The sequence below is a fragment of the Topomyia yanbarensis genome, chromosome 3 (assembly GCF_030247195.1).
Source record: "Topomyia yanbarensis strain Yona2022 chromosome 3, ASM3024719v1, whole genome shotgun sequence".
Classification (NCBI taxonomy): domain Eukaryota; kingdom Metazoa; phylum Arthropoda; class Insecta; order Diptera; family Culicidae; genus Topomyia; species Topomyia yanbarensis.
Window position 1 is genome coordinate 47,648,090 of NC_080672.1, and position 60,842 is coordinate 47,708,931.

Consider the following 60,842-nt stretch of genomic DNA (forward strand, 5'->3'; position numbering starts at 1 on the left):
GAAAAACAGATTTTTGGCTACATATTCCCGTTAGAGTATGCCAGCACGCCTAACGTTTTCAGGATAGGTTGGGCAGTTGTTCGATTGATTTCGGATTTTCGAAAACATATTATTCAAAATTAAGGTTTTGTAGTTTGTTCAGTTCTGTGCACGCAGTTCCTTTTTTCTCTGAAATGAAGCAATTTTGATAAGGCACAATAACACCGCTTTTTTTCTAAAGAAGTCGCATACGTGCCCATGCTTTTGTCGCACCTGGAACCATTGTTATAACCCAAAGCAACATGGTGTTGTTCCATTAAATTTTTTGTAGTTTTGAGAGTTACGGTTGTGTATCCTTGTTGTTTGCTTCTTCGTTGGTGTTTGCTTATTGAATGGTGTGTGTAAAGGGAGCTTACGAAAAAATTCCTTTATCCAGTTCCATCATATCAGAAATGTTGTACCAATATCGTTAGGCCGATGCAGAAAGTTTTATTTTGCTTAATCGGGTATTCTTCGCCGAGGGTAGTGACGTTTGGATTACGATCTCTAAACGTTTCTCTCTCTCTCTTGAAGTAACATATTTTAGTAGTCTTCCTTTAGTACGGAAGTAAATCCGTTGCTCTCCGTACATGTGTTGATGGGTCGATATCTAGAGTCTAGATGGTGGAGTCACCTCTCTGGCGTTGGAGATAGGTACTCAGTGCGGACAGAGACAGACTTAAAATAAATACGAATATGATTATGAAAAAAATTATTTTAACCTTCCGGAAGTCGCGCAGTGCACAACGTTCTAAAAATTTAGTCGAAATCTTCTAAAAGTTTCAGGCGACTACTGGTTTCCCAGAAATTACCAAGCTAAACGGAGTCTGTATAAATTTCAGGAGGTGTCAACTAATCGAAATAAATAAAGGACAGAAAAGGTTTTAAATCTGAAAATGCTTGCACACTTTTTAAAAGACGAACAAGTGAGGTAATTCTTACACGAATACGAAAAACTACATATAATTGAGTTCTCTTGGTTCTATTAAGCGGGTATCATTCATTAACGTTTCGATTTAGGTAAATTAATTACATTCGATTTTAGTTAATGTATTTGGAATTACATAAAAAGACTCAAACGTATCCATTGTTTTTTTAATGACCTTAATGAGTGCGAGTGGAAAACAAAACTCAAAACTAGCTAAATTTAAGGTTAAAGAACCTATTCTTTTGTTTTCGCTAATAAACGAAGGGGTTTGAATAAAGTGGCAGTGATAACTATTTTGTTGTCACATGGGACTTAGAGTTGTGGTACCGGTACCGAAAATCCCGGGAATACCGACCCATTTTTGGTACCGTAATACCGATACTGAGCAAAAGCCAGTACCGGTATTTTCGGTACCATGCAATTTTTATGAAAAATATGTGAACTCTAGGGGGACTTGTCTCAAAATATCGGTCTGTAAGATGACTTTTAATTATATTAATTACCTTCTAGAAGTTAAACATTACTACGTCCCGTTGTACTGAACGGTATGTTTAAATTCCTGCTTTATTTTGTCGAAATTAAATTTTAACGATCTTGTACTAAATTTCAACATATTCACATCTAGCGTAAGACACGTAAAAATTTGCTATGATTTTTTTTATTAGCGACATTCTGATTGGTTTCCATTATTCACTGGGTGGCGCGTAATAAGACTATGAGTAAAAATTTCTGAAGTGGCCCCCCCATTTTTCACAAAGTTGTGAATTTTGCAAAACATGTTTTAATTTTATTGTTTAGGTACCCCTAAACATCTTCGTGAAATATTTTGTCGTTATTCGAAATATTTCTAATAGTTTTAGTTAATTGAAATTTTATACACCTTTTTATTATAATATTTTTTACAGCCAAAGCTTAATTTCGAATTGCACCAAACTTCACTGGTGGTTTGACAAATGTTAAGTCTATAAAATGTCGAAAAAAGTTTAAACAAATGTTAACTATTTCTACTATTTTTTAAACAATTTTTCAAAAAAATGCAGTTTCAAATGGTTTCTTCACGCGATATTCATACCGTTTAAGTTGTAAAATGTTGCATATTTTATCAGCTTTCAATTCCAAGAATAAAATTTTTGAGCAAACATAAGGTTTTTAAAATATTTGATTTTTTGTGTTACCCGGCATGCGAAAAACAACGCACGAGCGAAACCGTCGCTGGTCGCCAGGGCACGCTTGCACCAACATCGCATGAGCGAGTCAGTGGGAGCTCGCCACGACTCTGACTACATCAAATGCAAAGCTAGAGAATGAGTTTCGTTGCGATAGTCTTATCGGTAATACTCAGTGTAACACATCCTGTGTCATCTGAAAATTTACCATCTAATTTACCTTCATCAATTGTTATTGCATTTCAGGACAAGTTTTTTTGCTGAGAAGCGTGAATTTCATAGTGCAAAATAGAGAATCAATATTTTTGAAATAACTCTTCATCCAATCAAACCATTGTAATTTTATTATAATTGTACAAACAGTATAATGTATAATCAGTACAAACTAGCTCTATACGCGGTAGTTTATTTATTGCTTCATTGAAGATCTGTTCTTGCTCACGGGAGAATATCCATTTCTTTAGCATATGTAAATATCAATTCGATTGCATATTTGCAATCCATATTTCATTTATTTTAATTTATGCGAATCAACGGAAAGATTTTCCCTCGCACATTGGTTATGTTTTTTTATTTTATGCAAAGAATTACTGCACTCTTCCGGGTGACCTATCAACCACAGAACTATAACTTATTTCAACAAACGAAAACGATGAAGTAATAAACTGTTTGTACAAGCAATATAAACAGTATGTATGTATAAAGTATAATCGCACCAACTGGTCTCCTAAAACTGATTGATTGAGTCTGTCACACGCCATTTGTCAACCGAAACTCATTATTGCCAACTTTTATACTTGTCTAAACGTGTCGCGGAGCGTACGGCAGGTTCGCTAGTGCAATGCTGGTCCAAGCGTGCCATGGCGACCAGCGAGTGTTTCGCTCGCGCGTTGTTTTTCGCATGTCGGGTAACACAAAAAATCAAATATTTCAAAAACCTCATGTTTGCTCAAATTTTTTTTTCTTGGAATTGAAAGCTGATAATATATGCAACATTTTACAACTTGAACGGTATGAATATCGCGTGAAGAAACCATTTGAAACTGCATTTTTTTGAAAAATTGTTTAAAAAATAGACGAGATAGTTAACATTTGTTTAAACTTTTTTCGACATTTTCTAGACTTAACATTTGTTAAACCACCAGTGAAGTTTGGTGCAATTGGAAATTAAGCTTTGGCTGTAAAAAATATTTTAATGAAAAGGTGTATAAATTTTCAATTAACTAAAACTATTAGAAATATTTCGAATAACGACAAAATATTTCACATAGATGTAGTTTACAGGAAAGCAAGGAGCCTTGGTATGCATGTCGAAACCAATTTACAGAAAATTCAAGAGAGGAAATGCGAGCAACCTGGATAATTTGCTAGTTCGACAATAAAAATTCACATTTTCACGCGAAAAGTTAATGACACTAACACAACTTCTACGGATAAATACAACGCGTAATTTCTTCGGATAAATGAAATCGCTGGAGAATGAGCGCATAGGTTTATCGCGGTGTCTCTTTTGCGCTCACTGCCTTGGTGCTGCTATTCCAAAACCCGAAAAATCGTGTCTATCGTGCTTCTTTGTCGCTGTTCTTGGAAATGGAGTGTATTTATTGATTTCCACGAAATTTAAATATTAACATTATAACATTTCCACATATATTATCATTATAAAATTTCCACGAAATTAAAATATATCATATTATCTCAAATTTTTTTTATTGTGTTTGTAACTGGTATTTTATTTTTCTTGGAATGGAATGGAATCATCTTTTTTTGAAATAATTGAAAGTGAATGCAATTAGTGTTTACACTTGTGATTTAGCGTCAATCTGGTGCTAAGTCCGTTCCAGATTCTGACGAGAAGAAGACGATACATAAATGTGTCGACTTAACATTAAGATACCTCTCTTAGAAAATAGAATTAGCTGTTTTTGTCGAAATGAACTTGTGTATCTTGCCTTAATTTTCTTAATTATTTTGATATCAAAAATGCTCGATTAAATACAGTTTGATCATGGCAAAATTAAGTAACAAATATCACAAAACAAAAACATCTGTCTGGTTCATAAACGCACATCAGATCAACTGGCCCTGTTTAATTTTATCGTAGAAGTGGATTGATTATATGTGGCGTTAATAAAAGTTTTGTAAGCAATACTTGCACCACACAAGAGAAATGTTACTTAAAAAGCATCAGAGTACGGCCAGATGCGTTTAGAAATGCGATGAAAAGAACTCGTTGATCAGCCAGTCCTGCGAGTACCACCCATCAATCACCGTAATTGCCGTTTAGAGTTGGAAAAAGTACCACCGAGAAGCACTGCACGCTGCCCTGGATGGTTTATCCGCTCGGATGCACTTGTGCAAACTTTTGCCTGTCATCGTACGATAGATCATTTGATTCTCCACCGTGCGTCGGTCGTCGTCGTCGTCGTCGCCGTTGTGCTGTTCCGTGAGTTAGCGCAAAAGATGATGCTATTGATCCCGCCATAACCAAACCGAGAGTGTGTGTTCAAGTCCATGACCCCTCCCCGGGGACCACAGAGAAAGCCTAGAAAGTTCTGTCATATATTTGCATTATCCATTTGCATATTTCCCTCGGTGACTGGCCGACTGACTGGCTGGCTGGCTGGCTGGTTCATAAAGCAATCGTTGCACTGTTGAGCTGATAGCGGATGCCTGATTGCGGCTAGCAGAGCGCTGTTACCCAGGGGATGATATTTCAACTTTTAGAGCTGTTCACTGTCTCGGCGTATGTATTTACAATTCAAATACCACCGATGAAGAACTACCGCGTCTGAAGCCGGGCCAGTATATCTCGGTAGAGGTCCTGGAATGTGTAGAAATACGCTACACTACACATATAGTCGGTTATCGAGTAGAGAGCAGCGTGCTTTGTTGGTTGGTTGGTTGTAATCAATCAAGTGTTGCTACCAGATATGAAAGAGACGCCACCGCAGTAGAACAGGAAACGTTTTCGCGATTCACTGAGTTGATGTGATAATTGATTGTTACTGCAATGTAAGCAAATCATTGTAACTGCTCCTGGTTCCATCGCCTTTGTCGTCTACATGGCAAAAAAGATATAACAGATAGATGCACGAATAAGTCTAAACATGGTGAAACAACTTGATAATGGAAAATAATGAGCATGGAATTATTATGTTCAAAATCCGTACGATTGATTAATAAATTACAAATTACAAAATCATATATGCATACAGCACATATGTATCATGACCAAATCTGTTACCAGAATTTAAGTCTACTGGGTCTTCAATAGAAAATAATATTATAAGAAGGGCAGCTCTTTGAATTTTTTAAAATGTATATCTGTAAATTTCGAAGGACAACAATGTTTAAGTTAATCCGTTTATCATTTGAGTTCAAATGATGTGAACGCCGCGCTCGATTTAGTTGCATAATGTAAATTAAAATCGACTCATTGGAATGCACAACTAGCAAAGTCACACGATCAGAAATATTTTTTGTGTCTATTGTATTGTTTATTACTTTTAATTTTTTTAGAAGTAGGGAAAAGCCCCTTTGAGTGAAATTTCATAAAATCTCTTCTCAAAAAGTCATAAAAAACCTACTTATCTTTTCAAAAATTTATATACAATAAATTCTTAACCTATTTTAACTCCCTCGGTTAAAAATTAAACCATAACGGAGCTGATCTTGATCAGAAATATTCATCAATATTGAATCCAATGCTTTGACGGTAACATTTAACAAAATTAGGATTACTAATATTATGCCAGCCACTTCACACGCTTGTCAATAAGAATCAACCCTGCTCAATCGGGACAGTGTATAACTTCTGAACAGGTGCTTATGGATAAACGGTTTTACCTTCATTTTGTAGGTGAGATCCAGTCCAATGAGAATAGTTTATAATATATTTACAAAGGTTTAACAGCTATTTGATCTCTTCGGGAAAGCTACGTGTTTTTTAACGAAAAAAATATCTTCGAACATTTTTTAACGCGAAAGATCGGGAATAAAATAGGTTATAAGTAAAAATAAGAATGTAAAGTGTTAATCATAGAAAACATCTTGTAATTCGATTATTGTGAGTGATGAAGACAACATCTCTTCTGTAAAATTTATAAAAATTCTCTCTTCTTCAAATTTGTCGATGACGGCTAAGCGCTACGATGAATTAAAAAAAATATAACCAAAGGGTGGCGCATTAAAACATACACAATCGTTGTTTAATATGAAAAATCGGTAATATGGACAGTTTTGACTCCAACGAATTAAGTTCCTTAAAACGCTATTTTGAACCACTGTGCACCGGTTTGCAGCTCAGAGCCGGCGCACGAGTCTGTTCTAGAAAGCACACGGCTCTGGAAGCAGTAGGTACACGAACACGAGTGTGTTCTTCTGGTTTCGAGCTTGTGTTCTCGACGAAGCACACGAGCTTAGAAGATGACGAGCACACGTTCTCGCGGCTCGCACTTTTTAGGAGCCGTACATAAATGACGTAGTTTGTTTTCGGTGTTTTCGACCCCTTCCTTCCATTTAGTAGCATTTTGTTACAAAATTCTAACCTCCCCCTTGTAAATAACGCAGTATTTCCCAACTATATCCCTCCCCTCCACCCAACCCAACGGGTGATGAAAAAAATTAAAAAAATGTTGTACAATTGTTTTAAATACATGTATTTACAAAGTGTTCAAAGCTTTCATCGATATTGTCATTATAAAAGCAAATTGATTATGATAATGATATAGAAACCATCAGTCCATGGAATACTCCGGTGATTGCAGATGATTTTACCCTAGTAACAATTGAGGTTTTATAGTAGTTTCATAGCCACTGATAAAACTTAGATTGCACTTGTAGCATGCTATAAAACTTCAATTGTTGCTTGGGTAATAGCAAGGATAAAACTATCTTATCAAATGGCATTCACATCATCGCTGTATGGAGGTTCAAAAATGTGTAGACCCATAAACATAGTCATTTATGCGCTGTTCAAAGGCGCATAGAATGCCCTACCAATGATATGATCCAGCCATTGGAATAACGTAATTTCCATTACATGTTAAGGCACGCGTCAATATTATTAGTTTGATTATTTAGTAGTTTGACTGCATGTTACATGTGTTCTTTTTTCTACTTCAGTAGTCTGTTGTATACCAAAAATAATATCGGTCAATTAAAACTACTGCTACTTAATATTTCTGCAACTTATTACTTTTTTCGTCACCTTATTTTTCCTTTTCTTTGAATTAGATACATACTAACACTCACTAACGAAAACATTTGCATATTCTTTCATATACACTTACAATCTCTCTCATTCCAAGCGTACAAGCGCTCGTGGCGCTCGCGATAACACAAACCTGGCCACAAAGATGAACATGCAATTGCAATCATCCATACATACTTATGTCTGCGATTTCGCAAATATCAAAACTTCCCGGTAGTTAAGTAAATTTTTAAGTATCCACCGCTCGTGCGATCATGAATCGGCCACGTCCGGACGCCTTTACCCCTGGTTCTAGCAGCCGAGACTCATGCCTTCAGTTGGAACAATAAAAAATGACGCTCATATTCACTAGACAACACGTTCCGTGATCGGAAACACTAGTGATATGGGGAAACTCATTCTCTACTAGCATTCAGCACATTAACATACAAATGCTAAGACTTTCGTGATGATCCACGCACACGAAAGCCCGCGGTCTCACAAACTAATAATAATAATAAACTTGTGAATGAGGTCTTAAGCGGGAACCTACAAACGTGTGCGCGCGATAATGAATCGGTTACGTTTAGAAATCTTCACCTTTCTTCGGTCCTAGAGGCCTAGATCCTTGCTTTCAGTTGGACCAATAAAAATAATGACTGTCTAGCATCTGAACCATACATCGAAAATTAAGTATCAGATTCACGGTCCTTGTGCGATTATTCGAGAATACACGCAAATAGGAGAATGGTCACATGATTATAAAATCGACTTTATGAACGCAATGTTGTATACACGCTAACACACGCGACAAACGCGCTAACATATAAACGCAGGAGCCTTTCGCGAACATCCACGCAAACCTACGCCCGCGATCTGGCAAACAGAATTACACCCAATATTTACAAACGCGGTCTCAACATTGAACCTTCAAACGCCCGTGTTCACGCCTTCATGAATCAGGCACGTCCGGAAGTCGCTTTTCTTGGCCCTAGAAGCCTAGGTCCATGCCTTCTGAAGGACCAATGAAAAACGCTTATATGCACTAGACAACACGTTCCATGGCGACATGACCGGTAACTCTAGTGATATGTAAAAGAACTCACTCTTTTCTAGCATCTGAATCGTACTCTGGAAAGTAAATATCAGAGTCACGGTCCGCGCGATCATCTAAGAACACATGCGAATATGCGATTAGACACACGGTTATAAAATCGAATTTATACACGCGTAGTTACATGCTACGACATGTGACATACAATCGCCCGCGCGACACACAAACGTTTACGCGATCGAACTCCTTAACTTACAAACGCCCGAGTCTTTCGCGATGATACACAAAGACGAACATGCAAACGTGATCATTCACGCACAACTACGCCCAAGATTTCGTAAGCACAAAAACGCCCCGTTATTTTAGTGAACGCTATAACACTTACAATCACTATGCCCGCGCATCTGAACCGTACACTCAACATCACAATCCGAATCACGGCCAGCTGCAGTTGGCCTTGATCAGTGTTTTAGAGGGTGACATTTCCCGTCTCGTCTGCAATTGTAGTGAGTGATTCTGACGGAGAGCTAAAACTGATTTTTTAGAATTTTATTTGCAGGGCACTTCTTTCAAGGAGTTGTAAATTTGTAGGAAGTTTAACGGTGTTGAAGAATTATCCACTTAGTGCTGCCAATTTCCTTAGTGGTATCTGGTTCTGATTAATGTACAAATCTTTAGTTGATAATGTCTGATAATATTCTCATGTAAGCTTATAAGTGCAGTAACGTTTTCTTTCCAACTTATTATATTATTCGATTTGATTTTTTCTCACTGATTATTAGATGCGTCAGGTAATCATAGTCAAGTATCTGTTACCACTAATAATACAATTCAATAACCATAGCCAGCATTCTCCCAGTCCCAATCCATTAGACCGTCGATAACGACACAATATTGATTTGATTTCTGTTTGCTTCCTCCCCGTAATCCTTGTTACATAACAATAATAACCGAACCGGCTATTTCGAACGGAAAATCCTCCTCCCAGCGGACACGGCTTAGCTTCGCTGGGATCAGTGGGCAGCTGCCGGGGTGAAACCGTTCCTATTTCACCACAGTCATTCCCAGAAATGCTAACAGGAAAATATCTAGGATTCATATCTTCTAAAACGGAAATTAAACTTTTCCCCGTTTTCTCCCGTCCGCTTACGGGCATGACTCGACGAATGTTCGTTAGTGCAACTTGTTTGTCTCGTGTGCCCAGGGCTATTCTCGAAACTTCCCGTCCACTCACGACCAATCGGACCAGGCCGGATTGTGCTTGACTAAATTGTACGGTATGTACCGAGCTAATAACGATGGCAGACGGCAAAGTGGACACGGCCAAACACTTTATTCTAGTCAATCAAAAAAAGATGCAGCACCCTTCCCTTCCCACTGTTTCTTCTTTTTTTTGTTAGAGTAGCATGGAGTGGACAAAAAAGCATAAATAGATTACTTTTGGAAAATCATGTTCTGGATAGGCTCATACGACATTTATTTGCTTACACATTAGGTCAGGATGCACAGTAAAACGGACAGGAGATAATTATTTTTAGTTTAGACTCTTGTTGCTGAGTTTATTATCGACAAAAAATTTCCACTACTCAAATCACTGAGAATATCGTTAGTGTGAAAATCAATTTGCTTTTTTTTTAACTGTGTACTTTAGTTCCCTTTTCCGGATCGCAGTGTCCACCACCCAACAAACGGTCAACCGATGGTAAAGTGCAAAAACACGCGTAGAATATCATCGTGACAGGGCCATGATGTGGGTGATGTTCTTTTCGTATCACTCAACCAGTCAGAATGCCCGGACGAAAATGGGCATTCATTGAATGGGTCTTGTTCCTTATTGTACTACCGTTTTGGCAAGAAGCTCATGTCCACATCCGAAACCGCTACATGCTACCATGGTCAGATGTGGCGCATTGGAGACGACCGTGGCACTTTAATATGCTACAACTTTTCGTATCCCGTATGAATGGAACAATGTTTCATCATTTCATCATGCTTTTTCGCATGCCTGTTTGCACTAGATTTTTTTCTTCCGTCTGACTTCCAGAATGTCGGAGCCCATTCTTTTATGCTACAACATTTCTGGGTTAACTGGCATGTGTCGTCCCAGTGGCAAAAATATAAGACGGGAATCTACAAGGAACCGGAGATTGAATGGAGTCGGACAAGTTTTGGGAGATTCGTTATGGTTTTTGTTTCTTTCTGGTAGCCTGGAAAAAGTTGATTCGAAATACAGAAAAGTGTGCTTCTTCACTGCCTTTTCTTTCTTGCTTGAAAAGTTTGATTGTTCGTGGGGAGCTATTGTACTTATGTGCATTAATTACAGTATGAGTAGCAGGAATAAAAGGTTCAAGAAGTGGACCGAACTGTATCGTTTCGTGAGTGGATAGCTGGCCGAAATAAAATGTGCGCTACGAACATAGTTATTTTTGGATCATTTGGGACTCCGGAGAATTATTGAATTGAGCAGTCGCTGAACGAAGACATACAAAGGGATGACTTTGTAGGACGACGAACGTCTTTTCGGCAATTGATTGATTCTGTATTGTCTTCGATTAAAAATATTGCATCGCACAGACTAAAAATCTATAATCTAGCTACAAGCTACCTATTTTAAATTTGAAAGACTCTTTACTTATACTAAAATCAAAAAGTGGATCAACGTTGTTGAAGAGCTGGTAGCAACCATCCAGTGGTTTATTCTGGCCGTATAGCGTACGATGTGTTGAGTACCGGAAACCGGAAAAAACATTTATCCGGAAAGATCTTTCTGAAACGTTGAAGTCAAGCTTTGCTAAGAGCGCAGGGAATCTATGTTGTCTATAAGCAAGTCGTTGCCGAAAGCTTCACCTATTTCGCAGCGTAGAGAGATTGATGAGAGCGCAGCTATCTTAGTATGGAGGTAGTTGTAATCTATTTTGCCAGGGCAGCTGACGAAGGGCAAAACTGAGAAAGGTCTTCTGTACCCGTTCAAGACGATTAATGTGGACGGTGTGATACGGAGCTCAAAGGGCTATTCCATATTCCAGAATACTGCGTACCAGTGCGACGTACAGAGATTTTAGACAGTAAACATCATTCAAATCACGAGTGTTACACAGAAAAAAATATTTTGTAATTTTAAGTTTATTTTCATGCACATATTTGGAGCATGAATATAAATGTAAAATTAAGTTCCACTAAAAATCCACACGAATTGTCGTGCTTTTTTCAACGAATTTTATTATAATTCTACACGTGGATTGAAAATTACAGTTTCTTCAAACGGAAAACCAATGCACTTCAATGATTTTTTACACGCTTTCTGCTGTAAAATACATGACATGTAATATTACACGAATGAAAGTGTAACATTGTATGCTTTTTGATGCTCCAATTGAGTGCATTGATTTTAACGTAATTTTCAATCAATGTACAGCGAAAGCCCTTCGGATGGGTTGGATGGTCTCGTATATCTTATCTATGGAAAGGGTCATAAACTCGAGCCTAATAAATATCGAGACATAACGATCATCAATACCACCTATAAGTTCTCTCCCGTGTTCTGTTTAGCAGACTGTGAACGTTGGCTGAATCGTGTATCGATGAATATTGAAGCGGGTTTCGATAAGAGCGTTCAACGGTGGACCAGAATACGAAATAAATCTTGAATAAATTTCGGGAAAACAGTGGATTACATGATTCATTGAAAGAAGACGAACTGTGGCAGATAGTTGAACATGGTTTTTTGGTAATAGATAATAGTTGATTCGTATGACATCGGTGGGTCAAAATCAATCATCGGAATAGCCGGAGAGAATCCATTCGTTTGTGAGTTTGATTGAAAAGGAGCGATGTATTTACTAAATAGTTCTTTAACGCAGATCTCGAAAGTGCGAAAAAAGATTTGGTGCGTAATGAAATGGAACCATTATCACGAAACCTCACCTGCTTTATGGTTTCTCGGACGGACACGATTAGCGTAGATCGCGGAGCAGTGGAAAAGAAATTTGTGCCTTTTACAAGGGATGATGCGCAAATCGGATTGACTGACGACGCTCATATAACTTGAAATATTAGTGACATTTCATAACAATATTAGCCGTGCGGTGAAAAGGCGTGATACGGCTGTGAGTAGGACTTTATACCGTTTGCATAGTCTTCTACAGTCCCCTGGCCTACGGGCACCTATAAAATCACTAACACTCTTTGTTGCCCTATAGGGTCATGAAGCCAGGTTGTTGAATGTGACAGATTATCTAGGTCTTGGTGTGTTTAAGAAAAGCATCCTATCCTCAATATATGAATAGTGGAGAATGGCACAGACGCATAAACTAAGAGTGTATCAACATACTGACATCGGAGGACTGATGCAGTACGATAGACTACACGATTGGTATGCCTGGTGGGATGTACCCCATTAGGCATAAATACGTTAGGCATATGTACGTTTGGCATAACGGTCATTAGACATAAAAAGGGTAAGCATAATGGACGTTAGGCATAAATTATGCTAATGTATAACTGAAAGAAACTCATTTTTCGACAGCGCGATCGGCGGGTGGTACGAACGTGAATGTCTTTGCTGTTTTGATCTTGTAGAAAAACGCTGTAAGCTGACTAAACTCAATCAACCTTTTATCCTGCTGTATTAACTTGAAGACATTTTTGCTCGAATAAAAAAGCGATTGTTTAGCAACTCATTTCTATTTAGGTATAGAACATACACATATACTTTTATTAATGGTTACACATAAGCATGTTGTAATTCTCCAATAAGAAAATATTTGATTTGAAGAACGGCTCATGAAATAAAGAATGATCAATTTTATTTCCATTATTTTATTAATTTTATTGGATATACAATTAGACAGCTTCTACAATGATTTAATCCCATATTATTTAGTTGGTTGTGCGATCTGTGGCGGCTTAATTCCCCGTAATTCAGAATATCCATTGAAGTAAAAAAAAACACTAGGATTAGGCTGACGATATTCAGGCTAATCGTAAAACCTCCTATAAGAGAGATAAAAAGTAAGTATTATGATGGTACGGGAAATTCTTATGTGATTCTTCTTATATCTGCTCTAACCAACCTGTAACTCTTGAACCGAAAGACAAATTGGGATGAAATTTAATAGCAGCCAATTGAGCTCCAGTCATTTAAAATTTGGAAGATGGTGGAAATCGGTCAAGAACTTTCTGAGGAATAGGTGTGAAATTTACCCCGAACATTGGCAAATTCTCTGGGGCATCAAGAGCGTCATAGGTGGCCAATGTGATCAAAGCTGGCCTGCAAATCTAAGTAATTTAACACTCGTTTTAAAAAGTTTTTCATCATCTATATATCATGGTGGTACCAGTTTGTATGAGAAATTATTGTATGACCGCACTTCTCAACTAGTAACGGTTCGGTCATCTCTGAGTACACGATGTGCGATTGTTGGTCACATATATACACACATACTCACACATAAGCACATTTAACGAACTCGACGAAGTTAGTCGAATGCTTTAAGAATTTCGGCTCTCCTGGCCTCGGTTAAAGAGTCGATTTTTAGAGTAATTGCATAAACTTTCTATTGGAGAAAGGCAAAAAAAAATCCTATGAGAAATTCACGTTTGGTTGGATTCTTTTACTTGTAATTCTGGAACCAATACTTCGTTCAAATGAAATGCGGTAGTAATCAATGTGACTCGAGTCTGCATGGCAAACAGTTGAGAATCTAATTTTGGAGCTTACCGTTGCTTCAGATCTTCCCGAATCTTCACCGGCTCTTAATGTGGTTAAAGATATTTTGATTTGCAATTAGTGATCAGGAACTATAATTTGAAGAAATTTAGAACTCATTTCAATTAGTTTTGCATCAAGATTCTGATAGCAGTAGGCGTACACGTCGTTCACGGATATTTTTTTCGTTCCCGTCAACTTTTTCAACAACAAAATCCAAACGAATTTTTTTCAATTTTCCATTTATTCTGGAGTATTTGCTTCATTTGTGTCGAGAAAAGATTGTGCAAAATCAGTCTTTCCGATTAACAATATCTAAAGAAATTTAATTTCAACGCGGATCATTCGCAAGACGCGACATGTTGTCCCGTGGACGGTGGATGCTACGCGTTTTGCAAGTTCTTGACCAAAGGTGGACGCGATTTCTTAATCTGCCACGTTTTTTTTTCGCAAAAAAAGTTCTTGGTAGTGCAATTCTCGGCTTTTTTCTCGCGCTGAAGAACTTTGAAAATTATATATAATAAATTCTGGCACATTCGAATTTGTTGTGCTTAGCTCCATAACAATATATTCAGCTTAGTGAAAACGTCAGCATCGGTATTGGTCTGTTAGTGGTTTGCAGTCAGACCAGCCACTCGGATCACCATCAATGCCTTCTTCGTCAACTTCATCTGAGATTTTTTACTCTCATCTCATCTAAGCAGAATGCTCGGAAACAGTGGCATAATGGTGGTTCCGGAAGACTGCGCACCTGTTACAGACCAGCTAAGTAAATTTTGTGAGATCAATCTAATTTATAATTAATATTTATTATTCATTCAATTGAATATTATATTAATCACTTCAAATTTACATCCCATTTTCTTTCCCTATTAACCAATTCTAACATCCGTAATACCTATGGAGATTAAGTTGGATTCCCGCATCTTCTTAAGTAGGTATTCAACTAACATTTCCTTCCGATTTATATGAGAATTTTATCCGTGACCACACTCTTTAACCCGTAACTCTGGAAGCGGATGTCGGATATGAATGAGATTCAACAGCAGCATATGAAAACGTTGTACCTTTCATTGGAGATTAAGCTTGATAAAATTGGTTCGGTCATCTCCGAGTAACAGATGTGCAATTGTTGGTCACATACATACATACTCAGACATTTGTCGAATTCAACGAACTGAGTCAAATAATAAGTATAAGAAACTTAGTCCTCCGGACCTCGGTTAAAAAGTCAAATTTCGGAGTGATTAAATAACCTTTCTATATGAGAAAGATAAAAACAGTATATCTGCACATACGGATTCTTGACTCACCAATACAGATCATTCTGTATTTTGGGCAACTCTGCTTACGTTCTTTGTTTGAATCCCACCAGCCAGTTTGCCTGTTCATTAATAATTTATTGCAGTTGATTATACGTCGCATAGCTTCTATCGCACCACAGCACCAGCCGGCAATGTGCACAATATTCCGGGAATTGCCAATCAACATCCGCGGATATTATTCGCGGTTTTCGGCAACGTCACGCTCGTCAAGTAGGTGTGCTCTGAGGCGTTCTGCGATTTCACCAGTCTGCTGAAAAGGCAACAGCGGTTATCGCGTTTGACTCGTATACTAACTGTAAACAATGTTGAACTAATTATTCTCGTCATCGATGTGTTGTTTATTGTATGTTTATAATGGAGGCATATTCTGAAAATTTGAATAAAATCGGATGGATAATTTCAGAGTTATTTTTAGATTCATATGAATAGGTGATTATTCAAACCTCCTACCACCATGGTTCGACAATCCATTGTCTTTTTGAATCTTGATTCTATAGGTAAGCAGCATGTGCTCGTAAGTGGATCCAAAGTGTTAATGAATCAACGAAAATTTTCTCATTCGTAGACTGAGTTATAGTGTCTCATAATGCAATAGCCACTACAGGAACCACCTTTTGCATCAGCAAGCAAAACTCTTTATTGGCACCGGGGGTGAAAGTTCTACATACATTCTGCAACGATCACCCCGCATCGATTCCTTTGGCTGGTTGCGCTTCTTCATACTGTGTGTCCTTCCAAGCATAACCCGAACTGAAGAACTGTGCAGTATTAAATTTTCCACAACAAAGAGCAATAAATCGAATCTCTACTCGTATATTAATGAATGCGACGACGACTGTCGTCTTAGCCCTATTTGTGAGTTATAGAGTGTGTATGTGCGCCTGCACATGCGAGTGTTGTTCTCTGCTTAACATCATAAATAATATAGCATAAATTGTCCCGCTGTTTTGGTTTGGCACAGTGTGCCGACCAGATCCGTATTCCGGGGGTATACAAAGAGATCAGACTTTCAGTTTGTGGAATACTATAAAATCGATTGTAGAAATTTGAGAATTTTCAATTAAATATTAGGTCTGACTGAATTAATCGTTGAACCACCTTGTCCGATACGCAGTACATATAGTAATAAATACAGGCCTGGAAATGAACTGAACAGCCTCAACACACTTTCCTCGCATCGTCCCTCTATGTGGCAGCATAATGTCCTTATTGTATGAGAATGTGTTCCATCCATCGCACCCCGACCTCATCATCCCGCTCTTCTTGGACCATACACAGAGCGTATTGAATATGACCGACTGCTGCTGCTGCTGCTATGTGGAGTGTGGCAAACAATTCGCCACACTCCAACGCGTTGACATAAACGATGGTTTTGTTTCCATTTACGCCATATCGTACTCTCAACAACTCATAAATTCGAATCCCCTCGAGTAGGGCGACCCTTCTGCCGGTCCACTAGGCCAAAGGCACACGCACGCGGTTTCTCAAACTCGAAAGTATGCAAGAAATTTACGGCATTTCTCAAGATGTGATTGACTTGAGCCATTTTCAGTAAAACGCTTGGTTCCGAACATCGTCGTCCCCACCCCGCCCAGCAAACGATGTCGCCTGTGGTGTATCACATTAGCGAAACATTTCTTCCAATTTCGCACCACGATGAGCGTCTTAGCCTCGATGTGCAAGAGCAATCACTGGAATGAAAGTAGATTTTGATATCGCCATCATCGGCAGCAGCACCCTCAAGCAAACATTTTCGCATCCCACCACACGACCAAGGTCCTTGAGCTAGCTGCTGCCTACCGTCTGTTCTGGTTCCTAGGCGCACGGGAGCAAAATGTCCCATTGGTCTCGCGTCACGTGCCGTATCACGACTGTGTTTATGATTGCGAACGAACGCCATATACCTACCGAGTGCGACGCGACGGGGACGACGACGACGACGAGAGCTGTCATTAAAATATAATTTGTGCGTTCTGGCACCGTTCTTGTTAGGAGTTGGGAAAGTGAAAGTGGCACCGAAATTGAGAAATAAGCAAATTCTGCTGCGTCAATATATTTCCGAATGAGAAAAATCACGTATCATGAAAATCCAAATGCTGGCACGTCAAAGCACTAGGGCTTTCTTTTTACGGAAATTGAATCTGCGATTTTAATGAACATATATTTTAGCTTTTACTATTCTGATAGCTGAGAGCATTTGTTACCAGCACGTTTTGGAAGAATTCCTTGCGTTTCTAAATTCGCGCGCAATTTGATATGAATTCTATAAATTTGGCTTGGGGAGAGGTTTAATATTCAACACTAAGAAATCTAAATGCACATATCTTTTATATCCAAACCATGAAATGTTGAATGTCCCAATGTAGAAAACTTTTATGGATGATGATGATCAGTAGCGACTGGCTCAAATGCCACGTTCTCCATGTTGATTAAAGCTCTCCTCTGTAACAGGTCACTTTTTCTTTCGCTCTCGTTTTTATCGCGTACGTTCTAATAGACAAAGCCGACTTAGTCAACCTAGCAGTGAGATGAGACATTTCTTACACATACCGCTGTTGGATTGATGATTATTTGCAGAACTGCTTCGAAGTAGGTACCCAGCTAGAGGTGTGATGAACACAGTTTTTAGTCCTGCACGAATAAAACCACGAATAAACAGAACAAATTATATAAAATCAATAAAGCAAAGAAATGAAAAAATATCAAATTCATAAAATGAGTAGAATGATTCATTTAAATCACATTTATTAAAAAATAAATCAAACTAGTTCATTAAATGAAAAATTAGAAAAGTTCAAAAGAAAGTTTAGGTGATAGGATAAATGATGTGAGAAATTAACAAATTAGATGAAATGAATAAAATAAATGACTGAACAGAATTAATTAGAAATAAATGAAAAAACTGAATAAAATGTATGAGCAGAAAAAAGGAAAAGAAATGAGCAAAATAAATAAAATTAATAAAGTGAATTAAACGCATTAAAATAGTTAAATTAATTAAAGGAATTGAATGAATAAAGTGAACTAAAAGAACTAAATTATATAAATGAATTTAGTTAAATACATGAAAGAAATGAATTGAATTCATTAATTGAATAAAATAATTAAATTAATTATATTAATGAAAATAGTTAAATAAGTTATAGAAATTGAATGAATACAATTAACAAAATCAGTATATGAAACTAATAAAATAATAAAATGAACAATATGAATGAAATGAACAAAAATAATCAAATGAATAAAAAGAATGAAATACATTAATAATGTAATTGAAAAAAATAAATTTAATAAAATATACGACACACAATAAATTAAATTAAAATAAATTAAATTGTGTCAAATTATTAATTGGAATGAAATGATTAAATGAACGAATGAAAAAAATAGTAAGAATACTTAAATAAAGAAACGGAAAGAAACAGTGAATAAAATAAGTTAAATGATTTAATTGAATAAACTGATCAGAATGCATTCAACAGAGGAAACAAGATGAAATGAATTAAATAAACTCCAAGGAACAAAATGAATAAAAAGAATAATGAAATAAATGATTTAAATGAAATGATCATACATTTAAAATTAGTCTAGTATACAGAATGTCTAAAATAAATTGTACAAATCATTGCAGTGGTCCAGAATGTAAATTTAGTAGGAATTTTACCTTTTTCAGCTTGAGCGTGAGCTTGTGCGACCACCACTGGCTGCTACTCCGTTATCGATCTGGACTAGTTGAAGTTGCACAGGAAATCAGTAGATATTTATGCTTGGGAGTAGCGAAACGTCTTTCAATGTGCAACTCCTGGTAATCCTAAAGTGTTATTGATCGATACTGAAGCCGGCCAGGTCCAAACGTAGATCACGGAAGAAAAGGAAAGAAAGGTTAGTCCGGAATACTTGCTTTTGCTAGAGGCCGTATATGCTATTGCGCACTCCACAAGTAGTCGCGGGAGGAGGATATTTGTTAGTAAGTATTGAAGTTGGATTTTACTTCTTCTTTACCGATGCCAGAGAGGTGACTCCACTATCTTGACTAGATATCGAATCATCAACTCATGGACCGAGGATCAACGGCTTTACTTCCCTTCCGAAGGAAGACGTGACCACAGATTTTTTCACCTCAGAAAATTCTCAACGACCTCGGCTGGAATTGAACCCAGGCCAACTGGAATGAGTGGCGGTCACGCTTACCACTCAATCACCGGCGCCGTTAGTAGGAATTTTAACTCTTTGATAAAATTAAATGACTTAATCTTACAATGTTTCGCAAAGTTGTTGTACTTTGGAAGGTTCTTCTTTATTAGGCGATTCCCTAATAAATCATCTGCTCAGTAAACCGATCTTCCGGAACAATCCATCGTCTGTCATCCTCAAATACCTGGCGCCAATTTATTTTCACAAAGTCTCTCGACAAAAGCTCCATCCGTTATCCTCAAACACCACACATCGCGGCACGAAAGATTTTTTGTACACAAATATGTTTGCAAAAGTCGCTTTGACTTGGTTGCATGCTTTGCCCGAAATAGGCTGGACAATTTCGACTTTTCTAGTTGCCTTCGAAAATTTTCTGAAAATTTCCGCAGTTTTTTAAATCTTCCATACTTTGAAACTGAATAAACTGTCTCTCTGGCTGATGTGGTGATTCTGCTCTGTTTCTTCTTATTTTGTCCTCGTCAAGTAAGCAGAACTACCTATAAATGAAGAAGCAGCCGGATGCATTGTAACATTACTTATACTGGCCTAATTCACGAAAGAACTTTGTGTTATCGAAGTGAATTAATTACTCATCCAGTTTTCACACCATATCTCAGGTAACTACAGGGGTCTTTATTTTTTGCTCGAGTTTTGAATATTTCGTTGCACTTTGGAGCCAAAAATCCGATTTTTGCTAGGAAAATCAGGGGACAGGTATTTGTAAAAATAATAATGCCAGAAAAATTATCAAAAGCTCCTGTAGTTACTTCGGCAATGATATGAAGAACTGCAAAATTTCAGAACGTTGTTCCAATGATGCGTTATTTTTTTAGGGCCGCGGGTGGTGGCCGCGCGTTTCATACATCCTTGTCCTAACGGACGAAGCTATGGTGCCTTGAACACATGCAACGCAGATATTCAAGACAATCATTGAAATGATAAGTTCTGCATTTGAGATTTACTTCCCCCGGTTGCTAGACGAAAATCTGTAATTATTGCGTGTGACTTTGTATGTAAAGTCTAATTGTGAGTCCTATGGTGGTATGTGCGTGGAAAGTGTGAGTTTTAGCATTCGAGTCCAGGGGTGCATATCTGTCTCTGTTGGCGTGGGTGTCACTAATTGCGTAATAGTGGGATCGCGAAGGCTCGAGCGTTTGTATGTTAAAGTGTTAGTCGCTTGCTGTAGCGTGTATAATAGACTGGTTCAATTTTTGACTTTTAGCTCCACCAGGCTATACTGATTCCTTTTATGGCCCTTAGTAATTTTGCAAATTTTGGTACCGATCGGTTGTGCCTACGGACCCTCCAAAAATTTCAAAGTTTATATGGAAATTAGAATGGAAAATCGGTTAACATAGAAAATAAATTCTTAAAAAATCACCTCATCAATCAATTTATGAGAAAACTATATAATTTTAAGGGTATTCTTCTACTGAACACATTCGTGGAACATTGTAAGTTTGTGAAAATTCGCTGAGAAAAGTTATTAACTAAAGAAGCAGTATGACTTCAAAACAAGTGGATTTTATTATTAATCATAGCAACCCTTGTAAAAATTCGGCATGCTTGAAGTGGTTGTTTTGTGTCAAATTAGTAGAAAGTTTTCAAAAGTTTACGTAATTTTAGCATTTTTAAAGAATATTGACCCTATCCGCTTAACAAAAGGAAAATAAACTAATTTTCTCCAAGATGGCAACAGGCTTTTTATGCAAAATCGAACTACTGTAGTATATTTTTAAATTTTTCTTTCTGAATCGATATAAAACCACTACGTCAAAAGTTATGTATGCTATAATTGGTTGTTTAACTATTCTTAAATCGGATGGTTTTAAACACTTACTTTGAAGTAAAGTATACACATTTTCGAAGATTTCTTATGATTAACATGAGTGTATCTACTAAAATCTATTATCATTGACTTCCAAATCGTTTTTCTTTCCCTTTGTGTACATTATTCACTAAAATTTATGCGTATTTACAGGAAAACATCAAAGGTAATTGAGGTTTGCAGCAAAGTGCCAATTTACGATAGCTCAATCATCACTCATATGAGTAAAGGAGTTCGGATAGTTCATCACTACAATAAAATTTCTTGTTTTCAAATGAAAAGTTATTATCACTCACAGTAGTTGTCCGGATAACTAAATCAGTTGGAAAATGAGCTAAAGAGTTTATCACGGTATCCCTCGTTGTAATACTACTCATCACAAACATATCATTAACAAAACAAGTCTACACGGAAAAAAATTGTTCCCAAAATCGTGAATAAAGTGCCATGAATTCTGGAACAATCATGTTTTTACGTTACGAAAGCAAGACCATGACCAAAAATCATGGCTTTTATAATTATGTTCAATTTCCCTTCAGTAACGCTATCATAACGCTTTCATTAGTGGAAATATTTGAGTTTGTTTTGTGAATCTTAGTCACGGTTTCCGCTAAGAACCAGTTCACAACTTTATGAACATTATTCATAAAACCAAAGGTTGACTCGTGATTTTTTTCAGTTATAGAAACAATAGTTCACAAAATTAAAATATTCTGGATATTTTTTCGTGAACTATTTCACGAAATTCGGAATTTTATTCATGAATCCATTCAATCCTCGTGAACTAATTCATGATCCCTAATATATTAGTCACGATCCAATATCCGTGCTCGTGAAATTGTTCACAAAATCATCAAATATTCATGCATTCGTGAACTGGTTCATGATTCCTAATATATTAGTTAGTTGTTCATGTATGCGTGAACCGGTTCATGATACTTAGTATATTAGTCGACACTTACCATTCGTTTTCGTGAAATAGTTCACGAAATCATAAAATATAATTCATGTATTCGGGAGCTTGTTCATGATTCCTAACATACTAGTCACGATCCAACGGTCACGAAATCATGAATTTATTCATGATTTCTAACATATTAGTTACAATCCAATACCCATGTTCGTGAAATAGTTCACGAAATCATGAAATATTATCCATGTATTCGTGAACTGGTTCATGATTCCTAGTACATGATTTACGATCTATCTAGTATCTATTTGCGTGCTCGTGATATTTAGAAGATATCCCTAATCATATTAAATTCTTCAAAATCATTAAAAATTCCCTTTTGAAAAATAAGCGGGGCAAAAAGAACCTGAGCGGGGGTAAAATGCACTAAAATAACGGGGAAGAATGCTCGGTGAACAAACAAGTACTTTTGTTTTCTGACGGGATTTCACAAAAGTCATCCATTAAATAGCCTTAGGTTATGCAATTAGTAGGTTTTCAGAACGATATTTCTGTGTTAAATTAAAAATCAGCAAAATCAAAGAAGAGGGCAGTTTGCCCCCGATGGAGAAGAGATATAAATTTAGCAAAAAGTGAGCTATTCAGTACATTTTTCATATGAAGTGCGACAGAATAATGAACAACGGTATGAATAGAACTGGAATGCATTGATATACTAGTAAAACAGCATTTATAAGAGCTGCAAATCCTTGTTGCACGAGCCACAATAATTACATGAGAAGAGCACGTTATTGTTTTTGGTTTATATCCCGAGCTGGTATATATGTGCGGTTATCAAACCTCGACAGTGTATGTTCAGTATGACGGATTTCCTGGTGTTATATTTTTTTTTAAATTTTCAGTAGTTTTCGATATAACCGGGTGCATTTTGCGCCGGGCGTGCGTTTTACCCCATCTTTCCCTATAGTTTACAGAACCAGATATCGCGAATGAGTCTTATTTTAATGATCCAGTTCATATTGTCACGTTATTTCGAGTTAAAAAATCATTAGTAACCAAAAAGTAATTGATCACGATAAGGCCAAGAGATTTTACGAATATCATGATAAAACTGCTGATATCATGAACATTAGTTACATTACTATTTGAAAGTAAGCTCCAAAATAAAATATGATAACATGAAAAGAAATTACGAAAATTGTGACTAAGATCCTGAAATCTTGAACACTTGTGTGATTTACACAACTAGTGACAAAAATATCTAAAATCGTGACCAAGATCCTAAAATCATGAACATGAATTGATCTATTCATCACTAAAATATCACGATAACATGAACAGAAGTTACAAAAATCGCGACTAAGATCCTTGAACTTAAATCACACAACTCGTGACAAAAATATTTAAAATCGTGACAAAGATCCTGAAATCATGAACATGAAGCACTTTACTCATGACTAAAATATCACGATAACGTGAATGGAAATTACAAACATCGCGACTAAGATCTTGAAATCATGATCTTTAATCCCGCTCATGTCATGAGAATTCACAAGAATCTCGAATAAGCTCTTGAAATCATGAAAAACATTTGACTGTCGACTGTGTATTCCCAAATCATGAACAAGAATCACAACAAAAACTAACCATGTCCAGGAAACAACAACAGTAACTCAACCAAACATTCTAATGTAACGCCATGTACATATTCGGGGCGAACTGGTTTTTAGAAAGTAACTGGTTTTTAGTTTCATGAATACGAGGTTTATTATTCATAATTTCAGGAACTTGGTCACGGTTTTCGTAAATCGTTCAGTTCACGAAATCGTGACCTTTTGTTCATGAATTTATTAACTGATTTTTTTCCGTGTATTCCATTTTGTTTTCGGTGTTCTTGCTAATGGAGTGAATATTGTTGGATTGAAAAAATATTCTCACGCTTTTTGTAGAGTTTGGAGTTCTCATTCGGAAAAGATTGATATCGAATAATTCCCTTCACGCGTGAGTGAGTGACAATTATGATACCTGATCGCAATTATACGACAAATATTGTTACAATTTCGATTCCTCTTAAACATTTGAGCCAGAGACCGAACGCTTGATAATTTACCGTAAACACTGCGGACAATGAAAGGCATTTAAGTGCGCTGGTGTTTGCCAATGATTTATTTGTTTCTGACAGATTAGAAAACCACGAAGGGATTTTTTTTGCGTGCACCCAACCAACGCACGTATTGAATTAAATATACGCAATACACCATTTCGGGTGTGTGGAATAAAACGAAAGTTAATTTATTACCTTCGCAGGCCCTTTCCATCAACGCAGCTTTTCATCTAACATCAGCATGGGTGGTAATCTCTCACCGAAAAGATTTCAGCCTGGACGTTACGTTTTAGTAGGGCTACACTTTTCCTTCTTCCCGTAGCTATCATCGCTACACTCCTGGACAAAGGACAGGATAATAGATCTGGCAAAGTGTGCCAAACCCAGTGTACAGGAAACACCGTAATACAGGTTTGTCGGACCGTAATAAATAATCCGACCACAAATTAGGGCGGCGGTCATGTGCACTCCAAGAAATAACATTCTAGAGCATCACGAGAACGCAATCTGATTGGATAGTGCTGTGTCATCAGGACTCTGTCGGCTGGAGCTACGACCGGTAACCACCATTAAATTATTATTTCGCTTCGTGTCATTAACGGTTTTGAAAAATTACCAGCTCGCCTGGTCACAAAAAAAAACGTTTGCTTCCTTGCAAGCCACTTTAGATTCTCCCTCCGATAATGTCTATAGCAGAGTGGACACTCCTTCATCAAAGAGAATCTGCCTACGAAAAAAGACACCACTCCCTTTTTGCGAAAGGCCGTCAAGTTAGCGGAATAATCGGAGTAAACTTCACGCGACCATGTTGATTAATACCTAACCGTTGACATTTCTGTTGTGTCCTTTACCCAAATCACAATCATTACTCCGAGCAACTGCCAAAAATCTCGTCAAGAAGCGAGTGGATGGGGTTTTTTCCTATTCAATCGTGCCATGAAACACTAATCCCGCTTTCTTCCCAATAATTAAAGATTCTTTGCTTTGTCCTTCAGCCAAGCACCCTTACGGACGAGCGGGTCAGTTGTCATACCGAGTCTCATAATTCATTCTGCCAGCGATGGGCAAAAATTATCCCGAAACAGTGATAAGCTAAGCTGCATCGCCGTTTCCATTTCAGGACCATCTCGTGCTTGGATTTTGCGATGATTTCTTTTATATACATATATTTTTTCGGTTGCTTCCTTTGTTAAGCTGAATTTTATGACAAATGGGAAATTAAGCGGATTTTCTCGTGAATCACTGCGCTGTACTGTTAAGCTCTTAATCGGTTTTCTAGCGAGGTTTTGCTTCCTTGGGATGCGAAAGGAATTAAAAGATCGTACGCCGTGAGAGGATTGTACACACAGATAGCCAAATCCAACTTTTCCCGTGAGACGTGCCAATATCATAATACCTGTACAATGGTAGGCGAATAAACATTGAACTGAAACGGCCCATGATTGAGCGGCTGAGCTAAAGGTAATAGCTTACCCAAGTTACGCCTACAACATTTCGAAGGGCGCCGCAGATGATCGATTGGGCTTTGTCTTGTCACGTGATTCGTATAATTTAGAGCACTCGTTGACGGTTGTCGCGTACCGAAGGAACATTCGATTAGAGTCTCTCGGTGGGGAACACGAACGAGCAAAATTAAAGTTGATTGATTGTCGGTATTTTGCCTGGTGACAAAAATAACTGCTATCCGCAGTTGCTCGATGTTTGGTTGGTACGTGTCATTCTTTCTGTAACGAACTGACTCGGCCTACTATATATAAAATCAGCCCGTACGGTGGAAAAGGGTGGGAGGTGGGGGCTGAGCACTGTCACAAACGATTCCGTATGATATTCTGGATCTGATTTCGTGGCATCGATAAAGTGGACATGGATCGGTGGGTATGCCTGCGAGGGAAACGACATTTGATAGACAATAAATCGCTACCAAGTTATGACCTGGGCAATAAATTACCTCAATTACATACCCGATACACGGTTATCGTATTGCGGGATTGTTTTCGAGAGCTCCAGATTTGTGACGATTGTGTCGAGATTAAGCCTGAAAATATGTGGCGTGGTGAATAATGGTTAGGGTGTGCTATTTTGCGAAACGAATCGCCCTCCCCAAATTGAATCCAGAACCCCAATATAACCACAATGTATGTACCCCAATTCAGTAATTTTTGGTTTGGGTTTCGATTGGTGCTTTTATTTATATTTTTTTAAATTTTCCACCTGGAGAAGCTCTACTTTAATTAAAGTAAAATGGGAAAAAAATAGTGACTAATTAAGTTTGGACCATTTTTACAACACAGAAGGAAGAGTAAAAATCAGGTACTTATGATAAATTGTGATTTATTCCGTAGCATCTGACTAACAATTTAAATGATGAGTTTTTTCGTTTGTATTGAATTTTATTATATGGCGAACATAGGCGGCTCCAGCCGGCTGTTGCAGAGGTGGCGCGCCATTCAGACAAAATATATTTTATACATGAATTAAAACTTTAGTAAATTTAGAAGCGTCAACTTTGCAAACCCTAACACGGTCATATACAAATTACAATATGTAATTAGAGAGTGGCGAATAATGAGACTAATCGCACCATCCTTGAATGCAATTTTTATAATTCGTTTGGGATGGCTCATTGCGATGGCATACCGGAGTCGCAAAGGTTTACAATATTTACGGTATGTTTTCAAAAATATAAATAAGTAAAAAAAAAATAATATGCCGTTCGATGTTGAGCACGCAGCTTTCAATTGCGCTTCTTTAGCGATAGGAAAACATTCTTTCAGTCGTCTACTCATTAATAGTGCTGGCTGTTGAAGTTGGGGTGCTTGATGCTGCATTTGCAATTAACGTTATGGCCTCAACAGCTGACACAAAGCTGGCAACTGTTTGTGGTTCAGATAATAGCATTAACGCCTGTGTTTTAAATTGGTGTGCCGTGGATAAGTGGGAATCCTTCTCACGGTTAGGATTCTGCTCTTCATGGGTGCGTAACGTAGTCTGTTTAATAGAAGTTCCGTGAGATTTGAGTTCTATAGTGAAGTAGCCGTAAATAGCACTTTCGACCCGCATCCTCACCAAAAGACAAACCCAGGAAGAAGTTTCACCTTGTACCAGGTATATAAGCCTAAATGCGTCTTTTTCTGTAAAAAACGGATTTTTTATATAAGAAGCAAAAAAAAAATCAAAGTATTTGCTCTCGCTGGCCACACATTTATCCCATCGCTTAGGCAATTTGTGTATACCACGCCAAATGAATTTTTCACCTTTCATGAAAAACCACTCGTCATACCATTTCCGGACGTCTTCGTACGAATCGAAGTGCTGTTCTACGAGCGCGTAATCCATCGATGAAAACAGATGACAATCGGAAGGGGCCAGGTCTGGTGAATAAGCGGGATGAGGTAGCACCTTTCGGTGCTTCTCCAAGTAGTTTTGGACCATTTATGACTTGTGTGATTGGGGCTTCTCGTGTCTTTGTACATAATCAGGCCTTTTTCACGCGAAGCACGGCGCACTTTGATTAGATGTTGGTGATAGCGATGAGCATTGTCAGTTTGTTTTGACGTAGGACTACGTCTTTGTTTTCTATACGGGGGTGCACTTTGCAAATTCTACAAAAATTGTATGTAACGAAGAGTGGTCCAATTTTAAACGCATATAATTCAGCCATCTCGCGATAACTTTTCATTTTTTTTGCACATATCGTCCCGAAATACTTCTAAGAATAGATTCCAACAGGTAAACCCAAGGATTTTTTATATCATGGCATTAAAAATATAAATAATGTACAACCTAGTCAAAATATCGCGCATTTACACACAGAAGCGCTTCCCAAGTCCAGCACGATATATTTGTGTACCTAGCGCGCTACGCTTCTATGAATGACGTCATCATAGACTATTTAAAGAACGGATTTGGCCGAATAAGCTCAGTTGCCTATTGAACGGCAGGCGAAGCAGATCACTGTGCTTTGTGTTTTCACAACCAGTGTAGCTGAGTTAGAAGTCCGATACACTGGCTGTAGAGGTACGCTACCCAGTGCCGTCCAACAAGCGACTGAGCTTGTCCGTTCAAACACTATGCTTTTTTTGTGTTGTGCTCGTTTCCTGCACACTTAGTACAATCCCGAACACAATTATTCTTACACAAAATCGTGGTACTAGTTGTTTCTTTCGCTCTACGCATCATCATCAGCGTTGACTAATTTTGCTTTGTGCACTTGGGTTCAATGTTTGAGGTGAATGTGTAGGTAGGTGTATTCAATTTGTTAGCATATTCACAGATTTTTCTATAATGTCACAATTTTTTTTCACAATTTTTGATCACAGATTCTTTTTTGCAGATAAAAATTTCACAGATTTTTGGAATAATTGTGATTTTTTATAGATCTTTTGGAAATTAATCACAGGTTTTTAACAGATTTCCTGTTTCAGTTATCACAGATGGTAAAAAGATATTGTTGATGGAAACACAGATTTCAATGTGGCATCCATGTTTGTTAGCGGTTGCATGCGTAACCTGCATGAAAGCAATCTGTGCTTTCGTTGCGCAAAGACGAAAACTTTCTTAGCAACAGATTTACGCGGATCGATGGAAAGCACAACGAAAGTTTATTATTTACGTTCGATCAATTCATTGATTCATTTCCACTTTACGTGATTCAGTTCCACTCAGCTTATTCTATTTTTATTCTGCTAACAGGTACATACTACAAAGCCTATTTATGAATGAATACACTGCCACTCGAGAAACCGTTGCAAAAACGCTCTAAGTGTATATATAAAATTGTTTTCGATTCTTGTATATTTACAATTTCGATATATGATTGAGACCACTGCATTCGCTACATTTGTATGCGTATTTTAGGAAAGTTACAATAATGACAAAATATAACTAGAAAGCTTGGTTTATACATGAAATGTGAATACATTATCTAAAACTTGATTTTTCTTCACCGGTCCGGATTTTTTACAACACACAATCGAAAAGTTTTTACAATTTTTCAAAACTGATCTTGTACTATAAAAATTTAGTACCAGATATTAGTTCGGTCACGGTTTTCTGTCTTCTTTCTTCAGATCATCTCAAATAAGTTTAATCGGATTCGATCACCTACTACTTTTCTTGTTTTTTTTATATTTTTTTATTTTTTTTTTGATTTTTATTTAAAGTTTTAAAGCAAAAAAGTAAAGTATACGCAAGGAAAAATGTAAGTATCGTAGGTATCGAACTCATACAAAAAAGTATGACGTTTCTATGGTAGCTCAATATGCTCACTAACGCCATCTCTGAGCGAACAGCGCATTTAAGCTTATACACCTGGTATCAGGAGCAACAGATTCAATTTCTCCGAATATCGGCATGTACTTTTCAATTGACTCACGAGGGGTACGTGGTGATAGGCCATGTAGCCTTACCTCCTTATTGTCATCTTCCATATTTTACTAGCAACGCTGTCACTTTCAACTATGTGTATTAGGTTTCTCAAAAATAATTTTTCGGTTTGTGAAATATAAGTTCAGTTAAATCCAATTTGACGATCAGAATGGGTGGTCTGAATCTGAATTTCGTTATAGCAGGTCTGTTAGTTCTACAACATCAGGAAGTATTTTCAGTAGTATTAAAGTATAATCGTGCTGTTTCCCGATCAAAATCAAACATCAGAAGTACAGGAAAACGACACAACATTTTAATGTCAACTTATGGAATTCTAATTTGATTTTAGATTATAATTGTCAAATTAGATTTTAAATTTTGTTCTGATCTTATTTTTTAATTTTTTTGGCAAACCATCAAATTAAATGCACCACAAGAAATTTCACGATTCCAATGAGTTTTTAATTTGCTTTCACCGATAGTAGAAATATGATTCTGTTTCATGTAAAGGCTAATTTTTTAGCTTAGATTATTAATTTGTAACTTTTAATATGACCAATTGTATAACAATCCAAGTTATCATGATCATCATCATCATCAGTGTCAGCATCAAGTTGAGTTTTAAAAGTTTCATTATTTTTCATTCGCATTATAATAGCGAAAGTTTCTTTTCCCCAAAATTAATAAATTTTTGAAGCAAATCTGACAAATGTAGCTTTCGGACTAATGCGCCTGAAGGTTATCTTGGATTTTTCGACAATTTACATGGAGAAAATCCAATAGCTCGAATTTTCACCGTTAGGTGGTACTGTATGCATCGTATTATCACTACAAAGTAGAAATAATAAAGATAATTTAACTGTCTACAACTTTGTCGAAGAAGAAGTTATTAAACTTTTAACGAAGTGATGTCTATGTCAGTTTTGCATGGGACTTAGAAGCGCATGATGGTGTATTATTACTTGAATCCAACGAACTATACATTTTTGTGAAATAATTGTTAGGTTTAGCTCAATGGTACGCTAAGAAGCAGAGATGCCAGATTTGTAGATTTGTCTTCATTTTGAAGACATTTGAAATGTTGTGAAGACGTGTTTTTCATTTTGAAGACAAACTTTTTTGGATGTCTGACTGATTTATGGCCGAATTCTAGCTCAAAATCAATAACCCATTCAGAATCCTGGCTGTTGAAGACAAATGAAGAAATTTTTTTTATGAACTGTGAAGACATTTGAAAATTATACCTGGTATCCCTGCTTAGAAGAATTTTAGTAAATAATATATGTTTTAATATTAGCTCCAACTACAGCCCAAAGAGGGCCTGTTCTACAACTTTGTAGAAGGCACCTACTTCCTATCTCTCTCCGTTGAAAAGTTAGTGCCATCTATACGGTAGTACATGGAACTAAAATTTATTAACCAAAACATGATTCGTATAATGTACTAAAATTCTTCTAAACATGCTATTGATCAGTCTGCTTCCTCATCTCGTACAGATCAGAAGCCAAAAAGCGACCTGCTTGCGAACAGCACACAAACAAAAAATACTACCCGCGCCGCGCCGCTCTAACGTGTACGTGTAGCATATAGACACAGGAAAGTTCCGTTGCAGCTAACTGCGAGTGAAATGAGTGAACAACAAAATAAATTTCGCCCATTACGGGAGAACACAATCGCGATTGATTTTTCGCAAACCCGTCTTAGACCTTCAGTGCGCGAGGTGGAACAATTGGTCAAGGTGAAAATGGAACTTGATCTTACAGAGATATCACACGTCCAGCTTCACCACACCAGGAATGTAGTACTAATAACGTTCAACTCCTTAGCCGAGGCAGAAAGCTTCGTAGCAAAGAACAACATGCAACATGACGTCGAATATGAAAACGTCAAAACCAAGATCCCCGTGTATATGGACCTTGATCTAACGGAAATTCGCCTCCATGATCTGGCACCTCGTACTAGCACGGATTATATTAAAAGATTCATGTCGAAGTATGGAGAAGTGGAATCCGTCTCTAACGACACTTGGAGAAACTTTTTCCCTGGCATTCTCAACGGTGTTCGGGTTGTGCGAATGCGGCTGTACCAACCTATACCATCTTACTTGACTTTCGAGGGCAGATCATCTCAAGGTGTTAACTACATACAAAGAACCCTATGCACATACCCTGGGCAGGCGCCCACGTGTCAGTTCTGTAATCAGACTGCACACTACGGTAAGCCATGCGCCAAAACAACTAAAGAAAACTCATCTTCAACCACCACTACCAAACAACCTTCAACATTTGCTGATACACAACAAACAGCCGGCCAACAAATGAATGCCGGACAAACAATATTCCACGGCATCCCAAAGCCAATACTCACTGTACGCAGGGATGTAATAAACAAGAAAGAAGACGGCTATATCAAAGTCACTCGAAAACACAAAAAGCACCAAAAATCTAACAGCGACAACCATTCTAGTGATGACGATGTGGACACAAACACAAGCGAGGGGGAAGGCAGACAGATTGATCAGCAAGCAGCAGAAGGTACACCCGACCATCGCTCACCACCGAGAAAGAAAGTCAACACAAGAAACGGAAAGCAGTGCACCCAGGATAGTCGACAAAAATAATGTTCGATGGTTTATATATATTTTGATATCTATTTTGAATGAAATTTTGAATTTGTAATTTTTGAAATGTACATTATTTTCAAAAAGGCGAATGACCCTCGAGGTTAAAGCCTTAATAAATAAACAAACAAACAAACAAACATGCTATTGAACTAAACCTAACCATTAATTCACAAAAATATATAGTTAGTGGGAATCCGAGCAATGGTACATAACCATGCGCATCTAGGTCCCATGCAAAACTGACATAGACATAACTTCTTTAAAAGTTTTCTTCTAACAAAGCCGGACTGAGTGCAGTCTCCGACAAAGTTATAGACAATTAAATTATCTTTCTTATTTGTACTTGTAATGATAATCTGATGCCACCTAGCAGTGAAAATTCGAGTTAGTGGAATGTCGTTGTAAATTGTCGAAAAATCCCAGGTACGTGGGTCCAGTATCTAGACTTGTCCTATTTGCTACAAATTTGGAGTGAGTATTTCTGGTGGGACTAGGAATCGACTGAAGTGTAGATTAATGAAAGTAATTTTTTTTCTTATCACTCTAACGTACAGAAATGTCCCAATATTGATTTCTTGCATGTCTACTGATCTATTGCCAAACTGAAAAGTTACGCCAATGCCAGCTACCATTTTTCCAAACAAATGCCGTCAGTCAGTATACTTTTCATTAAGTTTTTCCTTTGCCTTTTACTGGTTAAGGTACATTACCCATTTTATAAAATGCAGATCAAGAGATTAAAAAAAATTCCAGGTCATTCCTCGAAGCCTTCCCTATTGAAGTTGGTATTTTCAGAAAAATAAAACACTAAAAGATGAAATAGTAAGAAAACTAGCACAAAATGCTGTGTATCCAAGTCGTTGGCCAGTTGATTGAAATCATACATTTTACGATATAGCGTTGGCTAAATCTCAACTTGATACTGACGCTGATGATGATGATGATATTGATAACTTAGACTGTTATCCATTTAGTTATTTTAAAAGTTAAAGAATTCAAAATATAAACCTTCTGGTTTAGATTTTGAATTTTTAACTTAACCTTGACATGAAACAGAAAAATATTTCTGTAATCGGTGAAAGCAAAACTCATTGGGATCGTAAAATTTGTTGTAGTGTGTTTAATTTGATGTTTTGCCCAAGAAATTTGGACAATGAAATCAGAACAAAATTTAAAATGTTATTTGACAATCATAACCTAAAATCAAATTAGGATGACATCAAAATGTTATGTAGTTTTCTTTATTTCTGATGTTTGATTTTGCCCTCGGATTATGATTTGACCAAAAACTGAAGGCTGAACTGTAGCAAGTGAACAACTCAGACTCAAATAACAAATAGAACACGAGCGTGTAGGATATACTACCATGTGCTGAAAAACTCGATAAATGTGATTTAATCGACGATGAAATATATAAGAATCTCAAACAAATCCCTGGGCTCAAATTATGCGAAGTTCATACTCACGTTAATGTTCCTAGAAGATTCGAGTTTGTTTTCGTGAATAATGTCGTTTTTGCTTGAAGCGAAACTGAGTCAGTTTCTAACCCCAACTGCTGTCAAAATGTATGAACTGACAGCGGTTGGGGTTAGGACCTGACTCAGTTTCAAGAGATCTTTTTCTGATGCAAAAAACTAGTTTTTTGTGACAGATGGTTTTACTTGGCCGTCCTGCAGCGCCGTCTGCAACGAGATTCTGCAATCAAGGGATCGTATCAGCGCTTCATGGACGAGTACCTACAGCTCGGTCACATGGGAAGACTCGACGAGCCTGTAGATGACGTGAAGTCATACTGTTATCTTCCACATCACCCTGCTTTCAAGGAGTCGAGTACTACGACGAAGGTGCAAGACGGCCTCAGGATATTCCCTGAACGACACGCTTTTGGTCGGACCCGCAGTTTAGGAAGATCTACTCTCCTGCGTGATGAGATTTCGAACGCATAATTTTTCCGAACATCGAGAAGATGTGCCCTTCATCATAAAGATCAGCCCCTTTCAGTAGATTCTTCAGGGTACAGGCTCAGACGAACGCAATTAAATAACGTACAGAAAAGCGAACGCTTCGTACCTAGCTATACATACTCTGTAGCAGATCGCACAGGATACCAGACAGTCGTATTCAGTCGCGAATGAACCAGTTGCGGAAGTCTTCTACGTCGATGACTTTTTTTCTGGGACGCTTGACGTAGAATCCGCAATAAAACTGCGCCGTGACGCAGCTTAATTGCGGATTCCACTGGATTATCGGTCAAAAAATGGGCATGTAATTCTCCCGAGTTCCTGAGGATGTACCACCTGATGATCTGGATATTCTGTCTTTCCACTAGCTTCAGGATGACCAGGCCGTCTTTACGCTCGGTTCAAGGATCAGTTGCCGCTAGCTGCAACTGTCCTGACAAAACACATGGCGCTCTGTCCTGACGAAAAACATGGCGATGTTGTACATCGTCCAAATCTTTGATCCATTCGGACTCGTGGGTCCAACAATCACCAAAGCCAAACTCTTCATACACTACAAATCATTCGAGAAGAGCCATCCATGCGGGAAAAAGATGAAATAAAATCTACAAGGGGTAGCCCTATAGGGTTGCACGAACTGTAGACGTAGGACTACACCTTCTTATTACATTTAGAGTAATAATAAATCGAATATATTTCTTACGTACAGTTTAAGCATAACCAATCAACATCGAATGTTACATATTGAACCAAACCTTCTTGGTTATCAGGTCATTTCATTTGTAGTAGGTGATCGAATCCGATTAAACTTATTTGAGATGATCTGAAGAAAGAAGACAGAAAACCGTGACCGAACTAATATCTGAAACTAAATCTTTATAGCACAAGATCAGTTTCGAAAAACTGTAACAACTTTTCGATTGTGTGTGGTAAAAAAACCCGGACTGGTGAAGATTAATCAAGTTTTAGATAATATAATCACATTTCATGTATAGACCAAGCTTTCTAGTTATATTTTGCCATTATTATAACTTTCCTAAAGTACGCATACAAATGTAGCGAATATCGAAACTAAAAATATACAAGAATTGAAAACAATTTTATATATAAACTTAGATGCGTTTTTGCAACGGGTTTTCGAGTGGCAGTGTATTCATTCATAAATAGGCTTTGTAGTATGTACCTGTTAGCAGAATCAAAATAGGATAGACTGAGTGGAAATGAATCAATGAATTGACCGAACGTAAATAATAAACTTTCGTTGTGGTTTCCAGCGATTCGCGTAAATTTGTTGCTAAGAAAGTGTTCGTCTTTACGCAACGAAAGCACAGATTGCTATCATGCAGGTTATGCATGCAACCGTTAACAAACATGGATGCCACATTGAAATTTCGATAAAAATTATCTTTTGACCATCTGTGATAACTGAAACAGGAAAAAAAAATCTGTGAAAAATCACAATATTTCTAAAAATTTGTGAAATTTTCATCAAAATGCCAAAAATCTGCCATCTGTAAAAAAGAATCTATGATCAAAAATTGTGAAAAAAAATCTGTGACATTACAGAAAAATCTGTGAATATAGTAACCCTGTTAACAAATTAGATACACCTACCTACACATTCACCTCAAACGTTGAACCCAAGCGCACAAAGCAAAATTAATCAACGCTGATGATGATGGGTAGAGCGAAAGAAACAACTAGTACCACGACACTATGTTAACAGTGTTTGCAAATTAATCTCGAATGTACAACCAATTTTGAAGAAGAATAATAGTGTTCGGGATTGTACTAAATGTGCGGAAAACGAGCACAACACAAAAAAGCATTCTGTTAGAACGGGCAAGCTCAGTCGCGTGTTGAACGGCACTGGGTAGCGTACCTCCACAGCCAGTATATCGGACATCTAACTCAGCTACACTGAAAACACACAGCACAGTGATCTGCTCCGCCTGCCGTTCAATAGGCAACTGAGCTTGTCCGGCCAAATCCGTTCTTTAAATAGTCGATGATGACGTCATTCATAGAAGCGTAGCGCGCTAGGTACACAAATATATCGTGCCGGACTTGGGAAGTGCTATCTTCTGTGTGCAAATGCACGATATTTTGACTAGGTTGCACATTATTTAAATTTTTATTGCCATGAAATCAAAAATCTTTGGTTTTATCTATTGGAATCTATTCTTAGAAGTATTTCGGGGCGATATGCGCAAAAAAATTGAAAATTTATCGTGAGATGGCTGAATTATATGCGTTTAAACTTGGACCATTTTTCGTTACATTCCATTTTTGTAGAATTTGCAAAGTGCACCCCCATATCGAAAACAAAGACGTAGTCCTACGTCAAAAATAAATAAAATAAAATAAAAATCAATTAATATTCGAACCAGCTGACAAAGTAGTATTGACGATTACTACACGGAGCCGTAGTGTTCGGTTGGCCAGGTTGGTGTTTTCTCAAATTTAAAGTAAATAAAAGAGTAAATAACAATCATATATGAGTAGCCTGGCACGAAAATCAACCGCGATGACGCCAAATTAAAAAATAGCGAAAAATTTTGGAATTTTATAGCTCGTTTTCTTAGTTTCATAGAAACACAAGTGGGTCATGGGCAGTATGGCATCCATTTCTTTGAATATGTAGCAAAGATCATGGAGTAAGCTCATGCCATACCGCTAGAATTGTAGTGTTCCCGGTGCCGGAAGTAATATCACAAAGTTTCTGGTACCCGCACTAGTCCTGTACTAAGTTAAATTTCTGGTCGAAATGTCAGATGAGATTTTGGTGATCCTGGAAGCGCTGGAAATGCCTTGTTTAATCTTACTGTTCTCATACCACGAACTGTTTATTTCGGCTTTGTATCAGAGCATCCTTCAGCGGCCTCTCAAGAGCAAAATTAAAGGTGTTACAAGGAATCTTTTCTGCCTACAATTTTTAAGAGCAGTCATAGATAGTTACAGTCTTCCTAATCCAAGAGTGAGCATAACTAATAACTTGTGATGGTGAGTTTCGCAGCTCTTTTTGATATTTTTACAAAGAGTGCGCAGAGCGTATTTTAAGTGAATGCTTCAGCTTCTTCACGGTTAGTACGCGGGGCATGGTAATAGATCATGTGGACTCTGACTACAATAGGCGCACTTTTCAGTTTTCCTATGGAAAAGCCCAACTAATGATTTTCTGCGCAAGTGTCACAGCCTTATTGCTATAATGACCAATTTTCTTGTATATAGTGCAATGCGGTAATGAATAACGCGATGGTAAAACAACCAAAAAAGCAGACGATTCTTATCGAAGAAGCTCAAAGTAGTCCCACTCAAGATCACCTGACACGAGTTTGAAGAGACACACAATTTGGTTCAGTCCAGTGCGATTGTCATTCAAAATTTTCGTTCGCTGGAGTAAGGGACCCTTGAAATTGCCAACAACGTGCAACAGTAGATCCATAAATGATTCGAATGACGGTGACCACATCGTCGATCTCAACTTTGTGAGCAGGCATGTAGACGCAGTAGTGGTTCGTTAAAGACTGTCGCCAGTAAAGTCATTTGCTTGTTTTAGACAGGCTCAATTATGAGCTTATCTGGGCTAATTTTCTATGTCTGTCACGGCTGAATATTTCTGCGCCAGTTTTTTCGAATTATTCAGAATACTTGGCGGTTCTTCTTTGAACCGAAAAAAGTTTAGATATGGCCGAAGCGAGTTCAATGTGTATGATTTCAAATGGAGTTTTTGATGGCGAGAATTTGTTCGACATCCATTTTACGATCAGCTGGTTATTTGCAGGAGAGTTTATTTATGCAAGAGCTAGAGCCAACGCAAAGTGAAAACTTAAGCAATACGAAGGAAGAGACAGAAATTACGAGAGATATAATAAATTAAAAGCTAAGTCAGAGGATAGCAAGGCGAAAATATGCTCAGCTCTCTTCAGTCGATGTATGACTGGATGCAACTGATTTTCTTAAAAACTGGCATGAATAATGTATGAAAATTTTAATCAGTAAAAGTTAAAAAAAACATCTTTGTTTCGTGTGCAAAAAGATGGGTAGGTAATATCTTCGACAGAACTGGAATGTCTTATTAAGTTAGTAAGACTTGATCCATCGGGGACCCCGAAGAAGATGGATGGGAGAAGAGCAATACTGGTAAAGACTGACTTCCATATGAGCTGTTCAAACTCGCAAGAGTTACTCAGAGACTGCAAAGTATTCTAGCTGAGAAGATGAAATGACTAACGCTGGTGATTTTTTGGGTCAAATAACAACGGTTCGACCTCGTTCCGTACGAGTCAGTTTAACAATTCAACCGTAATACCGTCAAGGCAAAGAGTTGCATCTAACACCTGTCTTCCCTTTCAGATCGTGCAAATGTTGGGCGATTTCCTACAGTGTGTATGTGCAGATTTGTACTGCTTAATCATTCTATCAATTTATTTTCTATCAATTTGATATCTGAGCACCCTAAATTATGTGATGGGCTTTTGCAGCACTGTCGATTATGAGAGGAATCCTATTTCCACCACAGTACGATACAACCCAATTTGAAAACATCAGAAGGTCATGATTCATTATGCGAAAAAAAACATGATTTTGGTCTTTGGTGTTTCCCTTTTTCCGTGGAAAAGGCCTACACTAAAGGTCGAAAGGTCGGGCAGTAAACTACCATAATTTCTCCCAAAAAGACTGAGAAAACCGATTTCAAAATTTCAACATATTAACAATATATAACGATTATCACAATGGAATATAACAGTAGATATTATTTTTTCGTCCTTTAAGTATTTAGTTGGCTCTGAAGCTAAAGGGGGAAATATTAAAATCAAAATCGATAATTGCACCGCATTGTATTAAAATCCTCTCACCCTTTAGCACGTTTTAGCAACAAACCACACTCCCTTAATATTATGCAATATTTTGGATTTAGGGTGGATAAGTTACGGCCTTCAACAGTCTGCAGCTCCGATCATAAACGGCGTTCACCATTCTATCAATATAATTGATAAAGGCGGAAAGAACTAAGCGAATGCGAACATGTTTACGCCAAATACTTGCGAAAGCCGCGTGCAATCGTTAACTGATGCGTTTAAGAACGCGTGCACGCACTTAAAACACTCAATTCAAACACTGCGCCTTATTTCGCGAGTATCCTTTTTCAATATACGAAATGAAATTTATTAATTTATGATTATGTTTATCTATTTATCCAAAAACAGTGTCAGTTAGATGATGATGTGAACCGGGAATCGGTTTCCGTCCCAATCCGATTTACGGTGCGCTATTTCGTTGAAATTGACATAAAAATGCGGAATGTGAAAATGAATAAGCCGGGTGGAACCCTCTCAGTTGGCACAAGAAGACAAACGAATAGGCACCCGCGTTCGCCGTTGCTATATTCGTAACCATTCGGAAAAGTGTCAATTTTCGAAATCGGTTATTGCTAGCGTATGCCGGGAATCCGGGCTAGGGCTAGGGAACGGGGAAAGAAAACCTAATTTTGTCAAATTGAATTCGATAATCTGTTTATTGTTTCGCAAGCAATCACCGCACGTTCACGTGAGCGGAAGATAATCGACGTAGCAAGATAATTAAGATCCGGAAATTGACTTTTGCGATGAATTGACCCGTAATTGGCGTGATAAGCCAAGAATAGATTTGTCGTCAGGGGGGGAGAGAATGGGATTGGAAATTTAAAATTAGTAGACTAGCATGCTTCATATTTTTAATTTAAAATTGTCATATTTCATAATCATGGATTCGAATGAAATACATTATATCCTCTTCTCTTGTGCTTTTTTACAGAAATTCAAGTAACCACATAAATATTCGTTTATTTTTAACTTGTGTCTTTCCTCCAGTAAATTTTCATTTTGGCTTAGTCAGAGACAGCTGCAATAATGTGAATATGATTCATTTTAATATTTAATGTTGTAAACACAAGTGCAGCCAGATAGGTAGGTTGGAGTTCTACCACCCCCTCCTCCAATTATTTTCACGGGATTTTTAGGTTCAAATTTAACTTCCTTTGCAAAATAAATTTGCATGCTGGCTCTGAGTTGTAATATCGTGCAAAATAAACTAAATATAGATTCACTTATACTCTAATTTTTTTTCTGTTGTATGCATGATGAATCCTTTGATAAATGAATGAACCTATATTTTAATTGAACTGAAAACAATCGATTCTGGCTGCAACTTCAGTCAGCACGAAAGTGAAATAAAATTTTAATATTTTTGCTGTGCCATATTATTGTAGGGATGATGATACGATCGTACTGAGACGTCCCTTATTTTTATGATGAATTAGCAAGCAATTCACATCCAATTTATAAATAAAACTTGTAACGCATAAAAGTTTCATCTCTATCTTCTCACCATCATTGTAGGTTCAATATCAAATTTTTTAATGTCACTGAAATGTGCCACCATTCATTCCAAAGTCTTTAAATTCTTTTCGAAAGATAACAGCTGTGCGTCGTTTAAAATAAATCATCTCACAACAACGTGGCATAATCAAATTATCAATCATAAAAACTTCAGTTTTCGGGTTTCGGATTTGTTCGCCCGCCTGCCCTAGTGAGATATTTTACTTCCAGGATTATACTACCAGCCCAACCCCTCAGCGACCAGTGCCATATGATGTAACTTTTCTACAAACACAACAAAGTTTGAGAAAAATTACGCAACAAAAGACTGGAGCAGCCAGTAGATTACTGAGACTTCAACTTTTTCTCCGGAACTTCTGCTGCCATCCATCTTCGTGTGGTGGGGGAAAATTGAAATAATGTTCATGGTTTGAAGGTATTCTACGAAGAACCCATCAACTTCTCGCTCGCATATGCTAAAACGGTTCCAATTTATTATCTTCTTGCTAGAAGTTCAACCCCAGCTAGAAATTTGCCACCATGTTCACCCAGGTTTTTTAGCTTCCGCAATCATTTCTACTTCATCCGACCTGATTGCTGTTCAAGCCCTCTTTTTTAAAACATTCCAAAAGCAGGCAAAAAAAGACGACCGGTCCCAACTTATTTCCAAGGAATCGTTTTTGCTTCTTCGGCTCTACTCATGCGACGTTCAGATAGCATTGACATATTGTGGCACCATTAATTCTGCTTTAATGGAAATGTTAGCTCTTTATAAATGTTGATGGAAAATGTTAAGGGCTGTTACCGAGCAGGATACGAGAATGAAAATTATAGGGGAACTGTACGCTCTGGTGGAATTTAAATTCGTTATAAACTAAACCAGTCATCAGTCATCAGTCATCAGTAATCAGTAATCAGTAATCAGTAATCAGTCATCAGTCATCAGTCATCAGTCATCAGTCATCAGTAATCAGTAATCAGTAATCAGTAATCAGTAATCAGTAATCAGTCATCAGTCATCAGTCATCTGTCATCTGTCATCAGTAATCAGTCATCAGTCATCAGTCATCAGTCATCAGTCATCAGCCATCAGTCATCAGTCATCAGTCATCAGTCATCAGTCATCAGTCATCAGTCATCAGTCATCAGTCATCAGTCATCAGTCATCAGTCATCAGTCATCAGTCATCAGTCATCAGTCATCAGTCATCAGTCATCAGTCATCAGTCATCAGTCATCAGTCATCAGTCATCAGTCATCAGTCATCAGTCATCAGTCATCAGTCATCAGTCATCAGTCATCAGTCATCAGTCATCAGTCATCAGTCATCAGTCATCAGTCATCAGTCATCAGTCATCAGTCATCAGTCATCAGTCATCAGTCATCAGTCATCAGTCATCAGTCATCAGTCATCAGTCATCAGTCATCAGTCATCAGTCATCAGTCATCAGTCATCAGTCATCAGTCATCAGTCATCAGTCATCAGTCATCAGTCATCAGTCATCAGTCATCAGTCATCAGTCATCAGTCATCAGTCATCAGTCATCAGTCATCAGTCATCAGTCATCAGTCATCAGTCATCAGTCATCAGTCATCAGTCATCAGTCATCAGTCATCAGTCATCAGTCATCAGTCATCAGTCATCAGTCATCAGTCATCAGTCATCAGTCATCAGTCATCAGTCATCAGTCATCAGTCATCAGTCATCAGTCATCAGTCATCAGTCATCAGTCATCAGTCATCAGTCATCAGTCATCAGTCATCAGTCATCAGTCATCAGTCATCAGTCATCAGTCATCAGTCATCAGTCATCAGTCATCAGTCATCAGTCATCAGTCATCAGTCATCAGTCATCAGTCATCAGTCATCAGTCATCAGTCATCAGTCATCAGTCATCAGTCATCAGTCATCAGTCATCAGTCATCAGTCATTAACAGGCAATTGTCGCCCACGCACAGTGGCGGGCCTTCGAACAAGTCGGACAAAACCAAAAATGTTGCCCAATCTGGCTGAAAATGACATGTTAAGGTAATATTGTAATGCTGAATTCATTTATAATGCCAAAGTTATGAAATATGAGATATAAATTTTTGTTATCGAACCTTTCTAATAAGCATAATACCATTTTTATAATGAATCATTTTTACTGATTGTCTATATCAATAATAACATATTAATTGGATAAAACTACATTCAATCTCTATATAAAGTGTTTGTTTACGTTTTATTCAGTTGGTATTTTGCGCTAATCACCATGCTCCTCCATATCAGCAAACATTAAAAAATGTGGATTTTTAACCCCTCCGGGCAAAACGGTGCAAAACGAGACCTTGATATTCGAAAAGTTGAGATTATTTCACATAGAATGTATAACAAGTAACCGTTCCGAACTGTTACGCCTGATTGTACGGAATACATTTGCGAAAAAACTAATTTGCTATAAATCCACTTAATATATAGTTGTAAAAATAAAACATAGTTCGAATCAAATTTTGCGAAAATGTTGAAATGATCAACAAAGTTCTTTAAATGCCCTTTTAAATGAAACTAGTTGTACTCAAATCGGATTAAAATTGAAAAAGAAGCATATTTATGAAGTCCAGATAGATACTGTGATTTCAAAAACAAATTTCATTATAATTTTCTGACGCAGAGACGTTTAAATTGCTATTAAAAATTAAATTCTCATTCGGTGGTCGCAAAATTTAGAGAATATGTCATTCAATACATAAGAAATCTAGGAAAATAAAAAAAGAACAAGACATAGTAAGCAAAGGTTTTGTCCGGCCTCCGGCCACTGTGACTCGCAAGAGGCAGAAGGGGATCAGATGTCCATGTTTCTCGGTTGCAGCCTTTCACTAGACACCTTAATTTTCATCAAGGTGTTATAATCAGGTTCCAATATCTTTTTATAGAACAATAATTTTTATTCTTTTGCTAACTGATACAGAAATTGATTTGGAGTAACTTTAGGCAAGATGAAACTGTGTGATTAAAATTGCACTCTAAAATCAAATTTTTGAAGTTTTCTTTACAACGTCAAGTTTAATCACTTAGGTTTGTTCTAGAAACTCTTACATATCATCAAAATACATAACTTTTGTGAAATCACCAATGCTCTTTGGCGTATAATTTAGGAATGATATTAAAGCATAGTTCAGTCAAAAAATAGGGTTTTTCACCATCATTTTGTTGTTGAACCGTTATTGAATTGTGATTAATTTTTGGATATGTTTTACAATATAGCACAGGAAGAATTGTTTTTAAGCTCAATTAACATACGTACAAAAAACGTATTTTCTTGTGACTCACCATCTTGGATTTCTCCATGCAACATAGCAAGCGTTTACTCTATGTCGATATGATGCGAATTACTCCAGCATATTTTGGCAACCAGCTTCAATTTCAATGGTTTTGCCTTCCTCCTATAGAAAGGTTATGCAATCACTCTGAAAATCGACTTTTTAACCGAGGCTCGGAGGGCTGAGTCTCTTATACCATTCGACTCAGTTCGTCGAGTTCGGCAAATGTGTGTGTGCGTATGTATGTGTGTATGTATGTGTGTATGTATGTGTGTATGTATGTATGTGATCAAAAATATGCACATCGGTTCCTCTGAGATGGCCCAACCGATTTTCTCAAACTTAGTCTCAAATGAAAGGTACAACGTTCCCATAGGCTGCTATTGAATTTAATTCACATATAAATTGATATCAGAACGGTATCTAGAAGATGTAAAATCTCTTAAAATGTGTTCTAAGTTGCTTAAATTTATAGTTATAGCTCACTGGTTCCCAATCAAACTCACATTGACCACTTTGGACACTTTCGGCGGAACCGGAAGTTTCGGGAAAGTGAATTCACATCTGCTTCTTGGAAATGTTTGACTCAATTTTCTCAAATTTAGTCTCAAATGAAAACTACAGCATACCTATTGACTGTTATTAAATTTCATTGGAATCGGAATTCTGGTTCCCGTGTTATGAAGTATGCGGTCACATGTGAAATTCCCATACAAACCGGTATAATCATTATATCTAAATGATGCAAAACTAATTGAAATGAGTTTTAAATCGCTTGGAATTGTTGGTCCAGATCACTAATTGTAAATCAGAGTCTCTTTGACCACATTGAGAACTGTTGAGGATTCCAGAAATTCGAGGAAATGGGCATGTTTCCAAATTAGATTCACATCTGTTTTTCATATTACTGAATCGATTCTCATAATCTTGAACCTAAATGAAGCGTACAATATGAACATTGATTGCTACAGAATTTCCTTTGAACGAAGCATTGGTTCCGGAGTTGAGTAAAAGATTCCGATCATACGCGAATTTCTTGTATAAAACATTTTACCTTTCTCTTATCGAAAGGTTATACATTTACACTGAAAATCGACTGGCTAACCGAGACCCGAAGGGCTGAAACTCATACGGTTCAGTGAAATCCCATGATTTCGGAAGAAATCGCTCGACACGAGAGACAGACTTACCTCTACGGACGGCTGCTGCACAACGAGGATGAATATGGACTGTGACAAGCATATTCGACATCCACCGTCGCAATGTTTCCCAGTCTTACAAAAGTGGCATGAATACCTAGGAAACGTACAACTTCAACAGGTTTCTTGAGTGCATCCCGCATTCATCCCGAAATTTCTGGTCTATTTTAGTTATGGATGATGTTGGTGTTACCAGTTTAAATGAAAATTTACTGTGTGACCGCACGCTTCAACTCGGAAGTCCGGAACGGAAACTTTGATCCAACGGCCGAAAATAAACGACACAGGTGCAGAACATGCTTCGTAACACTTGTTTTAAATATAATAGAATGTAAAAATCGAAAATAAACTTCAAACGTAAAAATCGGACTGAGATCCTTCAGCATAAGAAACGCTTTAAAAGTTCTCAACCGCAGAACTCGGCTAACTTAAACCTCTAGTATAAGAACCGGTTAAAATAAATACTTCGTAGGTAGGGGCTTGTGTATATTTTGACGTTCGTGATTAAAATTAAGTTCATGGTTAAAACTACAAAATGTGATTGCAGTGATAAAACCGGTACATTGATAACATCAGGACATATATTTTTCTTTCTTTTTAAGAAACCGAAGCTCTTATTCTTCTTTAGTCCCTAGATATAGCCTAATAACCTCCCTGATTATTTATCTTAAACTTCACTTAAGAGGATTTTTACAGCGCAAAGTTAAAAAAAAAATATATTTTTTTGCAAAAAATTCGGATCTCTAAGATAAGAAAAATATGCTCAAGAAAGGATTTGCTCGAATTCAATTTAGTTCGTCTGTGAGAGCCCATCAAACTACCAACTATCAATTTTCATATGAAGCTGATAAAATCGGGTCTAAAAGCTGATAAAATCGGGTCTTCGTTGTATTTCAATCACGGCAAATTAATTAATTTCGACTGAAGCTCTGGCAACATTGCCCACATCGACTATCAAACGAATTTTGTGTACACACCAAAAAAATCTGAATTTTATCGTTGCGCAATGACATAAAATTACACTTCATACCATTCAGAACAAACGCTCTATGTAGAGTAAAATTACATGATTCAGGAAATTAAACGTCATGTAAAATTAAAATCAAACGTAAAACTAAGTCATTTTTGATGCTCGTATATGTCAGGGTCAGGAGACGTTAATTTACACTATTTTTTCTAGGTGTGTAGTTATCGGTTTCGAGTTGTTAGTTGATACGCGAAAGTATCTCGATTACAAAGTATGTTCGTTGGGCTGTTTAAGGCGGAGCTGAATCCTGATACATCCTAAATACGTAGTTAGTATTGTCATTCATAAATAATAACACAACTAGTTGTCGGCTCTTTAAACATGTCAGATCGAAAATGATCTGAGATTATCTTATATTCGCAAGTCAGTCCTATGTAGCTAGGGAATCCCATAGAACATGGGACTGACTTGCGATTATGAGTAGTTCAGATTCCGTAATTTCTGTCCAGCATACTTCAAACTTCTTCACCAGATCCAACAACCGACGAATTTGCACACATTGAGTGCATCTGATCAGATCTGATACATCGAGACATTTAAGTTAGCAACACCCCAATGTATAAGAAAATATGAAACAATTTTGAGCAATTTCTGTTTTGAGAACATCGACACGAACACATTTCGATTTCCGGCCTATTTTGTACATTTCTGATTACGTGTGATTTAAATGTGGTATCGTATTGGGTTGTGTGTGTGGAAACCAAGTGATGTATTTGGTTATGCTTCATAATCACTTTACTCGCTCCACTTTCGGTAACACGGAGCAATATTTATGATTTAAAATTGATCAATTAGTCTTTTTCATATAGAAAGGTTATCGACTTTTTAACCGAGGCTCGAAGAGTCGAGTCTTATATACCATTCGACTCAGTTCAACAAGATCGGAAAATGTTTGTGTGTATGTATCTGTGACAAATAATGTTGCCCCTGTTTCTGAGAGATGGCTGGACCGATTTGCGTTAACTTACTCTTGAATGACAATACGTTGAAAATCACCATCGCATACAGGTTCGCATGAGTGAGTCACCATTGTATCCAGGTTGGCATACAAGTCCCGTATAGCGATCGATGGCCGATCGAAGCGCCGACCAGTGGCAAGTTGCTACTTGCTGTTGTCATTTCAGAGCGACAGTTTAGTTTCTTACACAAGTTCAAAATTTTTCTTGTATGTTAGTTCTCAGTGGTATAAGTACAAAGTGCACTAAGAATGTAATAACAATTTCCACATTTTTTTTGCCATGGAGTCATAGTGTGGAGAAATGAGAAAGGCACGATTGCACCACTAGGTGGATTAAAACAGGTTTTGTACTAATCGTATCAAGACGAAACTTTGAACTTTCTAAATATGACCACTAGAGGTTCTGCTAAAGAATTCGTAAAGAGTTCCGATTCTAGGTACAGCAGGCTTTAATATTTCGTCGCTTTTGTGCTATCTTACGACAAACGCCATTTTGTGGTGAACTGAGTTAGATATGCCATGTTACTAAGTTTTAAAATTTCCATAATGTCGCTTTTTCATAATTTTGAAATTCTGCTGGGTTACTGAGATATAGCGAAACACGATTATGACAAGCGCCAATTTCTCGAGTGATCGAGTTGTGCTACCTTATGACAAAGAAAAAAGAGACAACATTCTTAGCTTGTTGGCTTGCTATAATCTGAAAAGCTTATAGCAAGCCAACAGATGTCTCTGATGCAATAGGTAATTCCTTTGCAGATCAACCATAAGCATTAGCTAGGTTCTTGTCTCGGGAGCAAAACTTTTCCTACCATAGTTTTTTTTCTGGGAATGGTTGGCTTATATATTAATGATTATTGAACAGATTCCCTTTTGAGATTTCCACTTGTTTTGGAAAGTATACCGAAATGTAGTGATGGATTATGCAAGAAGAACATTTGTTTCGTCTAGTCACCTGTCAACACTAACATTGTTTGATATACATTGTCTCTAAATTGTCAATGAAACCAATTTTTGTTCATTGTTTTTCCTGAATAAAGGAGGAAAATTGGAAAAACTTTGTGTTCTAATACCATCATTTTGTAACCTGATATTGCTGCTAGCGCATGGAAAAGTATAATATTGGACATAGTGATCTATAACGCATAATTTTACGAATCAGTTATAATTCATTTTTATATGAAACCTTCTGTACACATTTGTGACACGTCATACATATTTTATCATCAATACACACTTATGACACGCATGTGAGCGAAAACTGTAAATATAGTCAACCGATCTTCGCACAAATCGAGAGTTTACTTCAGAAAAGATAGAAGCATCGAATGCCTTCTCCGAAAAGCTTCTAACATTTATAAATTTTAAGATATCCAATCTCAAACTTTAAAAATCGTTTTTTCTCGAAAAGTGCTAAATGGCGCTTGTCATAAGATAGCACAACAGCGACGAATTTGATAAAATGTGTCTTTAATTTGTTTTCAGTCAATTCAGTCAATCAGTAACTGCGATGTCACACATATATAAAATTTACTGCGCCTTTTTCCTACTACAATCTAAGACAAGACATGACAATGGAGGGGGTCGTTTTTGTTCCAATTTTACGTCAGAATGCTCCAGCTTCTTATTCTGACTTTTTGCATCGTACGCAGTGTTACTGCAGGGATAGCGAAACGATGTTTGGCAGTGTTGCTATATTTATCAAAAAATATTGTCATCACTTTTGACCACCGATCATATTTACTAAATATGAATGCATCAAAAAAATATTATCGTTAAAATAATAAAAAATGATTAAATTGAACAGAAATAATGCGGTAAAGTAGAAAAAGTTTGAACATTTGCCGTATACTTGGTTTATTAACTTTAACAAAATAAGACAACAACCAAACCAAACTAAAACGAATTTAGAAAACGGCTTCATCAAACTTTACTAAACACCTATGACATGGAAAAAATGCCATTCAACAATATAGTGGATTCAAGATACAAAATAATAAAGGCATAAAACAAATTAAAATTAAATCCATTTACATTAATAAAAATAGCAACACTGTTCTGAAGATTTCGGCAGGGTGAAAATGTGCGAAAAGAAGAATGTCGCAGGAAAAATAAGAAGCAGATTGTCACGTCTTGTCATAGACTTCAATCAGTTTGAATGAAGTAATGACAGAGACGTTGAAGCTTGTTTTGCAGCGTTTGTTCACGGCGTAATACGCATTTGAATTTGCGATTTAGAACGACTGGCCTTAAGATTATTTTTCTTGTATTGTATGATAGATTGCATCTATATATGTCTATTATCAATAATGCAACTGTTACTGGTTTATAGATGGCAGCAGTATAAAACACGAACAAGTAAAACTTACATCAAACACAGTGCAATCGTCAAATCGTGTAGCACAATGTTAGTTTTGTATCTCTAAAATTTCTGTATTGATTAGTAAACAATTTTTATCATTGCACGTTTAAAACCGGTCGTACGCCCACTGATCTCGGGTCATAAAGCAAAACGTGCGCGGAATGAACATATCGACTTCCTACGCATCATACATCCATTTGCAATGGCCTGCGTGAATGGCCATTAACGGAGGCGGTGTAAGCGCATCTCATCATCTCAGGAACCCGTGTCGGATTTAATCTCATCATCGTCATCATCGTCGTATCTACCACCGATCATATTCGCTAAACAAGAATGCATCAAAAAGCCGCACTTCAGTTTAGCCGGCCATAAATGACACAGGCTTCTTGTTTTTAATTACCATTGATGTCGAATATTGTTTAATTGGACGAAGTAGTTTCCGAGGCACTGCTTCTAGGCGCATGACATACCCGCCTGCTGGGTGTTAAAAGCTGTGTTAACTATTTGGTGAGCTTGGACTATCCAGTAATTTATGCGCTGAAAAACAGCCTTCAGACTTGATGATCGGGTGGAGCAATTACTATTGTTATTGTTATTTTATGGCGTCCGTTTTTTTACTAGAATTTCATAAAATGCCTGATTAGCATAGAAAAATTTATGCAAAATCAACTTTTGTTTTGATTGCTTTTTTACGAGATATATCACCTTCGCTATTTGCCATTTGCTATAGGTTTTCTGAGGGATGTAAGGGGCAGCATCCAATAATCCATTAATAAGTCAAGCATTTGAAATTTGAACGTATACAAAGACTGTTGACGCGGAGCAAATATAAAGTGACTATTTGTGATCATCAATGCTTTACTCTAGTAGGTTGATCCCAGCTCTGGTAAAAAATTGATAAAGTTGATGATTACAAAATTTGACTTTTAAAAGATCGGCCAAAATATTTAAACGAACTTTTACAACTGTTCATCTAAAACTTAACGTATGGGAGCAAATATTTTTGTCTTTTTCAATAGGGCTTTGGGACCACAGTGCATTGTTCTCATTCTTTTGTGAGCTCCCTGGCATCAGATTAGATAAATCCATTACAGTTTATGGGTTTCTTTTTCATGTCCTACTTAGCCCTAGCGAATGCATGGTTTAGCCTTCTCCCTTTTGTCCTATTATTGGATTTTTCTCATTCGTACTAGTACTACTATCTAATGGTATCAATTTTCTGAAAAATAGCCCCCCTCCAATTACACAAAGAACAATGTCCTTACTATCTGTTCCCAATGTGGTTCCTTTGGCGTGCCTGAATTCTCGATTTAATCTTCGACCCGCGTCTGTGTACGTTGGGATGATTACAAACTTGACTGTATTGTATTGTATGCATTGTTTCGGTTCGTTCGTTTGATGCTGGCGCTAATATAATTAGAGATCGCTCACACTTCCGCATCGACGACCGGATTGGCGTCAACTGTCTTTCAGTCATCATATGACCTAACTTCAGGAAACGAATGTGCGCTCTGAAGCGTCAAGTGATAAAATGCAACAGCTCCTTTTAGATGGGGTGGAATGCAATTAAGGAATGTTTTTTTTTATCACATCACAGGAACATCGGATGCCTTTCAAAGGGATCATCAGCGGAGCTATCGGATTGAACCCAATATGCATGTTTAGCTGTAGACAGGCTCTAATTGAAGCTGTCGCCAACTGACAGCAGCGCTATAAGGTGTTCAAATGTGTCGGGACGTGTTAATAAGTTTGTGTCGTTACCTTTCGCCGTTGAGTTAACAAACTTTGCGCCGGTCATTGTTTGATTCCACCTGTTGATTACGGCCATACGGTATGTGGCTCTACCTCGTTGTTCTAGGTGCTAATTGACAAGGGTGTCTTCCGATTGTCAAGCATCTATTCGAGTTACGTTTAAGCTAGTAATTACAGAAAAAAAATCTGTAATACCATGTTATTAAACAACCGTTCGACTTTGTGTTCAAGGTTCTCACTCTTTGCGACCGAACAAATTACCCTCATTAATAACAAATGGTTTACCAGTGGGACGCAGAGAGAATGCATTTCGAACTGACAAAAATTTTAAGTGCTTTCACCGTCGATTTGTAGCAAGAGTTTCAAAAAAAAATCAGATGATAGATGCAGTACGTCACAGCACTCACAGGAAGGATTAATGTTGGCTCATTTATCACTTTTCACTCGAACATTTGCTGGCGCGGAAGGGAAGCAAACGTACACCAGTTTTGTTCGCTCGGTACAAAGTTGACGCTTTAACGAACCAAAACTAATTGGACCAATGTTATGGCTGCTGGGAAAGACCGGAAGTTACATTAGGAATAGACGGGATGGTTGATTTACTTCCCATACCCGGCGGACATAATAGGGTATTAGGGTTGTCGAGAATCATGTATGAAATAAACATATGGTCCATGCAAATGGTTAAATGACTTCGTTCTGAACGCTGTTTAAGGGTCACAGCGTTAATTTAGAAGCCCGGGTGAGTGCATTTAAAACATTGTGACACGAAAAAATCAGTTTCTGTATCTATTTTTGTCTTGTCTTTCAACTTTTTCTTTACTTTTAAGTTGTAATCCTGTGAGCACAAAATCTTTGGTCATTTCATTTGTTTTGCAGATGGAAACGGGAAAATATAGTATACAACTTTCGTTTAGCGTCTAGAAATATCTTGCGTATTCATGAAACAATTTGTCCACAAAACTAGTTCACGTCAAACAGTGCGTTGCACTCAACCATTTCTTAGAGTAACTGTGGTTGTGTCCCGAATACAGTGAAGACCCGATTTATCAGTCCCAAACTTTGGCTTTCCCCGATTGTGTCAGCTTTTTGACCCGATTTTTTCAGCCTCGCATGGAAAGTTAATTAATACTGCATTCATTGCTTACCAGGCCCGTGCGCAAGGGAAGGGTTTAAAGGGTTCAAACACCTCCCATGAGGGTTTTGAAAAACTTTAAAAAAAAATTTAACTCAGGAAAACAATTATACTGTGAGTCATTTTGACACATAAAATGTCATTTAAGTTCGGTCACTCTAGAAACGAGTCGTTGAAGTAATCTTGCGAGGGTAACTGGAAAGGGATGTATATGAAGTTGGTTTGCTTCTCTGGATCGGTTCACGCTTCGATATGTTTCGATATTAGCAACAGTTGCGAGTAGACAGCAGGCTAGCAACAGGAGCTGGAGGAAAAACACGAAATCGGAGATTATCGAGGTATCGTTGTTTGGAGAAATTCGCCGATTATCTCTCCGTTGGAGTGACAGATTAATGGCTTGCGAAAATGGGTGTCGGTATCAGGAGAAATTCCGCCGCCAAGGAACTCTCAGCACCATCTAGCAGATAAATAGGACCGTCGACACCTCCGAATCGGTTCGTGCCTTAACAGGTGACGATATTTGAAACAGAATTGAGCTGGTCGAATATACCGCGAAGGATGAATAGCAAGCAAGAAAAAGCAGCAATGGAAAAAACATGAACCATTTTTACAAAATAAAAAGAACAAGATCATAAACTTCACTGCAGTAACACCTAACGATTTAGGTTTAGTCGGTAGGGCTAACTACTATAAACCAAGCCAAAACTACCACGAGCCAGCAGGCAGCGTTGTTTGTTGAATATTCCTTCTAGATAACCGACATTTACTCAATCTGTTGACCTGAGTCGATCGGTACATAAGACTCGGGCTTCTAGGCCTCCTAAAAAATCTTCAAAGTTTGAGGATTTCTACATATTTTAAAAGAAACGTTAAAAATAAAACCCTCCCCTTGGGGATTTTCTGCGCACGTGCTTTATATGACTTTTATCCACTCATAAGTATCCGGTAGCATGGTTGGATGGATAAAGTATTGTTTAGTGATCTGTTCGTGCGGGACTCATTTTTCAATGCCAGTAGTTTTTTTCTAACGCATATTGCCAGTAGTTTTTTTCTAACGCAATACACTACATCGCTCATACATAGGCAACATTCGTTTGTTTCTGTTTCTTGCATTACATACAAGGAAGCTTCTTGTAATTTTTGCACATTACCAGAACGCTTGCAATTTTCGCTCGTATTTATTGCATTAATGTAAGCGAATCTTACCTGGTACATTTTGGGTGCAACAGTAGTGAGTAGACAGCAGATGTCGGTCAGCGGGCTAGCAACGACAGCTAAGGAGCAAAAACACGAAGTTGGAGAAAATCGGGATATCGCTGTCTAGAGAAATTTTACCGCCGATGATTATTCCGTTGGTGGCAACGAAATGAATCGCGGAAATGGGTATCGGTATACGGTGAAATACCGCCGCCGAGAAGTTCTCAGCATCAGCTAGCAGATAAATAGGAACGACTAGCACCAAGAAGGATAAGAAGCCCGTCGAAGGTGTTTGTAAATAGATGTAAATCCTTATAGTCGACACCTCCGGATCCTAAGCAGGTCAGATATAACGCGAACGTTGGACAGCAAATAAGGAGAAGTAGATATGGATAAAAACATGACGATTAACACAAAACAAAATAAGCAAGAACACAATCCCTACTAAAACAGTACTTAACGGTTGCCCCGGATGGATGAGGATTGCGAGATACAAGAGGTTTATTTTTTTCGGTTGGCTTAACAAATACTACAATCCAATCCGAATCCACCACGAGCAAGCTGGCAGTGCACAGTGGTCGGAAATGCCAAAAACCAAGGTGCAATCCAAAATAGACGAACTGGCACTATTTTCAATGTCCAGAATACGCATAATAAAGGTAAGAATGTTTGATGCGTAGCACTCTAGAACCCTATGAATAGGGTAAATTCCCTTTGTAATGCTTCTTTACTTTTTCCATATAAAAATCAACAACAAAAATTTCGGTTGATTTCGCCAAGTTTTGTAAATAGTAATGGTAAAAAAATATTAATATCTTCAATAACTTTGAAACGAATGAGTATCTTTACTGACAGTCTTCAACAATATTATGTGGTATTAATGCCTCCACATTTGTTTGGAATATGGTTTACGCGAAAAGTCACAGTGCAAAAATTTATATTAAAAAAAAACTAAATTTAAGGGTGAAAACGTTTTATTATCGATTTATACAAGTCCTACAAGTTCAAGTTGTTCAACAAAATTCTTCATTACCAGCATTTCTAAAACTTTGTCGAAGACATTAATTTTCTACCTCGTCAGCATAAAAAGTTTTTTTTAGTTTGATCGTAGTAAGCCATGGCTAATATTTATTTTTCTCGGGTTATGGGGAATATTCTTATGAACAATTCGTCCAAAGATGCCCTGTGAATATATTCGATGGATTGGCCACTAGTGAATTAAGTTCACGTTTTTGGCATTTCCGACCACTATGCCCCGGTGTCTTTAATGACCCCTTCTCGATAACAAATATTTACCCAATTTGTTGAGATGAGTCGTTTGGTTTACAAGACTAGGTCCAGGCCTCTGAAAAAATCTTCAAAGTTTGAGGGTTTCTGTACGTTACTTTTAAAATAAACGTTAAAGAATCAACAATGAGAATTTTCTGCGCACGGGCCTGCACGGAGTGTATGAACAAAAAAAGGTATATTTCCACCCAGTGCAAATTTGGCACCCTGACGGGTTACGAATCAAAACAAATCTTTTTGATTTGATTTGTAACCCGCAATGTTGTACAATATTTTTAAATATAGTAGAATGGGGTCAAATAGGTATGGGGGTACAATAGGTACTACTAATCGTGTCACAGCTAAGCAACCACGTAAGCCGGAATGAACAACTTCAATTTCACACTCTGGCGACGACGAGGACACCGAAGAAGTAATTCGCAAGTACAAAGCCAAACACAGCTGCCGAAACAACACGTTTTTCGACATTTCCTTTCGCGGTTTCATGATTTTTTACATTATTTGTTATTTTCTCTTTTTCCTACCTGAATGATGTCAATTTAATTTTTAAAAAATCTACAGTATTATTACTCTTTAAATAAAAGTTGAACCGGTGGTTTTATTGGCTTGTACATTGTTTAATTTAACCTCGAATATAGTGACCTATCGTACCCCCAGATTTTAAATATCTCGAAGAAAAGTACCTTTGCTTTATTGGATTTAGCTTAAAAAATATTTAGCCAGGCATAAAGCCATTATTGCCAAAACGTTACCATATGTATAACCTTTCCAAGGAGTGCTTGCTTGTCCAAATAAGTGCAAAAATACCATCGCACAAGCTCTACAAAGAAAACTGACTTACTTGACCCCACTCTACTCTACATAAATTTAAAAGACTGAAAACATCTATTCTCAGAAAATATACATCATCCAGACACCCAAACATCTTAATGTGTGCAAATCAATTATCATTTAACTACATACCATTTAAAATTCGACACATTATAAACGTTATTGGCATCCACTGGAACCCTTAAATCGTCATTCGTGAAAATGTACTGATATTTAGATTAAAATGTCGGCCATTTTACTTCCGCCATTTTGAATTTTGAAAATCTGATATCAGAATCGTAATTTGCATCCCTAAAACGATGGTATGTACCTTTGCAGGTTAATTAAAACCATTTTCGACTTTTGGCCAGGTTTCAGGAAAATCCGCCGTTATGCAATGGATTCGTTGATGCAGTATATTTAATGTTAAACATATGTACCACAATATATGAATAAATGTATAAATAGTGTACCACAATAGATCTAAATGCTGGTCGCAGTGGTTCGTGTCATACAAAAAAAATGATAAATACCCTTTTGAAATCAAATGCGGAATTCAGCAGGTGAAGGCATCATATTATGAAAGTTTGTAATAGTGTTAAAACCGATTTTGTTCAGATTCTTGTCTGTGAGAAGCTACCACTTTCAAGTGCTAAATTCTCGATGAACATATGATTGGGGAGTATAAGTCAGCAACCAAAATTTTTTGAAGGAAAAAGCGATCAAAATATCAGGGCGGTGATGACTTCTTTGGATCTGTACATGGTAATAGGTGAATGTAGCGGAAGCATTTAAGAACAGGTATCGAAAAGGAAGGTGATTTTTGAATGAAATAAATTACAATTCACATATGTTACGACAGATATTAATTAATAAATTATTGCAACTGGTGAGGGATTGCCATGAGAAACCGACCGACCGCAAAAAAATAACCATCACCGATTCGAACGAAAATTTACAGTTGTGTTCGGTTTATAATTCTCCATGATTTTCTTTGGCAGTTGCAATATGTTGATACATGACCATTTTTTCAAAAGGGCGTAGCGTGTATTACTTGAAAAATGTTTCATTATCGTATTTTAAACACCAAAACTATCTGAGAAAGAGTAGCAGAGAATGAATTCTGCTGTACGAAAAGTATGTACACTGAAAAAAATTCATTTTTCACAAACACAAAAATTTATATTAAAAATTATTACAAAAAATTCCATTTTTTATTTTGTTTATATTTTGTTAACGAAAACTTAGAGAGAAAGGCATACTTTGAATGTGATTGCATGATGGAGAACTTATCGGTAATAAAGTTTTTTTTAACAATAACTTTATACATGTTTTTAAATTTCATACTAATTAACATACAAAACTGTAATTTTATTACAGTATATGATTCTAAGTATATATTTGGAATTTTGTTCCAACAAAAACAATTATCATTCAATTATGCCCTTTTTAAAAGCTATTCACGTTTTCCCATCGTAATATGTCAATAATCTAATGTTTATCGTTTTAACCTTGCGGCACTCCCGCCGTTGTATTTTGTGCACCACCTTCCGAAACTCTAGCGAAATCTTCTTTCAGCACCAGCCGCTGCTCATTCGGGAAGCAATTCGCGCGAGTGCCGGAGGGTTGAATACGTAAAAAAACCTTTTTCAGTGTCTTTGCGTCACGGAGCAGCTTTCAACAAAAAGTTTTCCTAACAACAACTTTCGACATACTATTATAATTCATACCATGTGCAGTCAAAAATATAATTTTCTTGTTGAATTGAATTTTTCTGAAATTGCTGTGTTTTATTACGACCTTTTCATAAGTTATTCGCATTTTTCCATCAACAAAATGTTAGATATTTCAAAAGGCCTATATAAAGTCCTGTTACTTTCCCTTTTACATCAAGGCGATATTGTAAACCATTTGATTGTTACACGTTTCCATTTTGGGATCGTCAAGCCGGGGCTCATCTACTCCGACAATAGGTGAGTGTCGGTTAGCGAAGTTAAAAAAACATATCCACAAATAAAAACGTTATGCGCGCATTACAGAAGGAAAATTGAACATTAGTATAAAACTCATGGTTTTTGTTCACGGTTTTCATAACGTAGACAAGTGATTGTTCCAGAGTTCATAGTTCTTTATTCACGGTTTCGTAAGTGTTGTTATATGTGCATTTCATAAATGGCTAAAATTGTTGCTAATTTCATACAAATCAATGAAGAACACAAAATATGCTACTTATTGTTTCAAAACGACCCGTATTGTTTCATTCAAAACAAGTTTTGTTAAAATAAGAAATCTGATCATAAATTCATAAAAATACGATTTCGAAAAGTACGAGTTAATGATTCAATAAGGATTCAAGTTACGTGACGACATGTTTAATCATTTCATGATTATAGTTCAAAATTTGCAGTTACACTGGTTTGTATTAACTATATCGACTCAAACAGCCAACAGGAAAAGTTGCTCACCATTTGTTAGTAACACTTTTCATCATTTTCATGAAATTACTATCGCATTTTTGTGGTAAATGATGTGTCCACCTTTACAATCGCGCAGTATAAGCGCCCCGCCTACTTTATACATTTTGATTGATGTAACGCAACTAGCCTCTAAGATCGGTAATGAATAAATCATCTGACACTTCTAATCGATCATCAGACAAGTGAGTATGTTTTATTCCTGCACTCCGAATCCCATTGAATAACAGTAAAGCAATGAGGCTTATGTTAAATTCGGTTTCTGAAGCTAGTTTCGCTTTTCATAATTTCATAATTTCTAAGGGGAGGGAGGGGGAATATATGGGAGGTGCAACATCAAACTGCATATTATACCTTTCATTTGACACCAGCTTAGTGCAAAAGGTTCTGAAAATGTAAGGTTTCTTCATGAATGCATATATGTAATGATTTTTTGCATATTTCGCTGTGAATTTGTTCTCAAATTCAATACCGGCCAAAAAAATATACTGAAAACTCAGTAAACAATTCAAATCATCACTATCACTATCCTAGAGGGAAAAGTATATACAAAGCGAGTGAGTCGTGGATTCGGTTTCGATTGCATCTTATCAGTATCTTACACCGACCAACCACCATATAGTCACTAAATGCAACATAACTTCTGTTTGTGAAGAAAACAACTGGTGCTCGAAGTGGAAGCACGAAAGTTCAGATTTGACGATGAAATCGCAAATCGGGACTAGTTATTTGATTCGTGAACACACACTGTGTTACATTTTTGGATTTAACGTCCCTCTGGTGAAAATCTAGCAGAAAAATATATCTCTTTTCCTAACGGAAAAATAGAAATTTCATTCGTTGGTTTTGAATACAAATTTGACACTCGTGACGAGCCCAAAAAACACGATTTACAACGGAAAGCAATTCCGCGATTCGCTACCCTTCATAAGACATCGGTAGTGGGAAAAAAATCCAAACAAATCATCTATTGATTTCCACCCTCGTCCATTCCCTTTCCATTTCCGTGTGAACCACTCACCGATCCGCCCGCCACACACTCGTCGATGGGCTTCTGAACTGCGTGAATGCGCAACCAGAAAACTCAGTTCAAGTTCAAGCAAAGGGACGTCCGCACAGCCTGTCGCATCTCCCACGCAGCTCGGCTCGCTGCAACAGTAATTCCACTTGAGTCATTTTAATTTATAAATTGATTGTGTTTGCTACAAGCAACACGTGGCACGTGGTTCGTTTTATATTTTAACGCCAACGAGAACTTTCGTATGAGATCCAGTATTATATCATTAGGGGCTCCCTGATGCCGTACGGCGTGCGTCCGCCCGAAAATGTAGGGCATACTTATTTATGTGAAGGGGGAAACTTTTTCTCGGTGCGAAGTTCCAAAGCCAGTATTTTTCCAGATCGCAAAGTTTGCTGAAATGATTTAAAATCGGCTGATTGTGTGGAATTTTAGCTAATGTTTTGTAAACAGACAGTATGCAATGTGTTTCGGAAGAGGGTTAAAAGTTTGGTAATAAATTATTCTTTGAATGTGAATTTTTCTGATACAATTCATACCGAGTGTGGGTTTTATTCTCGTTTATGTGTTAATTATTTATTTTTAAGTGTGAGTTTTATATTAAATATGAGTTAAGCACGCTAAATTGAAATTTTTGAAATTGAATATTTGCATTTAGGTGTCATATACCTTGGAATTTAAAGGCGTAGAAGGGTTGAGGGGGGATGTGGTGAATGTATCATATACACTTCCATATGATGAAACAACAAAAAATTTAAACAATATTGAGCGTCTGGCAATGAATTTCTGAGGACCCTCTATGAAATGCTGTGTACATCATAAAACAAAGTCTACTAAACAAAAAATTTGAAATTTTGAGTCTTCTTCGCAGAATTTCTCAGGTAATACAGAATAGTTTTTTTTAATTTCTCATAGTAAAGTAAAGCTTCCACAGAAAAACTGTTTGAGAAGAGCGTAGTTTTGGTAATGTGACAACCTAACCTAACGCCATATTATCTAAATGGTTATCCAACTAAAAACAATACCCCAAATGACGAAAACAATTATGCAATATACAGCAACGGACATATAAAATGCACCAACCCTATATATCCATTTATCTCTGGATTTAAAATACATTTTAATAAAAGTGAAATTCTTGACTGAGTCGTTGCGTGTCAATAGAAAACGCGAATTACTTCTGTCCGGTTGCAAGTTTTCATGTTGTTATTTTTGAACATGTTTTCTTATGAAATTTACAAAATCTGGGGTACGATAGGTCACTATATTCGAGGTTAAATAAAACACGCCTAAAAAATCAGCTTCCAACTTATATTTGAGGAGTATGAATACTGCAGATTATTTAAAAATTAATAACACAAACAATTTATGGACGTCATCCATGTGGGAAAATTCATGAAACCGCGGAAGGAAATGTTGAAAAATCGTGCTTTTAGCAGCGTCTGGTTTTGTACTTAGGAATAACTTCTTCGGTGTTCTCGTCATCACTAGAATGTGGAATGGAAGTTGTGCATCCCGGCTCACGTGGTTAATTAGCTGTGGGACGCCCACAGTTGTGCTTGGGAGTTTTTTTTGGATTTCTTT

The 60,842-nt window shown here is 37.2% G+C and overlaps 1 protein-coding gene across 1 annotated transcript; it reads left to right on the forward strand.

The window, feature by feature from the left end:
• Positions 1-34,142: 34,142 nt before the first annotated feature.
• LOC131686912 (uncharacterized) lies at positions 34,143-42,750 on the forward strand. Its single transcript, XM_058970923.1, has 2 exons — positions 34,143-34,248; positions 41,783-42,750. The coding sequence occupies exons 1-2, from the start codon at positions 34,143-34,145 to the stop codon at positions 42,748-42,750; spliced, it is 1,074 nt and encodes a 357-aa protein (XP_058826906.1).
• The last annotated feature ends 18,092 nt before the right edge of the window (positions 42,751-60,842 follow it).

What these genes read in the sequence shown, in the direction of transcription:
- LOC131686912 (XM_058970923.1), top strand. Translation starts at nt 34,143, where the DNA reads ATGGACGAGTACCTACAGCTCGGTCACATGGGAAGACTCGACGAGCCT. An exon ending in CCCTGCTTTCAAGGAGTCGA is followed by an intron (nt 34,249 to 41,782) that starts GTACTACGACGA and finishes ATCTGTCATCAG; the next exon opens with TAATCAGTCATCAGTCATCA.